This window comes from Ornithodoros turicata, chromosome 2 (genome assembly GCF_037126465.1).
Source record: "Ornithodoros turicata isolate Travis chromosome 2, ASM3712646v1, whole genome shotgun sequence".
Lineage (NCBI taxonomy): Eukaryota > Metazoa > Arthropoda > Arachnida > Ixodida > Argasidae > Ornithodoros > Ornithodoros turicata.
The window spans coordinates 27988653-28060741 of record NC_088202.1 but is presented as its reverse complement, the minus strand read 5'-3'; the positions used below and the strand labels follow the sequence as shown (position 1 = coordinate 28060741).

Below are 72089 nucleotides of genomic sequence, written 5' to 3'. Positions count from 1 at the left end.
TGAATTATGGCAACGGCCCCAACAGTCCTTTTATGAAGGGCGTCTACGAGAAATGCGTAAAGTCGACAGCGTGTATCCCATATATTCCCACTTGTGACATCGTTCATTTTACTCACAAACATTCTCCGAGAAGACTCAAAACAGCACACACAAAAATTTGCTTCAGGGATGGTCGAAGTTACGTTCGTAACTCAATGTCATTCGCAACGTAATTTCGACCATGTCTGAAGCAATTTTTTTATGTGCTGTTTTGAGTCGTCATGAAGAACGTTTGTGAGTTTATGAGTGGGAATATATGGGATGTGCGATGTCGAGTATACGCATTTTCCGTAGATACCATTCACAAAAAGACCGTTGGGGTGCAATTCGCGATATGATGTAATCGCTATGCGGAGAAAGGTCATTTCGAAACAAACAAAATGATGCAGATTATTTTCAAGCATCACAAGTGGGGGCCGAGTTGTGAGGTTCTCAAAACGTATCATATTTCACAAATGAGCAACTTTGCGATTTTTTATCTCCTCAGAGGCAAACCTTAGGATTCTCAGAGCATAGGACGCAGTGCTACCCACCTGACACAACACTTGAAAACAAATTCAGCTATATATATATATATATCATATATATATATATATATATATCAACAAGATATGTGGCGTTGAACTGCGTAGGAAGTGCAATGGTCGAAATGCCCACATCTGAATGATAAGTCATTAAAAAATAGCCACCAATTATTTTCAACTACTTTCAGCGCCAGTATGCTTCCTAGGGACGAGGCCTTAATACATGTTTGAAAGAAAAAATTAGAGAGGTTGACCAGACCACCCTGCCTGATCCTGCGTGAAATCACCCAGCTTCTGTTTCTCCCTAGCAGTAAGAAAGTGTGGTGCCCTCTGTACGCTGGTGCACCGCGATGCTGTGCTCTGCTTTCCAGAGTATTTATTCATCCAGAATTTAAGAAGCATTACACAGTTGTTTCTTTGTTATGACTATAGTCTAAAAACCGAGTTGTACAGGAAGCCCATTTTGATCACAAAATATTATACTGGTGCGACACAATTGCAGTATGCTGTTTTAAAATGATTAGTGGGTAAAATGAATGCGAGGCAAACGGGGAGGTATCTCTGATCATGATTTGTGTGCGGAACAAAGAAGTCAGTGTTAGATTCAACATGGAAATTGTGTGCTTTCTCTCCCTTTTTTTTTTGTGATGAGTAGTACAGATGCGGGACGTGCATGTGTCAGTATGAAGGACATTAGGGTGCAGCGAATTTATGTGGTACATATTTTATAACAAAACACAAGCACGCAATTCTCTGGTGCATGGTGAGATTAGTGCAGTGATTTTCCATAAACTAAACATCTCATTCCTGCATACATCACCCCTGTCACTAGTCATCAAAAGTAAAAATTTGTACTTGCTTCACTGACGGCATTGCTGATTCTTTCATTTAAGATGTATTTTGTGATTGGAACTACCTATTGAATTGCTTGGCATGTATTTCCTGGAATAATCTCAGTGACATTTGTGATTATACGAGTGAAGCGTGCTTATTTCATAACCAAACATATTCTTCGTTTCAACAATTTTAGACTACATCTATAATGACGAACACTGTAAGGTCATTGCGTCTTCACACAGTCACTCCACATGAAATCATCAATATTTAACAATATTTAAATCGATATATGTACTATCCCAGTATGAGTGAACGTCTTTATGAACAGAATAAGACCTTAAGATATTTCTTCGCTTGTATTGGAAAGCACTCAGCCAGCACCATAAAGGTGCCTGTACTAGTGCCACCATACTGAATGTGTAATGTGCAGAGGTGCGTGCATGTGGACCTGCATTCGAATGGTAGTAACTGTCGTACTACATATCCTGCATTTTCTTTCTTACAGGGGTATACTGTGGATCAGCCCTGCAGTGGCAGCAAGCTGAAGAACACAGCCAGAACCTATGAAGAAGTTCTGGAGATTGTGTCGGAAACAGCACAAGTGTAAGGGAACGTTTTACTTGGTAACCACATACACTTAATATACTCTGCAACTCTAAGATGTTTTTTTGATCGCTGCAGATTCAACAGATGTCACAGATTTTTCAACATTTCTCTATATGTACAATAAATGCTCTGTCCTGTACTCTATGACTTGTGTCACACATTACTGCATGACTTGCAATTCCATTAAAGGAAGACAAACACAAAACACATCCTTCGGTGCTGCTCCCAAATTTGTGAGAATTAATGCACTCCACACTTCAAACAAAACCCGACTCTCTCAGGTGGCCGTGAAAATTACGGGAAAGAGCCGGCAACATAGCTGCCATTAAAATCCCTGTAAATTTTACGGCTGCAATTTTTTGTAAGGCACCGTAATTTTCACGGGAAAAAACAGCATTCTGGTTACATCAAAATTACTGTAAATTTAATGGCAATACTTCTTCCGAAGTGGCCGTAATTTTAACGGGAAAAGTCCGGCAACATAGCTGCCATTAAAATATACGTAAATTTTACGGTAGTTTTTTTACAGTGCAGGATGTACCTGCCAAAGAAAATTTAGGACCGTATTGCAATTTATTGGCCCGCTACAGGAGGGTAAGAAACGGGAAATGCATGCGTGTCAAAGGGACGGACAATCAGATCAGGCCCATTTTCTCGGTTTGGGATCTTTCGACTTATCCCCTTATTGCATACAGAGGTTCCGTTATTCATGTTTGGTAAAATGAATGAGGTTTCAAGCTTAAAAAGGAAAAACGTGTGCGGGGGAAGCGTGTGTTGCTTTCAGAATAATACTCCAAGACTTTCGAGGTGATGTAGTAACAAGTTCTTTTACAATATAATCATCAATAATTAAAAAAAGTGTTCATGACATTCAAGCACCAGAACTAAATTAAATTACATGTATTAAGTGCCAACAGAGTCTGTGAATGATACTGTGACTTCCCAATCACAGGCCCCACACAGCACACTGAGTCTCACCAATTTCTGCCGGCACGTGTCAAGGAAGTAGAAATATAAGTGTAACTTCTAACACATCCAGTGGTCTACAAATTAGTCCATAGGGTGTGACCACTTGGCGGGTGGTGCTAGGCATTAAACATGTGGTACCACTTCCCTCCTTAGTAGTGAGCTGACACGATGGTAGCCAGAAAATATTTCGTGAGGGCAGTTTCTGTGGGGACTTTACATGGGGGAGGATTCCCTTCTCGTTTTCCTCTCCCAAATGCGCTACCAAGCGTATGATTTCAGGGGGTTGAACCCCGTAATCCAACCCCTGGATGACAGACATGCACATGCCACAGCAACAACCATTTCTCATAGTATATATGGAGTATTGTTGTACAAAGATTGAAGAGGGGTAAGTAGATCATATGGGAAATGTGTCACTGACGGGACTTCAAGACTTGATGTAACGGCATGCACTAGTAGAATAACTGCAGAAGGAAATGCTTGAATACTCATCTGTGTCACGCATTTGCAGATGTGTTCTTATTTGACAGTCCCTTTGTCTTCTTAGACGTAAAAAAGACCACTCTCTGACACTGTTGTATCTTTCATGAATCTAAGGTTTTACAAATGCTCATTAAGCGACAAGATCCCTTCAAGCGTCGGCCGAAGACGCAAGACTAACATAACACTTAAATTCTCTCGGCAAATTTACAGCAGCCGGCATTCTCGGCAGCCGAAATGTGATTGTACTACCTGCGGTAATAACGGTGGCCACAAGCGAGAAGTGCAATTAACAAAACGCAACGAATTTGAGGCTTCTATTTCGTGCGTCTTGAGCGGCCGTTGAGTTTATTTACACATGGCTGCAGCCAAATAATAATGAATTCTTCCATCGTACTTGTGCAATGGCTTATGTCGTACGCACACACGCCAAACAACAGGGAACGCCGCACGGAACGATGGCTGACCACTAAACGTCCACGATTGGAACACTGCACTACGAGTTCACACTGTATTACGTTCACACATTATCGAGAACGTGTCGTGTCCTCCGTCCCTTTCTCGGTTTCCAATTTTTCACCATGTACCAGCTGGCCTGCACCCTTGCCCTTTTGTAACACTGTTCATCTCCCACTATCTTTGCTCCTTACATCTTCCCTTCGCAATAATTCTCCCATTGCAGTGAGTGAACACGTACTGGGCAGATGGCGGCAGCGATGGGGCGATGGCGACTCCGTCCGTTTCTGGCTCCCGCAGGTTTTCAGGTTGCCGCAGCGTCAACCAATAGGCGTGCCCGCATTCTCCTATGCGTATACTAGCCTACATTACGGAATTTCGCGTCCCGGAGTAGCTTCCCCTCATTCTTCTCCTCGGAAGCGCAAGAAAGGGAAGAACCGCAAGCCCAAACGCGCGCAGGATTTGCTTTCTGTTTTAGTTGACGCTACCATCGTTAATGACTCTCGACCTTAGTGTTAATGTGTCTCGACAGTGGAATTGTCGTAATGTATTTTCATCTCGCGTTGACCTGCATCTCCTCATCTCTTCGTATTCACCTGATATCATAGTATTACAAGAGTCCTGGCTTCGCCCTGGGGATAATTTCTCTCTCCGGGGCTTTCATGTCTTCCGTCTAGATCGTTGCTTTAGTACGTCTCGTGGTGGGGGCTTGATTACCTTTGTTCGCAGCTCTCTTACTGTTCGATGTTCTGTGGTCTCTACTTCATGCAGCGACATCGCCGAATTGCCGAGTACTTCTCTCGCGGGTTTGCAGGGTTGAATTGTACATATCATAAATAGTTATCTACCTCATGGTTTTGTACATGCTGCAGCTGCTGCCCCCGAGATGGGACTGCTTTACTGTTCTCGTGATTATCTACAAATATGAAATATATAATTCACTGTTTGTTTCTAGATATAGTCATTGTTTTATGGTGTGGGGTTCTACCAATGTCAGAAACAAATATACTATCTGTCCTGCAAAGGATATCCTTGAAAATTATGGCCAGCTCGCGTTCTTTTATGCAATTCAGATACCTTTTTAAGTGCTATAACGTTGTGCCAATTCCACAGTTTTTTTTTATTATAAATTGACATTAACCTATACTCGAAGCGTTCGTAACAGTCGTGCCGAATTCTTGGATTTGTGTAATCTTCGGAAAACGTCCTGTTCCTATGAACTTAGAGCTGTGCAATTTGATGTAACATAGTAAAGAACTAACTACAGGAAACAGCCACTACAGTACATGTCGGCGTCTTTCTTTAATCATTTTATAGGTGCTGCAGTAGACCCTTTCTCGATTTCTAAACTGGAATAGCGCCATTTCTTTATATCCATGGATTAAGTGAGTTTCTATTGTTTATGTGCTTCTTGTGCATAATTCTCTGTAATGCTGCTGTCGATGTATTCCTGGGAGCAGTCTTCGTCAAGCCTTGTGGCTTTTTACTGTCTCCCATGCGAAAGGAAAGTAACAATTCAATTGTTGAAGCTATTTGCTGGGGACTTGAACTCCCATCACTCCTGTTGGGGCAATCGTAGTGACTCCCGCGGCCGGCGCTATCAGGGTGGGATCAGGTCTATTTCCATTGGTAGCTCTAGCTCTGCAATATTTCTTAGGGACCAGTCCGATATTGACCTCAAGTTGTTCACATGTTCATATACCTTCCTGGTCTCCACTCAGCAACGGATATGGAAGCAATCATATTCTTCTCGATTCTCTGCTCAGTACTACGACTCCGTGCCCTGGTTCCACTTTTTCAGCTTCCGTTTTCATCAGCTACTCTAGGCATGCTTCGTTCTTGGCCGAACGACTCAGTGCCTTCACTGTCGACTCTGAACCCACTGGCCTCGAGTTTTTAGTAGTTATAGATGACTCAGTAAAGGAGTCCTCCTTTAGAGTTAGCACACCCATACTCTGCCTTAATGGTGGTCTTCAGAGTGCACCCGCGCCGATCGGCTAAGGAAGGCCGCGTGAAAGCTGTTTATTCATAACCGCTCTCAACTTGTCACTCTATCAATTGCGCCGTGCTTCTTTTAAGCGGACTGTTGCTCAAGCTAAAGAGCAGCACTTAACTTCATTACATACCGTTCTGTCCCGCCCCGCTCGTCGACGACTCCTTTACGGCATGCTCCGTTCTACGCAAATGACCAGCCGGTCATTTCACTCATTATCACTTTCTTCGGGTATTCTCTTGCTCCTCGACCAGTGTGCCCGCGGGCTTGAGGTGCGTTACCTTTTGGCCGTCCTCTCATCTCACAACCCATGATCCTCAATTTGCCCCGGTCCAAGTTGACGAGATGGATGCGCATATTCATAGGCTATGCCTTTCCTCAGCAACTGGTTCTGATCGTGTGTCTGTTCGCTTATTGAAATCTTTTGGGGCATCTCACTCACCTCTCAATATCTGTTGTAGATACATCTCTTCGCTTATGCTAGATCCCCGACATCTGGAGGCCATCGCGTACAACACTTGTGCGCGAGGATCCGAGGAAAGGCTGTTCGCTTGGCAACGTAAGACCCATTGCGCTCACTTCCTTGTTTGCTAAGCTGGTGGTGTGTGTCGTGTTTGACCGATTATGTCGCAACGGTGTGCTGAATGATCTGGATGGCCCATGTGTCTATTGATTTGATTTGACTTCACTTTGACTTCACTTTTTTTTCACTCCTGTCGTTAGCGTCATTGCCCATTCATTCATATATTCTCTCGTGTGGCTTCAACGCTTTCTCTCGCATCGAATACTCTACCGTACTGATGTCATTTACTCTTCTGGTCGGTATCGTCAGTGCCGCGGGGTTTCTCAGGGTTGCATCTTATCTCCTCTGCTTTTCAACATTTTTCTACGCTCCATCACCCTGCATCCGGACGTCTTAACTGTTAACTCGTATATGCGGACGATATTGTATTCATGGACCTCCTCCACCTCACCGCGTGCACTACTGTAGAGATCACTCCAGATGCGTATGGTAGGAAAACCCTTTACTCACACAAGACCCTAACAAAAGGCCACGTTTCTCATTAGACCTGTTCCGTTCTATAGGCACACGCAGAATGCCCTGTTCCCGTCTCGTGCTCGTGCACTTCGTCGTCCTCCGTGCAGCGCGGCCGTGGATATTTCTTCAGCCATCGCCACCATTCAGAGCTACAGCCCAGACTAACTGATCAACCCCGGACCTGCTGGCCCCAATCCTGCTCCCGCATACTCGACCCAGAGAACCCCTGTTGTCTTATTGCCTATAAGAGCGTCAGCGGCGTCCTTCCCTCCCGGGACAGATGAGGACGTAGTCCTGGACATGCCAGATGACGAACTCTGAGTGACGGGTGGGATACTTGAGGGAGGGAAGATGTGGGCATTTCTTCTGTCGTTTCACGGGTGCGCCACTAGATGGCAAAACACGTGATCGACCGCTCGTGTAAAGGGGGCGGATCGGGGAGATAAAAACGCGGGTACTGTTTGCATGTGCGTCGATTTTCTGGCTCTCGGTAGACGGTGTGGGTGGTTTGCTGTGTAAGGTGTGCAATAAACCTTTGTTGTTGTTGTTAGCACTTTTCACTTGCTGTGTCTTCCTCGGCGACGGGACGGACGGGCTGACGCCCCGATGTTGTGGAAACACGGGTTTCCACAAGGTACACAGGGTATATCACGGAACAAGTCTGTCGTCGTGAGCGATGCACAGTCACTCATTTTTAGCTTAAGTTCATGCAGGGAATTAGTGGAAACACAACGAAGAACAACGAACCCACGCATCTAGCAACAGTCCAAACAGAGCTTGACTGCATCACCAGGCAGACCAGGTTGCGATTTCGGAAAGGGTGTATTACTCGTGTGCTCGCGTCTAAGCAATAGTCTGACCCAGTGAATCGTGGTGCACGATTTTGATAGGCCACGATACTCTTGGAAAACTACTGCTGAAAAAAAAATTATTGTGGTTCATAATGATTAAAATTAGCAAATGCATTTTTTTTTCTAATCTATAATGTGAGTGAAAATCTTTAATAGTGCAATAAAGAAAATAATGTAGTGAAATCGATAATAATGTATTCAATGAATAATATGACAGTTTGTAGAGGCCTCCTGTCTGGAGCGCATTCCTGACTTCTGCAAGCTGTAGGGCCTTGGAGCTTCACTCTGAAAAAGAGTCGTACCGACTCCTTTACGGGGGTAAAACGTCCTAACTCCGGGGTGCAAAATAACACCCCTTTTGAAGAGTATCTGCAACTCCGGAAACTACGGAGTAAAATTTACTCCTATGGTACAGAGTAAAAGTTACTCCCATACAGCTCCCTATTTACTCCAGCATATCGGGTGTAAAAGTAAGTCCGTTCATGAGGCTAGCATAACTCCACTGGGGAGTTCTTGTTATGCTACATAAGGCATAAAAGTTATGCCCTTCACCTGGAGTGCACATTACTCCAGTCGTCTCCTCACCTTGAAGATCATGCAAATAAGTGTTGCAAAACAGTATATCTAAATAAGAAACATTTATTGTGTCTCTGATACAAATTGGCAAGAACAGAAAAAGGAAGCTTTCAGTGCTTAATATGATCCTATGAAAACAACTGGTAAGATGCCACAGGTACAAGTACCTTCTTCCATTATAAGGTTGCCACACACCCAATGCAACTATCACCTGGCATATACTTCCAACTCCTACAAACAGCAAACAAAACAGTTATTCGAAGTTCATCTGTCACTATACATTAACATATCAGTGCATAGGAATTTGGCATATCGGCACCCACTTTTCTGCTTTTTCATGAGGAAGCAGGGGGAGACGCGCCTTTTGAAGTGCATCTGGCAGAGGCATAAAGTGCAGTACATGTACTTTAGATTTTTCTTTTTTCTTGGCAGAAGAGTAGTTGTCTTATATGAGAAACTGCTGTCATATGCATTCACAATTTGGAGCCTATACAAGAATATCTTGCCTAAAATAGATGTGTGTATACACTTCCCAATATATCTATTGTAAAACACCTGTAATAAGATAAGCACTTACACAAGTGAAAAGGTCAGATGCACCTCCTTCAGCAGATGAGCAAGGGCATGAATTACTCATGCTGGGTAATAATCTGCAAGATAGGTAATGGAGTCCGAGCAGTGGCGATATGTTACGTTATCATAAGTCAAATACTTTCGTAACTAACAATTTCTTGTGCCACACAAACTAGCTAGGAAAATGAGTGGTTTGAATCATGTCTGTGCGTGCAAAAAGTGATTGGTGCTATGTCGGTTACTTACTATCTTGTTCATCAATAATATTCTCATTTATGAGCTGATCATTACTCTAACTAGTCCCTTTGTCTTCCTTGCAATGTGCATCCATCCTTTGTGGAGGTGGAGCAGCACTTTCTTTTCCCTGTCTGCCCAATGTGCCGTGCAAACGACTCGTAAATCTGAAACAGTAACAACAGCATTAGAACTCAACACTGATGCAGTGGCGGATCCGGGGGGAGGGACGGTTGGGCGATCGCCCCCCCCCCGACTCAAAACAGTAGGTTTAGCAGCGGTGTCCCCCACTCCCCCCCACACTTACGGGCTTCGACAAACAACCCCCCCCCCCCAAACAACAACAAGAAAAGCGACACGGACTGGATCCGCCCCTGCACTGACACCACTTGTCGTCGGCAGGATACACGGGAATGATAATACAGAACGGCGCTAATACCTACCCCATTGAAACTTACCAGTGCAGGGTGCCTCCTTACCACAACCTGCACAGTTGACTTCTCATTCCAGAGACATGCCGATTGATGCTAGCCTTTAGGTAACTTGCCACCTTCGTCATCTGCAGTGCGTTCAATCAAAGCCAGACTATTCTGCAATGCTGTTCACATTAATTAACAAAGCGTCCTATCCAAAATACGATTTCACTTATCGTCAATTTGAAGTTCCTGTTCTTCAAAGAAGTTAGACTTCTTAGGATACAAAGGTCCACTTACGAAAAGAAACTCTTGAAGAAGCATAACTGTGAACAGATACCACATTTTCATAATTCGTGTACGTAACACAGGACGCATACTTACCTGAAGTACATACAGGACGACACTCAGACACATGATTTGTAGTTGTGGCATTCATTGCACTTCAGCACGCCGACGTTGTTCTTCGAAGATAACCTTATTCAGCTTTGAGAACATCATTGATACAGTTTCAAGTTCCCGCACGACAACGGCCAACCGCTAAACGACCGCACGATGTCAGTGTTGCTAGACTACGCAATGAAGAGAACGAAAACGGTCCAAGAATATGAAGACGCCTCGCGCTCAACTCTTACCACGGAGTAAAGCGCTGGTTGAATGGAGTTATTAGAGCATGAAAACATAGAAACGCAGAAACAGGGAGTTGCAATGGTGTTTGGTGAGAGTTAAACTGCATCAAGGGGTGTAAAATTGCCTAATACTCTCGTTCGACTCCTTTTTTTCTCAGAGTGTTGGTGGTGGCAGAACACAGGTGCAGCCTCAGAAAATGGGATGACATCATGCAGCGCAGTGTGTGGCGGGCTAGAGCTTCATTGTTTCAGGTGAATCTGTCCGTAGCGGTTGTGGTATAGGTGCGCTCCAGTCTGGATATCGCTTTAGCGCAGATTGAGTGACGCGATAAATTGGTCAATGTCTTTAAGGAATAAGAGAGAGGGCTTTGAAATGGTCTCCTGTCTGAAGCACTCAGTAGCGCAAGCGACAATGACATTTGGAGTGGTTTACGTCACGATCAATGACAGCGCAGCGGAGAAATGAACGAACGCTTAGTTGCTCTGAGTGGATCTCTCTGTGACGGTCGTGGTGATGATGCTTTCCCCCTCTGCATTTTGCTTTAATGCAGAATTTCCCCACAAAAAGCGATAATCATTTTGGAATGACGTCATTATTGGATAACGTATTTAATGAGCAAGAAGAGGGGACTTTTTCAAGGCCTTCTGTCTGCAGCGTGTTACTTAGTCGTGCAAGCAAGATGACCTTATTGCGGAAACTACACAAAAGGATCCGCTCTGTAGAAAAGAAGGAACTGAAGCTACACTGCTCTGTTATGTTGGCTCCGTAGATATCTCTCGAGCGAAGGAAAAAGACACCCGTCAGCTCTCGAGTCTGAACACACACACACTGAAATTTATTTACAGAACACAGTACAAAACATATCTACAAAATTTTAAAAGCTGCCCCGCCACCCTAAGGTCCCAAGGTCCCCTCGCCTGTACATGTGTGGCCTTACAACTTCACTTTGGAGCGCGACCCTCCTTTTCCCTCTTTTTTATTACCCCTTGAGGGTCCGTACAACAAGTTCTTGCTCTGTCACACTGTTTCTTGGCATGTTCTCTGTTTTCAAGTTGTAGAGTTGTAACATCCCCCCCCCCCCCAAAAAAAAGAGATGAATACCTGAACTCGTTTTTCATGGATTTCCAATGGAAACAATAACTGAAGCGGTCGGCGCGTTACATTTCCGGTTGTCAGTTTCACCTCACACGCGCACACTTTACCATCGCGACCCTTATAGACTCCGTTACTCGCGCAGTTCTCCACATGTGGCGTGGAACTTTGTCCTCCTGCAGCAGCACAACATCCCCTTTGCACAGACTGGTGGAGCTACACGTATCCGATTGGTGGGCTGACCTCAGCTCTGGAAGGTATTCTTTTCCCCACCTGCTCCAGAAATGGTCAGCGATCTTCTGTCGATAGATCTACTTCTCCTTGACTTCAGCTGAGTTTGAAGGTGGAGCTGTTGCTGTAGTTGTTCTCTCGGGGAGAGAGGTTGATGTTCTCCCGAGTAGCAAATGCGCAGGTGTCGTCAGGAGAAGAGTGGAGGTAAGGGAGCGGCCGGGAAATGACTATTGCCTCCACTTCGAGCAGTACGGTGGACATTTCCTCGGAGGTTAGGCACTGCCGTCCTAGGACTCTTCGTAAACAATTCTTCAGTGTCCGCACCATTCTTTCCCTCATGCCGCCCCACCAAGCAGCTCTCTCCACGATAAACTTACATTTGATGCGATTTGTGGCAGCAAAATCCTGTGAATCTGTACTTCGGATGACGTTCCATAGTTCCCCCAAGATCTCGTGCTGCCTTCTTGAAAGTAAGAGCATTGTCACTGTAAATCGTAGACGGTGCTCCTCTTCTAGAAGTAAACCGTCGGAAAGCCATAATGAATGACTTTGTTGTCAAATCCGCAACAAGCTCCAGATGCACAGCCCTTGTGGTGGCACAAGTAAAGGGCAATGTACGACTTAGGCGATCCCCGAGCATTCTTGATGTACGCAGGTTCCGCAAAATCAATACCAGTTGATGTAAAATGGGTGAGTAGGGGTCGTACGAACTGCTGGTAGAGGTGCAGTGGGCGCTGTCGCACGAATTGCCCGAAGCCATGCGCAAACTTTACAGCTGCGCATAGTGGATTTCACCAACTGTTTGGCCCGGGTTATCCACCACTTTACCCTCAGAATAGTCAGCGTCGTCTGCACGCCGCCATGCAACGCGCGCAGATGTGCATTCTGAGCAATCACCTCGGATAGCGGATGTTCTTTTGTCAGCAAGATCGGGTGTTTAATTTGCTCCGGATGGTCCGACCTTTGAAGCCGTCCAGACAGAGGCATCACCTCTTTGTCGTCCAGGAAAGGCTGCAGTCGTACGATCTTCGATGTCGCGGCGATCTTGTCCCCCTGCTTCAGTGCGAGCGTCTCTTCAGGGAAGGACTCCCACTGCGCATGCCCTGCCCAAAACATCTCGGCGCAATCAAGCCCTGTAGCTGTGAGGGGGCCGCACAGTCGCGAGTCGGAACGACAATTCGTCACAAATCTTTTTATCCAGGCCGTAACACGTAATGGGAGCTGATAGTTGCTGTACTTGCTCAGGTTAGTTAAGCAATGCAGGAGCCGGAATAGTTTTGTCAACCAGCGCAACAAGGGCTGTTGGGTTCATCATTTCGTCTTCGGCTCCGTTGAGCCCTTCGTCATCCTCTCCAAATGCCCGTGGCCACGATTCTTCTGTCTCTGAAAGCCATGTTGGTCCCCGAAACCAACGCTCGTCTTCAATGAGTGTCTTCACTGACATCCCCCTTGTGAGAGCGTCTGCCGGGTTGTCAGTGTCTCCCTCGACAGTGTCTCCACTGTGCCTTTCACTGCACTCCTAAACCTCTGCAACTCGGTTGCGAACGAAGGGCTTCCACCGATTCGCATCCCCCTTGAGCCAGCTTAATGTGGTCGTTGTGTCTGTCCAGAATTTGGGATTACGGAAGTTTTCAGAATCTTGGCAATGCGTACTCCAATTAATGCACCCATTAATTCCAGTCGCGGCAGCGTGAGCCTCTTGAGCAGAGCGACACGAGATTTTGCGAACACCAACTGCACCTTCGTTTCTCCCTATTCACTTGTTTGTTCGAAGAAAGGCACAAGCCCCATATGCGTGAGGAGATACGTCAGTAAATATGTGAAGTTCATGGGAGTACTGTGAACCACTCGCTGGCAGTAAGCATCGTTCCAGTGTGATGTTGCACAGATTAGGCGACTCGGAACAGCATGAACGCCACGTCTTCGATAAGCCGCTCGGAAGGGAGTCGTTCCATTTCAGCCCTGCCTTCCACAGCTCTTGGAAAAAGATCTTGACCCGGATGGTGTAGGGTGCAAAGAACCCAAGCGGATCAATGATTCTATGGGAGGCCTGTAGCCGTTTGGTGTCTGTCATGTCACGCTAAGCAAATGATCTGCTGAAAACTTCAAATGGACACTGTTTCTATCCCACACTACGCCGAGGACTTTAGTTTCAGTGATCTTTCTTCCTCGCTTTTGCTGTTATTCTCATGCTCGAAGATACCCTGCAGCTCTGTAGAGTTTGAAGTTCACTTTGTGAGGTTCATACCGGCTTGCCGCAGAACATCTTGAGAACTTCGAGCGATTTCACGTGCTTCGTTCACTAATAATAATTGATAATAATTGGGTGTTTACGTCGCGAGACAACTGAGATCATGAGCGACGCCACAGCGGTCGATCTGTGGATTGCTTTTGCCCACCTGAGGGTTCTTTAACGTGCGATGAAAGCTCATCACACGGCACCCCGTATTTAACGTCCCTCGCGGAAGACGGCGTGTCTAAGCAACTTGTACCCTGCCACCAAGTTGCTGGCGTCCTCGGCCGGGTTCGAACCCGCGATCTCGGGATCAGAAGGCGAACACACTACCGACTGAGCCACCGAGGCCGGTCGCTTCGTTCACTGTGGAAGCTCCTATGAGCAAATCATCGACATACAATGAGTCGATTAATTTTCTAGCCAGTTCTCTGTCAGTTTCTTCAAAGCGTTGAGATGATGTTGCAGCGTTTCTCCTAACAGGAAGGGGCTTGCCGTCGTCCCAAAAGGCACCCCCCTTCTCCCTCTTGTTATTCTATTCTCCAGCATTCAATATCTGGCTCATATCCGTTGGACGCTGATGCTATGGAGAACCACAGGACCTCAAGGCATCCCTGTCACACTCTCGGATCCTAATCTGAAGAAATGCTTTTTGAATGTCTGCGGTCATAGCAATTTTGTGCATTCTGAAGCGAAGTAAAATTGGAACCAGATCTCTGTTTAATTTTGGTCCTTTCTCGAGGTGATCATAAAGAGATGTTGCCCCAGGCGCATGTGACGACGCATCAAACACCACACGTTTCTTTGTAGATGCCGCTTGCTACTTTCCCACACGTCCTATCAGTCTTAAAAGTGCCCCTCGCTCATTTGGGGTTTGGGGTACGACATTTTGCATTTTGACACGAGGGGCGACACGTACATGGAAAAGGACCATTAGCAGTGTGTGTCCACGATTACGTTGTCCGCAATGAGTAGTGTATTCTTGGGCTAGCCTGCAATCTGTAATTGAAGTCCATGCTTGTTTTTCTGTCGATATTAGGTTCACGCGTGGCCCACTAGCACTTTTTTTATCCCACGGAAACCGCCATGATGACTGTACCGCCACATGATCTGATGCTTTGCAACCAGGGGACCTGGTGTGACGGTTTCCTACTGTGATAGCGGCGCCCATGGCCTGATGCTGCTACTTTGCCTGAACTTGTAATGAGTTGAAATATTAAATGAGTTTAGAAAGTGTGCTTCTGTGTAAGTTTGCAAGTCCCAATCGTTTGGGACTTGTAAACACATGTTCTACGTGCAGCCAGAGCCTCCGATACTTTTCCCCCTGTATAGGTACTTCTGTGTATGTGCTTTTCATTTCTAACGCACGATTTTCCCTGTAAAGGCTATTCTTAGTGGACATGACGTGAATTCTCATCTCTTTCAAATTAGACTGATTGGAAATTCATTTTATGATTGGTATTGCATTCTCATTCGAGTATAGCCGGAATAAACCTAAAAAACAGGCGGGCCATTCCACGCCAAGTGATCCAGAGGTGACCCCCCTAGAATTTTATGTGAATTTTTCTAGTGGTTCCTTATGACTCTGAAGGCAACAGAACATTGGTCTTTTCTAACGAAATTGAAAATTATCGGGTGCAGAGCCCCCCAAAGACGCAGTGCTTGGCGAAAACCTATGTCGTTGTAAGCAAGCATTACGGCCCACGCAAGGCACGGAACATGTTAAAAAGCGTCTTATTTGATAGGGGAGAGTTCATTGTACCGTATGTAAGCAATTTTTACCATCGCACTCGACGGGCTCGACGCTTGTGGCGTGCACGAAATTTGCAAAGTTTGTGCAAGTTTACCATTTTTTTTAAATATAACATTCTGGAATTTCTTCTTCAAAATTTGTTGTCGTATAGCCCTGGTGTTGGAATTTCAACACAAAAAAATCGATCCCCGCCGGTGCAATGTAAACCGCAGTGAAAAATCCAGAAGTTGTAAAATTTCGACAAAATGCACATTTTTGACCGAAAAATTCGGTGTGAGGAGGTCGGGATAGAACCGTGATCAAGGTGTCATTCGAGGCACCGTCTTCCTAGCGAGACGTAGCAAAAAAATCTCAGAGGTACTTTTTGTTAAACTCAAATAATAATTTTTAATTGAATGTAACTTCGCCAAACGTGTATGCGCACTGCAGCGCATCGTACCGAATGAACTGAGCGGGTCACTCACAAAACACTAGACGGAAAGAAAACACTAGGCAGTCGCATGAATGAAGAGCAAATAACGGTTGCAAACACGTGTTTGCCTCCTTCGAGACCCTATCGTTGTGAAGTGAGCGCTCATCAAGCTGGCCATCTTGCGGTCTAACAGAACTTTTAGCCAGCTCGCGGTGGTGCTAAGTGACAGATAAGTAAAGACATGGAGATAGGGGTCCATTCAGGCTTCATGGTACCATATGGTTGATATTTGGCCGTGTGCCATCCGGCATCCGTCAGTCGAGTCGATGACATGACTAGAGTAATTACGACATGAACAGTGATCAAGTACTGCCTTCACAGAACACAAGCGGAGAATGCTTTCACCAGTAAGTTCCTTGGATGTGCCATTTTTCCTTTCATTTTTTTTTTGCATGTGTGTGTTAACTCATTCCAGTATTCGGAAGAGAACCTTTTAGCTGTCCACTCCTCTTTGCACGTATATAAAACTTACTTAGTAGCTGTGACGTACGATCTTTTCGCTTTGTGCGCCAGCAGATGAGACGTACTTATAAGAGAAAAATTTTGTCAGTCACGGGTGCTATCACTTCTGATATCGGATACGCTATTTCCGATCATTTCTGTTGTGTACAAAGCTATGATACTGGGTTATTCATGTCACGTATAACGTTTCTTTGATAGTCATCTTTCATACGGGGGATGGTTATTTCAGAGAAACATGGGCGACCGTACGAGTACATGCACATTTATACTGCTTGCCGTGTGAGGTTGTAGCGGCAAGTGAGACAGACAGCTAGAACAACCTTCGTGGTTGCTCGCAATGGAGCAAGAGAACGACTGTTTATTTTGCTCGTGCCTCAAACAAAACAGCGGCGCCGCGATGTCGATGGCAAAGCCGCCACAAATCCCCCCCCCCCCTCCTAGCTCGTCGCTGGAAGGCGAAGAGTGCGGACTAGGTTTTTGGACCAGGTCACGGAGCGGCGTAAGGTCGGTGGAGGGGATAAGCCTGGACCAGGCGAGGAAGTTGAGAGGGCGACTTCGGGAGGTGGATGGGTGTCGAGAAAAGCAGGCATTTAGCGCTCGATGTTGACGTTTTCTTCTTTCCCGTTGACGAGAACGGTGTAATACCTGGGCGCTCGGCTCAAAACACGATGCGGGCCGGTGTAGGGGGGCTGCAGAGGTTTTCGCACTCTACCACAGCGAATGAAAACGTGTGTAGAGCTGCACAGGTCGGGATGTTGGTAGGGACGCCCAGAGTAGGAACGGGAAGGTGCAGGGCGCAAGGCAGCCATGGCACTGCGCAGGCGGATGACGAAATCGGATGCTGGTAGTACGGCCGGAGTAGATAGGGGTGACACGAGGTCACCGGGCAACCGGAGCGCCGTATCATACACGAGCTCTGCCGAGGAACACTGGAAATCTGGCTTGAACGCAGAGCGGATTCCCAGCAGGACAATGGGTAGGGCTTCAGGCCAAGGAGTTTCGGGGGATGCCCGCAATGCCGCTTTGAGCTGCTGATGGAGTCTTTGCGCAATGCCGTTGGATGCAGGATGGTAAGTGGTTGTTCAGATGCGGTGAGTCCCAAGAGCGTTGGTAAGGCTGGAGAAAAGCGCTGACTCAAACTGCGGGCCCCGGTCAGTGGTGATAATCGACGGAACTCCGAATCTGGAGACCCACTCACGGAGAAGGGCCGCTGCGACAGTTAGGGCCGGGGAATCGGAGAGAGGAACTGCTTCTGGCCAGCGGGCATATCTGTCGATGATCGTGAGTATATATCTGAAACCCTGGGCTGGTGAAAGCGGGCCCAGGACGTCCACATGTATATGGTCGAAAAGTTGATCGGGCGGGGGAAAAGGAGAAGGCGTCAGGCGAGTGTGGCGCTGAACTTTGTTTCGTTGACAGTGCAAACAGGCCTTCACCCAACGGCTGATGTCGCTGTTCATACACGGCCAGACGTAACGCTCGCATATGGCCGCTCGCGTCGCCCGGACGCCGGTATTGCACAAAGCATGGAATGTGTTGAACACAGCGCGACGGAAAGCCCGAGGAAGGAAAGGGCGGGGACGTCCTTGGGAAGTGTCGCAGGCCACGAGCTTGGACGCGCCTGGCAACGCAAGGTCTTGGATGACCAGGCCAGACGATGAGTTGGCGCGGAACGTGACGAATCCATGGATTGGGCCTCGGACAAGGTGTCCAAGGACAGCGTCGACGGGGATTTGGCAGAGTCAACGGTTGAGACGGATCTGCTGAGGGCGTCAGCGACTGGGTTGTTGGTGCCAGTGACGTGACGGATGTCTGACGTGAATTCAGCAATGTAGGTCAGATGTCGGGTTTCTCGTGGCGTATAACTGGTGCTGGCGGATGACAGGGCGTACGTAAGGGGCTTGTGATCGGTGAATATGATGAAAGAGCGTCCTCCCAGAAAGTGCCGAAAGTGCTTTACCGAGAGGTAAGCGGCCAGCAGCTCGCGGCCGAAGGTACTATATCGAGTCTCAGGTGGTTTCAGCTTCTTCGAGAAAAAGGCGAGAGGTTGCCACACGGAGGAGACCTGTTGCTGCAACACGGCGCCAACCGCGGCACCCGAGGCGTCCACCATTAAGCTCGTGGGGGCGTCATGCCGAGGGTGGATAAGGAGCGTAGCTGCGGCGATATCCTCTCGGGTCTTGCCAAAAGCCTTGATAGACTTTGGCGTTCATTGTAGGGCTGGTGGCGGACTTTTGCGTGAACAGAGAAGCGCTTCCAGAAGCTGGAGCGTAGAGGCGCAGGCGGGCACAAAACGGCGATAGAAGTTAGCCATTCCGAGAAACTGCTGCAGCTTGGTAGCTGAAGTTGGGCGGGGAATATCGCGGATGGCAGCTATCTTGGATGGTAGTGGTAAGATTCCCGCGCTGTTTATGCGATGGCCGAGAAAATCGAGCTCTGCTACTCCAAACTCGCTCTTTGCGGCGTTGATGTCGATGCCATGATGTTCCACGGGTGCAAGAGGACGCGGAGCTGTTGGGCGTGCTCTTCTGCAGAGCGACTGGCCACCAGCAGATCGTCTAGATAGGCGTACACGAAAGGGAGCCCGCGGGTGACAGAATCTATAAACCTTTGAAAGGTTTGGGCCGCATTGCGCAACCCGAAGGGCATCCGTAGGAATTCAAACAGGAAAAATGGGGTGGTGAGGGCTGTTTTGGGGATGTACTCCGGGGCCATAGGAATCTGGTGGTATGCGCGAACCAAGACAATTTTCGAAAACGTTGTGGCCCCTTCCAGGCTGGCTGCGAAATCAAGGATGTGCGGAATGGGGTAGCGGTCAGGGACGATGATGCGGTTTAGGGCGCGGTAATCACCGCAAGGCCGCCAGTCGCCCGTTTTCTTAGGCACCATGTGTAGGGGTGACTCCCAGGTGCTGGATGATGGGCGAATGATGCCGAGCTCCAACATGTGATAGAATTCAGCCTTGACAATCTTGTACTTCTCGGGAGCGAGACGCCGCGGTCGAAAGTGAACAGGACGGCCAGTAGTAAGCACATGATGTAAAACGTCGTGTTGGACATGCTGGTTCCAGTCAGGTGGTTTGGTGAGTGCGGGAAACTCCTTTAGTATGAGAGCATAAGGAGTAGATGGCTCAGCAAGGGAAAGAACTCGTTGGGGACTTGCCGGGGCGCGAATTCCGTGCACAGACAGGTGTGTCAGCGAGTCGACGAGGCGCTTCCCAGAAACGTCGACGAGCAGGGTTAAAGTAGTGTAGGAAATCTGCTCCTAAGATTGCCTGGTGAACATCGATGATCAGAAACACCCAGAGGAAGGTTCGTCGCAATCCAAGGTTTAGGGTTAAGGACTTTTGGCCGTATACAGGGATGGTGGTTGAATTGGCCGCCTTGAGGGATAAGCAAGGTTCTCGGGAGCGGCGGCTGAGTTTCGAGGCAGGGATCACGCTAAGTTCAGCGGCAGTATCCACGAGAAGACGCATACCGGAGGTACGGTCCACGATGTGAAAAAGCTGGCAATCATTAGGGCCACGTCCACTCGCCCAACTCGCAGAACCTTCCTGGTAGCTCGCAAGGGAGCAAGATAACGACTGTTTATTGTGCTCGCGCCTCAAAACAGCGGTGCCACGATGTCGATGGCAAAGCCGCCACATGGTCAAGTGTGTAAGCCTGACCTTAAAAATGACTTCAGGGGGATCTGGGACTTTTCGCCTTGTTCCTTGGAATTTGATCACAGCCATGAAACAACGGTAACAACGGGTAAAGTTAGCGGTTTTTTTTAGTTGAACTGCGAAAGTCAAGATCTAAGCTAAGGAGCAAGTCGAAAAGTCCCAGACCTCCCTGAAGTCATTTTTAAGGTCTTGCTTATGCACTAAAGTGTCTTCACATGGCGAGCAGTATAAATGTGCATATCCTCGTACGCTCACCCATGTTTCTCTGAAATAACCATGTCCCATATGCAAGATGACTATGAAAGTAACGTTAGACCTGACCCGAATAACGCAGTACATGTATCATAGCTCTGTACATAACAGAAATACTCAGAAGTAGCTTATCCGGTATCGAAAGTGATAGCACTCGTGACTGGCAAAATTTTATCTTATATGTAGGTCTCAACTGTTGGCGCACAAAGCGAAAAGATCGTACATCACAGCTACTAAGTAAGTTTTAAATACGTGCAAGAGGAGCTGACAGCTAAACACACACATAAAAAAAATGAAAGGAACAATGGCACATCCAAGGGACTTACTGGTGAAAGCATTCTCCGCTTGTGTTATCTGTGCAGGCAGTACTTGATCACTGTTCATGTCGTGATAACTCTAGTCATGTCATCGACTCGACTGACGGATGCCGGATGCCACACGGCCAAATATCAACCATATGGTACCATGAAGCCAGAATGGACCAATACCTCCATGTCTTGCTAGGAAGACGGTGCATCGAATGACACCTTGATCACGCTTCTATCACGACCTCCTCACACCCAATTTTTCGGTCGAAAATGTACATTTTGTCGAATTTTTACAACTTAACGATTTTTTACTGCGGCTTACATTGCACCGGCGGGGTTGGATTTTTGGTGTTGAAAGTTCAACACCAGGGCTATACGATAAAAAATCTTGAAGGAGAAATTCCAGAATGTTATATTGCAAAAAATTGGTAAACTTGCACAAACTTTGCAAATTTAGTGTACGCCACAAGTGTCGAGCCCGTCGAGTGCGATGGTGAAAATTGCATACATACTGTAAAATGAACCCTCCCCTATCAAATAAGACGCTTTTTAACATGCTCAGTGCCTTACGTGGGCCGTAATACCTGCTTAACATGACTTAGGTTTTCGCAAAGCACTGTTTCTTTGATGGGCTCTGCACATTACAAATTTCAATTTCGTTAGAAAACACCAATGTTCTGTAGCTTTCGGAGTCATAAAGAGTCACAAAAAAAATCACATAAAATTCTAGTGGGGTTCGAGCGGCACCTCTGGATCACTTAGCGTGGAATGGCCCGGCAAAAATTCGGAATTCAAGTAATCAAGAATGTTTGATTGGTTGTAATTGGTTAAAGGGGGCTGGACGAGGAGGTTTCGTCCAACGTTCTTTGTGGCGCACAATCTAATCTACCAGGACACACCGGCTTGTGACATGCCGCCTGTAATAGCGAGGGAAGCTCCGGAAGCACGAAAACGCGCAGAGATACGTTAACACACGGATAAGCCCGCGAATATACTTCTCCTTCGACAAAGAGCAACCGATACAACCAGGGCACTGCCACACAAAGCAGTGCCATTTTGGTGCACCTTTTTCGGCCCATCGTAGCCCAAACAGTCTCTCGGCCAATGGGCATGTGACGTGGTGTCTGGGCGCACTGGTACATTTTCTACTGAGTGACGGCGGACAGCTGAGTAGCACTCAATCATCATCGTAAAAATAAAGTTTTTGTTGCAGGAGCACCAAAAGAACACTACAATATTCGTTGAGTGAACAGAACTATCATGCTATGTGGAAAAGCATAGTTTATTGTAGTTTTGCCTCTTTACAATAGTGTGCGGGCGTGGCGCACTGCACCCGTGAGGAGCTTGAAGTTTTTAGGAATCATCTGGTCAGGGATGCATTTCTGTAAAGAGATGTTAATTAACTGGTTATCTGGAGTCAGATGGTTGACTGCTCAGAGATATTTACAGAGTTTCCGAGAGCGGTGTTCCAAATGTCACAGGTGCACACATTGTATTATAAAAGCACTAATACCAAATGACTTTGGTGCTACAGGGAGATTTAGTGGTGGCCACCGCAGGTATGATCGGTAATGACATCGCGGTACGCTATGTTGTTCGACTATGCAAATGACTTCTTACTTTGTGGTGTTACTGATGTGTATGCAGATTGGAGAAAGTCCAGAAGAATTAGAATATGTTGCCTGTTCGGGAACGCATGTTGTTTTCCATGACTTTTTTCCATGACAGTGTTATTATTATTATTATTAAATTAAGCCCCGACGTCGATTCAACGTTCATCAGCGAAACCACGCTAAACACAGTAATATGTCTCAATACGAAGCCATCTACATAGGAAAGACCAGGGCACCAGAGGCAGGAGCAGAGAGGTTTGTGACATCGGGGGAGTGTAGAGGTGATTGTGTCACTGTACACTAGTCCTGACTGGGGCTTCTGGAATACCCTAGCAGGCAGATCTTTGTGACCTCGCGCTATGACGGTGCCCGCAGAACTGATGAGTCTGTGGTGACTGCCGACGACGAAGCCTGTCAGCTGGCGCCGCCCACGCAGCGCGCCTCAGCGTGAGGCCGTGCAGAATAGACCATTCCTTCGTTTTTGGGCTCGCTGGTCGGACGTGGTCTCTTTTATCTCTAGCGGGGATAGCTTCCCAAACTGGTGACCCGAACAATGGAACTCGCTGCGCCTCCGACAAGGGCCCAGAACGATACGGGAGGCCGCAACGACCCTGCCCCTCGCCCCAACGCTGGACACATAGCAGTACGGCTCCAGCAGTACGAGGTACTCTCATGTCGTCTCGGTGCTACCCCAGACATTGCTACAGAAGTCGCTGACATCCTCTGTGGGACAACCCCTGCTCTGCCGTACTATACGCTGAAGGTGGCATCGAACCAACTACCGCCTCAGAACGCAAGCGCCTTCAGCAACTGTTGTCCGCAGAGGACCTTGGGGATAGGCGACCATAGCAATTCTTGCGTCACATGCAGCGCCTTCTCGGCGTGCGTGCCGCCAGCTTCGATGAACCCTTGCTCAAGGAGCTCCTCTTGCAGCGACTCCCACCAGCTGTGCAGATGTTACTCGCAACAGCCGCCAGCCTTCCCATCGCCCAACCTAACGGAGCATGCCGATAAGATCAGGCAGATGGAGGTGGCAGTTCCAGCTCCGAAGCTCACACGTCGTCCGCCGGTCGTGCCCATGCCCACTTCCTCTGCACCAGCGGAAGATCACAAAAGCGGCCGTCGTACCGCCCTTCAAGAGCTGCAGGACGACGTGCAGAACATAACGTCACTGTTGGCGTCCCTTTGGCCACATGTACAGCCCAACGCAGATGGCCGCAGCGTCGCGCGTCGTCGTCGTCAGGCAAGATCTCCCCGCGGAACCCGTCGTTCCTCGCCGGCGCCTGAAGAGAATCGGACGGAGTTCTGTTGGTTCCACTGGCAGTTGCCAATCACCTTGCGCTTGGCCGGGAAACCGCCCCGGGGGTTGCTAGCGGCGGTGTGCGCATCCCCATCAACCTTGAGCAGCAGCAGCCGTCCTCTTTACGTCTCCGACAGAACGCCCGACGCCGTTTCTTGGTCGACACCGGAGCAGAAGTCAGTTTAATCCCTGCTACTCGAACAGAACAATTAGGACAACCCATCTACCACCTCGCAGCTGCAAACGGCACCGGCATCCCAGTTTACGGTGAACGTTCGGTCACGTTGTCTCTTGGACTTCGGCGCTCCTTTCCCTGGGTGTTCAAAACTGCTGCAATTGAACACAAAATCCTCGGTGCGGATTTTCTGCACCACTTTGGTTTGGTCGTCCATCGCTGTCACAAAGCCATCGTGGGCTCGAAGACAAACTTGAGTACTCCCAGACATCCCTCCATTGTCCGTCAGCCTCCTCCAGCCGTCACCATCTCCTCGCTTCAGTCGCCTTTTGCTGCTGTCCTCAGCGAATTTCCGCCTTTGACGAAGCCTCCGGAACCCAGCCAGTACGCCACGATGTGGTTCACGACATTCAAACAGCTGGTCTCCCCGGACACTTTCGACCCCGTCGGCTTGCGCCCGAAAAATTCAAAATCACACAAGCTGAGTTACAACACATGCTTGATATTGGGATTGCGAGACCGTCTCAAAGTGACTAGGCCTCGCCTTTACACATGGTCCCTAAGAAAACGGGTAGATTGGAGACCTTGTAGGGACTACAGGACACTCAATGTGGTCACCAAGCCGGATCGATATCATTACCCAACATACAGGATTTCATCATGAATTTGGCTGGTGCCCGTCTATTCAGTAAAATCGACCTGGTGAAAGCGTACCACGAAATTCCGATGACTGCCGAAGACGTCCCCAAGACTGCCATAACGACGCCTTTCGGGCTGTTCGAATTTCTGAGAATGCTACGCAGACGTTCCAAAAGATTCGTCTACTCCATCTTGCGGGGTTTGCCGTTTCCTTTTGCATACCTGGACGATATCCTCGTGGCCAGTGAAACTGAGGAGCAGCGCGCGGAACACCTCCGCCAGGTTTTCGCACGATTGGAACAGCACCTCATCGTGATCAACGCCCAGAAGTGCGAATTCGGCAAGCTTTCACTGGAGTTCCCGGGGCATTAGACCTCCGCCGACGGAATCTTCCCCTTCCACAAAAAGTGCGGGCGATCAAGGAGTTTCCTCTGACAACCTCTGTCCGCCAGCTACGTCGTTTCCTTGAATCGTCAACTTTTATAGACGTTGCATCCCGTCCTGCGCGGTACCTCTTCGACCCTCGAAGAATTGCTGAAGACCAAACCAGCTTCCTCACCCGCGGCACTTTTGCGCTGGAACGAAGAACTGCGAGCTGCCATCGACTCCGTCAAGGACGCCTTGACTTCAGCTACAATGCTTAGTCATCCCCGGCACGACGCTCTCACGTCCGTCGTTGCTGACGCCTCGGATAACGCCATTGGCGCGGCTCTACAGCAAGAGGTCGACGGTTCTCGAGTTCTTCTCACGCAAGCTCGGCCCCACGGAGTCAAAGTATAGTGCCTTCGGGAAGGAACTCCTTGCGACGTACTCTGCGGTGCGCCATTTTCGCCATTTCTCGGAGGGCAGAAGCTTTGCCATTTTCACCGACCATAAGCCACTCGTCGGCGCTTTCTCATCCGCTAGCACGAAGTACAGCCCTCGCGAGATTAGGCACCACGATCTCGGTATTCACCACTGACATCCGCCATAACAAAGAGCCCAGCAATGCTGTAGCGGACGCTTTGGGTCGTGTTCACGCTGTGACCGCAGCGACAGTCCTCAGCGCCGACGCCATCGCCCAAGAACAATCTGAAGACCCTGAGATCGCCCACCTTCGTAACGGTCATTCAACAAGCCTCAAACTTCAGGATTTGTCCTTGCCTGGCTGCCGGCAGCCCGCCCTGTGCGACACGACCAATGCTGAGCCTCGTCCAGTAATTCCCGCTGCCTTGCGGAAGGCTGTTTTTGACTCCCTCCATGGCCTCGCACACCTTGGAGTCCGCGCCTCTACGGCGTTGATTCTTCAACGGTTTGTTTGGCCCGAGAGCGCGCCACGACATCCGTCGTTGGGTCCGCGCTTGCATTTCTTGCCAGGTGAACAAATGCCACAGGCACACCGTGTCTCCTCTCAGCACCTTTCTGCCTCCCAGCGCACGCGTCACCATAATCTAGGTTAGTTTAAAATGTAGGTCAAGTTTGGTTGGTGCAGCTGTGGCAGCTTGCATCGCCCTCAACTTTCATTTGAAACGGATTTGGGGGGGCGAGGCGAGCTGTCACATCTGCACTTACCTAACCTAACCTATCACTAAATTAGCCTATGACATCATAAACTAGGTTAGTTTAGAATATAGGTTAAGTTTCGTTGATGCGGCTCTGGCAGTTTGCATCGCCCTCAACTTCCTTTTGAAACGGATTTCGGGAGGCGATGCAAGTTGCCACATCCGTACTTACCTAACCTAACCTATCACTAAATAACCTATGAGTCTATGACATCATAAACTTGGCTAGTTTAGAATGTAGGTTAAGTTTGGTTGGTGCGGCTGCGGCAGCTTGCATCGCCCTCATGTTCCTTTTGAAACGGATTTGGGGAGGCGAGGCAAGCTGCCGCATCCGCAATTACCTAACCTATCACTAAATTAACCTATTACGTCATAAGCTAGGTTAGTTTAGAATATAGGTTAAGTTTGGTTTGTGCGGCTGTGGCAGCTTGCATCGCCATCAACTTCCCTTTGAAACGGATTTGGGGAGACGAGGCAAGCTGCCACATCCGCACTTACCTAACCTAACCTCTCACTAAATTAAGCTATAACGTCATAAGCTATTAAACGATGAAAGATGAAAGTCACTGAAAAGGTTAGCTAGCTGTAGGACTCGAACCCACATCGTCTGGATTGCCGGTCCAGGGCTCTACCAATTGAGCTAAGCTAACACGCCTTCTCAGCGACTTCCAGGGTGCGTCATCTGAAGGGACAAACCAGCCACTCTCTCTCACTCATCCTCCTTTCACTCTTACATTTTTGCTCACTCATAAACACATTCATACGACGGGATCGACGCAGGCGGCAACTGATGAACATGAAAGAACTGATGTTCTGAGGCTGGAACAACATAGAAGGGACAAATACATACAAAGTCTCAATTTGCCTAAGAAATTAACGATGAAAGGTGAAAGTCACTGAAAAGGTTAGCCAGCTGTCGGACTCGAACCCACATCTTCTGTATTGCCGGTCCAGGGCTCTACCAATTGAGCTAAGCTAACACGCCTTCTCAGTGACTTCCAGGGTGCGTCATCTGAAGGGACAAAGCAGTCACTCTCTCCCACTCATCCTCCTTTCACTCTTACATTTTTGCTCACTCACACACACACATTCATACGACGGGATCGATGCAGGCGGCAACTGATGAACATGAAAGAACTGATGTTCTGAGGCCGGAACAACATAGAAGGGACAAATACATACAAAGCCTCAATTTGCCTATGAAATTAACGATGAAAGATGAAAGTCACTGAAAAGGTTAGCCAGCTGGAGGACTCGAACCCACATCTTCTGGATCCAGAAGACGTGGGTTCGAGTCCTAACCTCGTTTCCTAACCCTGTCCGAGTCTTAACCCTGTAACCTCCTTTCTTCGCAGCTTTACGCTGAAACTACGAGCCCTCAAAAAAGAGGCAGAGCAAAGGGCTCATTTCCACGGATTTTCAGCGAATGTACTTCGGCAATTGCCATTGCATTACGAATGGGATTATGTGCTTTACTGAGTAAAATGACCACGGGGAACCTATTTCCGCAAAGAAAACGTTAGGTTGCCTGGGGGAGTTCTATTCAAGAAATTAACTTTCCGTCAATCGAAATGAAATAAAAATGTTACCAATAGGTGGCAAAAGTTATTGGCAGAAATAATCCCTTTACCGCATGACTCTGCGGGGCCTACGTTTTTTAGTATGAATTTCTATCATCGTTGGTGGAACACCCTGTATGTATGCGGATGGCGCTCCGTCGTTGATTCTACGAGCAATCAACGCAAGCAAAATGTCCACATCCCGAACACACAGCTTCGCCAGTGGACTGAACCGAAGCGCCCGTAGTCTCCGCAGGAAACATCGACGCAATGGTGTCACAGTCACTACAAAGTAGCCGCGCAGTAGAAACGGCGCAAATTCTGGTCTAAATTTCGCGAACTTTGGTGTCCATGTGCCCTGCGCCCGATTCGCAGAAAATTGGGCTCCTGAACTTAAAGGAACAATAAGGTGTCAATAATAATGGCTCGGAACCCTCTCCCTCGGAACCCTCTCCGGAAGAGTCTCCATGCAAAATATTCCTGCTTTGCTGTGTATTACAGCTGCGGAATCGAATTTAGAAAAACAGTCGGAGATAGCAACCGCGGACGATCCTCGCGTGACGTGGAAGAGGCCCCGAGTCTTTTTCTGTTTGTTTTCTATTATCAGCTCACGCGCCACTTATACATGTTTGGGATGTGCTGCTTTAATTCACGGGTCACGTGCCAGGGATCATGTTACATCACGACGCCCTCTAATTCTGCGGTGCACTCTTTTCATGAGGAGAAGATATTTGAAAGCTGTGCGGAACTGAGGCCTCGCGCACGCTCTGCACGTCACCTGAACTCATCGTTGTTTCACAGGAGCTCGTTTTATGCAAAACTCCGCAGCGGAAAAAAAAAGTTTTCGGGGTCCGCTAGTGCTCCATTAAAGGCTTTTTGCAGTAAGTAAACGAATATAATGTTGCGTGTAGTACATAGGTATATATAAACAGGTAGGGAAACTCCCATAGGTCTCTGCGTCTTCAGCATGACACCGTGATAGAGACCGTCAGCCCATCTATCTGTTGCGCGGACTTCTGCGATTGTATATAAATGACGTTATATATGACGTCAGCGGTATGAATAGTAAGCAATGCATAATTACCCATGACGCGTTTACACTGGGACACTGCGTTTGCATTGTATTCCGAACGGCTGTCTGTAACTGACATCCTAGAGCCGTTGGGTCACCAGCCTAACCAAACTCGACCGAACCATACTAATCACCCAGCACAACCATTACAACAGAGACGTTCCAGACGAGAACAGAGAAACAGGTTCAATGACATATCACATCATGATCATATCAGGTTCAATGACACATAGCGATTCGGAACGTGTACAGTTCTCGCAGGTGTTGACTCCAAATAGCACGTATCGTGGTGACCACACAGAAATGGATTAATGAAATACTGGGTCCGCTGCAAAAACATGGCATCGTTGGTGCACAGCTAATTCCTGCTAGCACTGACGCCGACAACATGGCCGGGCTTGCAAAGACGGAAGATTTTTTTTTTGCGAGCCCGGCAACACGGGGATACGTGTTCACATCTGTTCATCTGTTCACACGTGTTAATCTTGCTCTACAGCTCCGAGATGAGAACCTCTCTTCCTGTTTAACTCAAAAAGTGTACTAACTGCATATTACGGTGCACGGACCCACGGATAGAGGAATGGAAGGATAAACAAGTCCACCGTGACACATGCGCAGGGGAGCAGCATACGGAAACGTACTCGGGCGGTTTGGTGATTTCGTATATTTATGAGTGGGCAACAGATAGCTTTTCCTACATTGAAGTCATGTCATGAACTATTAGTACACACAAAAACCATGCGCATGTCCTAAATATTTTTTTGTTTACGATCGTACCTCTACTACTAACACCCAGGATCGCTCGCGCCTCATGATGATAGCCGCGCAGGCAGGTCTGATTTGACAATGAAAAAATGGCTAAAAAGCAAGCGAGCTGGTGAAGATTATGCATAATCTAAAAACCCCGAGACTAGGGAACACGACCTAGGCAGCGTCTTTTGTCGGCTGCAGTGCTATTTCATTTCGTAGGCGTTTGGCTGTGATTCAGAGGGTACAGTTTTTTTTTTTCTTATACGCCATAGCGAGAGCATTCTCTCTGTTTCTGCTGGTATTTTTCATTCTCTTGAAGTTTGAGAAGGTTTTCTGAGAGCCCCGCTATGACAACTGTACAGCACGTGGAGACAGCGTCACAATCAAAACACAGCGGTTCCCACGTTGGTGAGGAACTGGATACTCCTACAGATGGCCACGCTGTGATTTGCTATATTCGTCGACAATGCTGCCGCGGCTGCGTGAGATATCAAGCGCCTGTTGACGTGCTTGAGCACGCTCTAGAAACCGGTTCTTCGCGCCAAAATTGGCTCCCAACGTAGCCTGGCGCGTTTTATGCACTGAGATACGAGTCATGCGGTTCCAGCTTAATGCCAGGTTCACATTGCAACTTCTCTCCGTTGCGGGTACGGTACACATCGAGTGCGGATGCGGTTCTCATACGACACGCTGTTTAGACGCATGCGTTCTTGATACGAAAAACGCCTGTGTTTGACCATCATGCCTCCACTCTTTCCATTTCAATCTGTCCATACATCTCCACTCTCCAGTGCGCCTTCGCTCATTTGACAGTTGCGTAACCGGAGGGAATGAGCTGCGTGGCCGAGCTCCATGTCTGCGTAGCCATGGAGCTCGGTCAAGCCCAGCTCTTGCGGTACGTGTGCTATTCGGTTCGCTGTACTTCGTTGCCATGACAACCGCGCCGCATCCGTAACGCGTGAAACTGCACCAGTGTGGACAAGGCATCACAGTGCTCGCGGCTGACCGAAATTGATGGCATTTCAAGGTACACCGAACTGATTACTCCAGAACGAATTTGAAGCGAACGGATGTACGATGATACAAACTAAGTTTATGTCACAGTGAGGATGAATACTCACGTCGACATCGCTTACGAGAGATTCCACTGAGGAATTCGGCAGCAGATGCTTTGAGAAAGAAAATCCAAGAAGCAAATTAAACTTCTGGAGGAAGTACGTTTTTGTAACTCATTTTTCACGTGTTTACCTGATTCCACCTTCCTGCGACGATTGACGACTTCGTAATGCAATTTCGGATTCTGGTTACGAACGTTCGTTCCGGTTCTGGTTGCTGCATATCAAGATTAATAAAATTAGTAAAAGGACAACAAAAAGCCTTTCTAATTCGCTCTTCTTTCATTCCATTTCCTTTTATTGCACATGTGCCTACAAGATTACATGGGCCTACATGGGCAATGTATATAAGGGCTTATTAGCTTCAAGCTTAGAGAGTTTCAACATCGTTATGTTTGACTTGAGAAGACGACATGCGACTCAACAAACATTAGTATGTCATCGACGGTGTTGGAAGTCCTTTTCCACATGGGTAGCTCACGCGATAAAGGACTTCCGGTCTTTCAAATATGCATCGTGCAACGTACACCCACTATACACTGCGTCTTGGTGAAAGGGCCTTGTAACAGAGGTGAGCCAAGCTGATAGCGAAAGAACGTCAAACGACTGAAGCCCCCATGTTGTTACTCCGAGGTACCCTTCGAGAATAAGCGAACAAAATTCCAATGATGTGTGTTTCATATTTATTGTTTTCTAATATGGGTGTACCCTGTTACCCACTCTTAATAATAAAACTTTTGAAATCCACGATAAGAAACCCACCCTTCAAAATCCATCCCTTTGAAATCCAGGCTGTCAAAATAAGTCACATTGGGTCTATGCAGCATGGTTTCACGTGAGAAAATCAGTGTTTAAGGGGGTCACACTCCACACTCTTAAAAAAAGGGGTGTACTTTAACTCCTATCCTTGCCACATATATAACACCCTTTTAGAGAGTACAATTACGCTCAAAAGGGTGTCTTCTCACTCCATCAAGAGAGTAGCATAACGCCTTCTCCCTGCCGGGGAGTAATATTACGCTGCAGTAGGGAGAAAGGTGTTATGCTACTCCCTTGAGGGAGTGAGGAGACACCCTTTTGAGCGTTATTGTACTCTCCAAAAGGGTGTTATATTATATGTGGCAAAAAAGAGTTAAAGTGCACCCTTTTTTTTAAGAGTGCAGAATAACGAGTCTTTATGGAATTCTGTGTCGTATTCAGCATGTATCTCTCAATTATTCATTAATTTAATTAAGTTACAGGCGTAAATAACTACGTGTACTAATACTAGGAAAACAACGCTTCGGCGGTTCGGCTATCATTGGGAACGAGGCTACCTGAGAAAATGGAGTAACGACGGAGCCGTATGGTGTTGCGGATGTGCTGCATAAAAAGGATAATCACTCCAAGCTCTAATAAAGTATATGTTTCTTCTGCCGATTTCGTTAGGTATTTTTTCAGACGTGTAAAGACTTGGTGCCCTAACACGCGAGCAACTCACGAAGGAATTCATGGGTGAAGTGACATTGATGCAGTCGTAGCTGTTTTGGACAGGAAATCGGGTAGTGAAAAATGTCCACCTTTATGAAAAAAATGTTTCCTAGGTTGGGTGGGTTAAAGGTAGATACATAATGTATACAGCTCCTATCTAGTTTTTATATGGCTCTTCGAAGAAATGGGCGCGGGAGTCGCTACAAATTAGGTAGCCAAAATGTATACAAACTCGAAAGCATATTGTTTACAAACTGTATACATGTTAGCCCCAACTTCGAAACTGGCTGTATACATTAAAATGTATACATATTGTATGCATAAATTCTATATGACCTGTACACAGGGAAAGAAAGCCCCTCATGTCTGCGGTAGATGAGTACCAGCAAGAACCCACATAAAACAGTAGATGGCAGGAAAAAATCACTTTATTCACCGTCGCTGGAGTATGGGGGTTGACGTGTCTGACTTGCGTCAGCTACACTCCTCCCTCATAATAGGAACCCTAATGTACAGCTTGCCTGCCCTACACAGCCTCAGTAGAAACGGAGAGATAGAACTCCTACGGATCCAAGCACGCAGTCTCCGAGTATGCCTAGGAGTTCCTAGGACCACTGAGACATACTCCGTCTTAGCTGAAGCGAAGGAACCACCGGCGCATGTCCTGCGAGACAGAGAGACACTCCGTACCTACACGCGATTTCTCACCCGACACCTCCATTACATCCACATTACCTCCAGTCTATCGAGTCGAACTGCCCCTCGTCTACGTTCGGAGCTGCAGTCTCCCGTCTAAAAAGCTGCGTACCATCGTCCACTGCACACTTCTCATGTGCACCACCTATGTGGACTCTTTGTACCCCTACAGTCCATACGGACATCCCTAGCCTAGCAAAGAAGAGTAACGTGTCCCCTGTCATCGCGCGCCAACTTGCTCTGGAAGGGGGGGAGGATATGTTTACTGAGAAAAAAAAAATCAAGGAAAGGTTAGTCAGGCAAAGACCGACTTGCTATTCCGCGAAAAAAAAGGAGAGGGAACGAAAAGATAGAAAGAAAACGAAAAAGGAAAGAAACCAAAAAAGAAAAAAAGACGAAAAAATGAAAGGAAACGAAAAAGGAAAGGAGAGAGAACGAAAAAAGGAAAGAAAACGAAAAAAAAAAAGAACATTTAGACACTGTACACCATCAACAAAGGGAAGTGTACACTGACGGATCTGTGGTTCCAGGCAGTTCAACGGCCGCATTCTACGTGCCGAGTTGTAACATCCAGCAAGAACTTAAGCTTCCTCATGAAACATCCTCCACAGAGGCAGAGCTCTACGCCATCTACGCAGCATTGTCATACATATCGCGTTCATCAGCGGACAATTGGACGATCCTCACTGACAGCAAGTCAGCATTACAGGTGATAGCCTCATACTGTGCTAATACGATTAACGACATCTGCAGAAGGATCGCAAAGCACTACAACGAATTACTAGCCTCAGGCCACGGTGTCTGGTTCCAGTGGGTGCCTGCCATATTGGCCTGCACGGGAACGCATATGCTGATGACGCTGCGCGCCGCGCTCATGAGGAAGGTGAGCTAATTTCATCAGTACCGATATCGCCGTCCGCCAGCAGAATTCAGGTGAGGCGGCTCTGCACCCGCAACAGAGTACACTTCGTAGAAAATGCTGTGCCTGAAAACATGTTCCTACACTCCATCGACCCGAAGATGGAATACACGACCACTCTGCGGCTCGCCCGAAGGGAAGAAACTATCGTATACCGTATACGGTTAAACGTAGCCCGAATACCGTCACTGCTATACAAGATGGGTCAACTGAACTCCTCAGCATGAGCAACGTGTAGGGTGGAAGCAGACACAGCGCATCTACTACTGCACTGCAGACGTTACGACACTGCACGGTACACCCTCAAAGGACGCATGACTGCTCTGGGACACACACACAGACCTTCCTGTACTACTTGGCCCTGTGCGACACTCCCGTCAGTGGTGCATCACTCGAGCTTTCCTCGACTTCCTCGACACGACAGACCTCATGAACAAATTATGAGTTGACCTTTCATGTCATCTACACATCACGCACCCCTCATCATCTTATGTTTGGTTTTACTTCATCTTTGTGATATGTTTTGATTTAGGAATAGCAAGCCGACCTTCGGTCAGGCTGACCTTTCCGTAATAAACGTGCCCTTTCAGAGACCACCGTAATCCCCTCCAGACCGTGGCTTTTAGGCGCGACCTTGTCCGCCCCTAGCTTTTAGCGTAGCTCAGCTCTACCAAATTGGTGGCGCTGTTCAACAGTATGATAACATTTGTTTACAAACCGGAAGATATCTATTGATGCAGCAGGATATAAAGTCCACATACTTCTGTGCAGTTCTGTCCATTTTCTTAAGCTCTCTGTGTTTCCTGTGCTACTTCTGCAGCTGCCCTGGGGGAGATTCAACCCACAATTTGGGAAACAGTACTTATTTCGTACTCATTCACCATACTCAAACCACAATATGTGTTGCCTGTTTGTTCAGCCTTTTACAAACGTATTTATACATACTGCAGCTATGATTATGGTTGTGGAAGGAGCGAGCATACAGTCTGCGAAGATTTGTTCAAAGTATGTTCCCTGTTTCCACCACCAATAGCATTCCGTTTAGCAATTGTAGAAGGCAAAAAGCTGTACTTAAAAGCGTTGGTACCTGAACAGAGGGCACAATATTCAGATGATGTGCACAGCCTGGTGAAGAGGACCCAGGGAGGACAAAGTATGGATCCTCTAAGCTGATCCTCAGCATACTGTTTAGTGATAAACCTGACAGTCTCAACTGAACCATTTGAAAACCGCTTCCAAGGCACTTTGTACAAGGGTTTTGCATGCCAGCAGCGTAGTGTCTGCGAAAGGTAGTTTTCATGTGCAAACCCTCAACTCAATTAATAGTAGGACCAAAATTACAAGGGAATATATTGATGTTTGTCTTGTTCGCAAAAGACATCATTGAACACTCTGCAAAGTTGATCTGTAGCTGCTATGGCCTACATCAATCATAAACACTGCAAACGACTCATTGAGCATAGTCGGTCCGCGGTACGGAAAGTGAAATGCGTCATTGCCCATTGTGAACATGGCAGCGAACAGTGCTCATGGCTTTGCATTTCTCACTAGTTTCTTTCATCACTTCGTTATGAGATGACTAATGCTTTCCCAATTCAACATGAACATCATTATACTTTGGAACAACTTGTTTGCAAAGCATATGTACTCGTATGCACTTCCTTTAATCGATCCAGGAGTCTTTCTCTCCCGTAACATATCTCAGCAGATGCAGCATGTCATATAAGTAACACAATTTTTGCACAATATTTGCTTGATATATCCAACAAGCAGAGATATATCAAATATTTGTGCCATAAACATTTTGTATAGAACACGCACATGAAACTATTTGAAGGTAGCCTAGCATAGGTAACCTTAGCTAATCGCACCGCGGTATCGACACTCCTCGTACTTTTGAATGTCTCAAAATTTTTCAAGCTTTGTAATGGTCTGCTTAGGCAGAAGAAATGAACAAAATTTGCAACAATACAAAACTGGGTGTGAAATAGAACTCAAAAGGAATTTAATGAGAGAGAACTTGTCACCAAGATTAGTGTGGGAGCATCGTAAAGGAAAAAAATTTTTTTTAAAATTCCGTGTTAGCGCCGCGAAGCAACTGTGGCTATGAGCGGCGTAGAGACGTGGACAGATGGAGAGAGGACAGCAGGAAGGAGTGGGGGACAGGGGGATTAGTATGCGTCCTGGGCCGACTTCAGGGGGAACTGTGCCGACATTCGTCTGGAAAGTCTTCGGAAAACCCAGGGAAAACCTCAGACAGCACAGCCGGTGACAGGATTCGAACCCGTGTCACCTCCCAGTCTCGGCGTGGAAAGCGATCATCCTAACCACTATGCCACGGGAGCTGGTAAAGGAAAAATAATTCTAAACCATAATGGAAAATTCATATTTGATGGTACAGTATCAGATGTAACCGGTCTGTAGCCTAGATCACTACGTTCACATAATCCCCTCCACACTCTAACAAAGCAGCTATTCACTCCGGCCGTAGAAGCCCGTACGGAACCTTTCTTCCCTCTGGGCTGTTGACCCACAATTCGCACGAACCTTTAAACACGTCACACCTAACCCTTTAAATACCATGCCAATGATGAGGACGGTGCCCAGAAAAAGAACAGTCTCTGTTCGAAATATCGGCGGCTTCCGTCCTGAGGCAACTCCCTTCCAGTATCAGATAAATGTTATTCAAATAATATTGAAGAAGTAACCGTACAAATTATCAGTCAAACACAGTGAAGCTGGCTGCAGTACACTACAATGTGTCACATTTAACAATATTAGTATACCTCAGCGTTTCCAAAACTGTGGGACATAAACCTTAGGGGGGCCGCAGCCCAAGCGAGGGTTACACCTCATGGGGAAAAGAGAAAGCAGATGAAGTGAATGCAATATGCGACAAAACCAAGGAAACTATCCTAACCTAACCTAACTATCCTAACCTAAAGCTACAACTGCAATATATTGAAGTTGTTTTACAAAAATGCAAGTTCAGTTCAGCGCACAAACACTCGGGAACCGAGCTAACGTGCAGCAATGTTTTCCATCAGGTCCATCGCATTATTTCTCACTGTATCATGACGAGACCCCCGAACCTACAGCATACGTCACTTGCACACAGTAGTATAACATTCATATTACTGTATATGTGTCAGGGCAAAGCTCAAGCTTCCCAAACAAGCGCACGTGCACACACACACATGCACGGACGAAGAAAGATATCAGCAGTCACGCACACAGCCATCCCGAAAGCTATGCCCATCTTCGTTGATGCGCCCACGAATCGACAAGGAGACTGCCGATGGTTTCCCACTCGCATTAAGTACCGGTACCTTGAACTGTAAACAGTTTGGTGTACGCTCCACAAAACGAGAACAGCTGATTGCTGATTTCATGGGCGCGGCCATGCGAGCCGAGAAGGACAGTTCAATGTTCAACAGAGGAGCAATTTTGGGTGAGTGCGAAGGTGGCGCTAGTGTTGAGCGCAACAATTAGCACTTCAAACGACGTAAAACTCCAAAAAGTGAGCAGTGAGGATGCTTGCTTGCTCATTTGTCATTATTTGGGCCTGTAATTCACATCAGGGGTCAGGAAGGCTGCTAAATACCGATGGCCGGCACATAAGTGGCCGAATATGAAAAAAAGAAAAAAAAAAGAAATAGAGGAAAACGTGTTTACGATGGTTTTCGTCCCGTTGCGGTTCCAGCGAATAAACCTTTTTTGCTGCTTCCTTCCTCACTTTTCATTTTTTTCTTTATCTTTTTTTACTGTTGTCGGTTCGTTTCGAAGCCCTGGCTTGGATAGCTGCTCCAGTTTAGTTTCGGCATCATCGGAAATTGGGTAAATCAGGGGCGTCGGAATGTGGGGGCAGGGGGGACAGTCCACCTCTCCTCGAGTTTTCACGGTGGGTCTGCCCCCCCCCCCCCGAACTTGCGCTCTGAGGATCCCGCCACCGCATCTTTCGTCCGCAAGTCTCATCCGAGACAGATTTCCTTTCAGCTCTTTTACCGCAGAATGAAAATGAACACAGGTTTAAAAAGTAGTACGTAAAAGACAAGCAAAAAACTAAATTCACCCGAATGGGTAATATATCCCCAATTATTCTACGTGATACTGTACGTGCATACCTACTACGCGGAGAGCAGTGACGTGCCATGGAGTAGCCTTGCTTAGACGACAAGAAAACGCAGATTTGCTCTCCAGCAAAGGACACTGCCTTGTTTTTGGTCAATGCAGAGAAGTCTTCAGTGGAAGCTCTTATCCTGCAGCGAGGAGTTCGCTTGTACGTTTGATGACTCGTGAAGCTTATATCCTGCTGTTTTTGCCTCAACCATGGCTAGAATAATCGACAGCGCGTATAGTGCAGCAATAAACACCATTTGCCGAAGAAACCAATGTACTTTTGACGATAACATGAATTGAAAAAAAAAATGAAGAAACACGCCATCGCTCGCTCACTTCTATAAATTTATCTTACCGCCTTTAGCGAAACCATCAACGAGCATTGCAGTTTCTGCTGCTCTAGTGAGAGTTTTTTCGCCTCAGGGTAATCAAGAAAGCGAGATGACCTTCCCGATCCGCATTACAACGTCCACCGTCATCAGATCACTTGGACGAGTCATTGCTAGTGGATCCTATTTTTGTATATGCCGCACTTCTCAATCTCTAACTCCATGTCCAGCAGTGTCCTCCAGGTCAGGTTAGCTTAGGTTAGGTTAGGTTAGGGCTCGCTCCCCCTTGCCGTGAAGGACTTTCGACGCTCATACGGATAATAAGGAAGGTAGAATAATGCGAGCGAGGTGTCTCCGTAATGGAAAACCTGAAGCGGTGCACTACAAAAAAGGGTACATTTGCTTGAGCTTGTTTGTTTCTCAAACTCAAACAAATGTTACCTCTGTGGATAATAGTTTGAAGCATACAGATATTGTGGGAATGGGAAAGGCTGAGAGAAGAGCCGTTTAATCAGGGCAGGAATAATGAATGCGGGTGGTTGCAAATCGCGCTAAGGTGCAGTGATGATCATGGCGAGGATTCTGGCTCATCTTCCCCGTGGCGAAGGGGAAGCCACCCTGGCTTCACACTGTTCTGAGAGATGACGTTCCTTGTAGGGTTTTAAGCGGTAAACGTGCGCGTTCTCGCGGGAACGACAGCGGCAGTCAGAAGGTGGTTGAAGGGGCTCGATGGCATAGTTGGTGGCAGAGTTGCTAGCTAGGGTCATCGTGCAAGCTGTTCAGGATTTGCTGACGGAGCTGCCGTGGCACAGCTAGTAAGAGTCGTTGGCCTACACGATCGTAGTTACGCTTGTACAAAGTGGCATCAAGCAGCGTGGAGTTCTTACATTTACGCTGCAATTTACGGTCGGAGGAAGGGGCTGTGCCGTCGAGGTGGCGAATGATCTGTGTGAAGTCGGGATCGTGAAGTTGGTATTCCCGGAGGAGGGGAAGGTCGACAGGTTGCAAAGAGAGAGCATTGATTGTTGCGTCACTTTCTTTTGCGGAAGGAGTCAAGGCTGGCAAAGGGCTGCGGGATAGTGCGTCAGCATCACGGTGCTTACGCCTGTATTTATACTTGACAGTATAGTCCAACTGTTGGAGACTCAGCACCCAGCGGCCTAAGTGTCCCGACGGGTCCTTGAGAGTAGTCAACCAACATAATGCGTTGTGGTCTGCAAGGATGAGGAAATGATGTCCATAAAGGTAGGGGCGGAATTTCTTGACAGCCCATACGGCGGCAAGGCATTCCTTCTCCGTTGTCGAATAGTTTCTCTCAGGCTGTGAAAGCGTCCAACTGGCGAAGGCGACAGCGGATTCCATAGGAGCATCAGGTGCGCGTTGAGCAAGAACAGCCCCGATGCCCACGCCACTTGCATCTGTATGTAGCTCAGTGAGCTCAGTTGGGTCGAAGTGAGAAAGGATGGGCGCCGATGTCAAAGCTGTTTTAAGACGGGAAAAGGCAGCCGTGTGCTCAGGAGACCAGGAGAACTTGCAATTCTGCTTGAGGAGGCACGTGAGCGGAGCGGCAATATCTGCGAAACCTCTGACGAAAGGACGAAAGTAAGAGCAGAGACCTATGAAGCTGCTCAAATCCTTGAGTGTGGTTGGCTGAGGGAATGCTTACACAGCCCTGATTTTTTCTGGATCTGGTGCGATTCCTGCCGAGAGACGACGTGGCCCAGCACCTTAATTTGGTCGTACCCGAGCTTGCATTTTTTGCTGTTAAGTTGGAGGCCAGCCTTTGCGATTCATTGAAAGATGTCACCGAGTCGCTTGATGTGTTCGGAAAAAAAGACGACAATGTCGTCAAGGTAACAGAGGCAAATTTTCCAGCGAAGGTCGCGGAGCACAGAGTCCATCATGCGTTCAAAAGTGGCTGGGGCATTGCACAGTCCAAACAGCATGACGTTGAATTCGAACAGGCCGTCCGGAGTAGTGAAGGCAGTCTTTTCCTTGTCGGCCTCGGCCATGGGGATCTGCCAATAGCCGGACCGCAAGTCTAGAGACGAGAAGTGGCTCGCACCACGAAGGGTATCGAGTGTATCATCGGTCCGTGGCATGGGATAGACGTCTTTTCTGGTAATGCGGTTGATGCGGCGATAGTCCATGCAAAAGCGGATACTCCCGTCTTCCTTCGTGACTAACACGACTGGAGATGCCCACGGACTTGACAAGGGTCGAATGATTTGCTTCGAGAGCATTTGATACACTTCTTTTTCAATCACTGCCCCTTCAACAATATATCTTTATAATATACAATATATCTTTTGAACTATCGTAAAATCAACCTTGCGACCTAACAATATAGAATTTTCATCCTACTCGGGCACTGTAAACATTACCTTGACAGAGGTATCCAAACACGCAGCACAGCTATGCTTTACACAATACAACCAGACTCGAGACCGGCGGGGTCACTCTCTCCCCCTATGCAACCCAAAGCAAAGAATCTGTTGTCAATCTATGGGGTGGGGAAACCCTCTCTTTTCACATTCTTTCTTCCAGAAGGAAATATTCTCAGGACTGGTGTACAGAGATGAAATTTTTTGTTGATTGCAAATAGACATTGGAATTATTCGATTCTCAAGAACACAATAAGAATTATATCAACAAACAATAGCACGCAAAAAATCTAGGATTAGACGTCAATATCAGTGCAAACTGGTTTTTAGAGAAACATTATCTAAGCAAATGAGAAATATTATCGGCGCAAACAATACCAAACGAGAAACGCTGCATGTAATGTATTTCAGATCAGACACAACTATTATGCATACATTATTCTCAACTCACAAAATATCAATCGAGTGAACATCTGAAGCAAAATGATAAAGTCAAATTTATTCAATGATAGGAACATTACTCATTCAAAAACGAGAATCAAATTTAATTACATCATTTTATGACAACTTTGCAATAGTAATTTCTACATGCAGAAGCCACAAACAACTCATCTGAAATGCTAATTATTGTGAAAGTTTCCTATAGCGGAAATCAACGCACAAAACTTAAAAATACATTCCCAACTAGTAGAATATTTTTATTAATATCAGTCGAGTGATCATCTGAAACAAAGTCAAAAGCAGTAATTAATTTAGGCAAACATTTTTCGTAACCACGCAGCACAAATATACATCACAGAAACATGTCTTTCTCATTCAGGATCCACTAGTGGAAACGAAGTGAGAGAGGGAAGCTGAGTTCCCGTACACTTTCGTTAAAGTTACGCCCGCAGGGAGTAGGGGAATCCAACAATGGCCTTGGTACACAATGTATAGTTGACAACCATAAACTCGCTCCTGCAAGTCAAGTTAGGGAAGGAGGGGCTCTAGCGCTGTTTTGTACATAGAATCATTGAAAGCACACGCTTTTCATTACACATCACATCTTTTTTTGTAAATTGACTTTCATAATTCTAACGTCAGGTGGAACATTCTAAACCTGATAATAAAATTTTAATAAATAAAATTAGCACCGATATGATTTAATTAAATGTCGAGGCACACTACAAAACAGAACAGACAATTGCCATACATTGAAGAGATGGACGGATTTTGTACTCGTTACCATAGGTCATGGGAGGACCTGATAAAAAGTTGCTTCGAAAAGGAGGAGCAGCGAAACGATTCAATTATCGCTGCATTTCAATACGTCCTAGACATGGTCGTATTCGGAGATATGGTGCAAATTATGGAATTCAAGATGCGAGAACTTGTATGCCGAATCTACAATAGTTATAAAAATATTTGCACGTCAACATCGGAAGGACCACTGGGATTGATGGTGGAGTTTTTGAGGTTTGCTAACGAAGAATTGAAATACACTAGACCTGACGTAATTGTAATCATTGCAGTGGGCATTGAATTAATCAAGAAAGCAATCAGATCAAATTATCATATACAAGCAGTCTATATCGCAAGATTCATTACGGATTTGTTGAAATTACACCTAACGGTTGAAATGAAAAGTACATAAAAAATCGTATCACATGATATATTCCATTAGAGCCTCTACACATTTATTTTCTTCAATCAGTTCGCGCAATGATGTCGAATGAACAGAAGTTCAATATTGTAGTGCACGATCTGATGTATCATCACTTATTGAAACTCAACAAACATATCAAACATAACAATTCAATCAACATATGAATCAAACATAGAAATATTTAACCACTATACAATGAAGATGAGCACTATCCATAGTGCTCATCTTCATCCATAGTGCTCCATAGCACTTTCCATAGTGCTCATCTTCATTGTATAGTGGTTAAATATTTCTGATGACAGTTGTGTGATTCGATTCTCCCAAAATCTTATTGGAACTGTGTGCCGCATGTTATGATGATTAGAATTGTAGACTCCGCTAGCGCATCATGCTTGTCCATCACTTGCATCGCGTCATTTGATAATAGATTCCTTTCAATATAGTATTGTCAACTGTCCAATCGTTTGAGAAAATATATACACTGTGCAATTTAATTCATAAAATAAGCTTTCGCTAAATATTAGTGATTCCCTTTGTAAACAAAGATTGATGTAACATGCCTCTAAATTTCTATTAGCGATTCTTCTACAATTCTTTCCTTCGGGTGTCGGTGTTGTATAGAGAGTGGTCGTGTAAAAGTCTGTGGTTGCCAGCGCTGATTCCATGCGAAGATCCTTGTACGTAGTGTGGAATAAATGTCTCCTTAGCAATCTTCAATCTAGTCATAAGCTGTTTTCGTAGCGATGTGTAGAATACATTACAATGATGACAAAGAATACAATTATTATTTCAATTATACACTTGTTTATTTCGATAAATTACAGTTCTATTCCAAACTCCGAAGTTTTTGTTTGTTGTCTTGATTGATGAGTTCCGAAGATATCAAGTAGTTTATTCTGATTATTGGGCGCTTGAATCCAGCGTTGATTAACGCAGGTGATATGTTGTCGTCATGTTTGTATTGCTTCAACAACTTGCACTTTGTAGCGATGAACTTGTACAGTCTCTTATTGATGTTTCCTTTCTTTGTATGAAGATTCTTGAATGGCGTACACGAGGGTATTAGATGAAAATCGTCCGGTGGTCCACCGCAATTGATATGTTTGTTCAGTTTCAATAAGTGATGATACATCAGACCGTGCACTACAATATTGAACTTCTGTTCATTCGACATCATTGCGCGAACTGATTGAAGAAAATAAATGTGTAGAGGCTCTAGTGGAATATATCATGTGATACGATTTTTTATGTACTTTTCATTCCAACCGTTAGGTGTAATTTCAACAAATCCGTAATGAATCTTGCGATATAGACTGCTTGTATATGATAATTTGATCTGATTGCTTTCTTGATTAATGCAATGCCCACTGCAATGATTACAATTACGTCAGGTCTAGTGTATTTCAATTCTTCGTTAGCAAACCTCAAAAACTCCACCATCAATCCCAGTGGTCCTTCCGATGTTGACGTGCAAATATTTTTATAACTATTGTAGATTCGGCATACAAGTTCTCGCATCTTGAATTCCATAATTTGCACCATATCTCCGAATACGACCATGTCTAGGACGTATTGAAATGCAGCGATAATTGAATCGTTTCGCTGCTCCTCCTTTTCGAAGCAACTTTTTATCAGGTCCTCCCATGACCTATGGTAACGAGTACAAAATCCGTCCATCTCTTCAATGTATGGCAATTGTCTGTTCTGTTTTGTAGTGTGCCTCGACATTTAATTAAATCATATCGGTGCTAATTTTATTTATTAAAATTTTATTATCAGGTTTAGAATGTTCCACCTGACGTTAGAATTATGAAAGTCAATTTACAAAAAAAGATGTGATGCGTAATGAAAAAACGTGTGCTTTCAATGATTCTACGTACAAGACAGCGCTAGAGCCCCTCCTTCCCTAACTTGACTTGCAGGAGCGAGTTTATGGTTGCCAACTATTCATTGTGTACCAAGGCCATTGTTGGATTCCCCTACTCCCTGCGGGCGTAACCTTAACGAAAGTGTACGGGAACTCATCTTCCCTCTCTCACTTCGTTTCCACTAGTGGATCCTGAACGAAAAAGACATGTTTCTGTGATGTATATTTGTGCTGCGTGGTTACGAAAAATGTTTGCCTAAATTAATTACTGCTTTTGACTTTGTTTCAGATGATCACTCGACTGATATTAATAAAAATATTCTACTAGTTGGGAATGTATTTTTAAGTTTTGTGCGTTGATTTCCGCTATAGAAAGCTTTTACAATAATTTGCATTTCAGATGAGTTGTTTGTGGCTTCTGCATGTAGAAATTACTATTGCAAAGTTGTCGTAAAACGATGTACCGTATTTTCACGCGTATTAGCCGGGGCTTATGCGCGATTTTTTTTTCTCATGGGCGCCCTGCAGCTTATCCACCGGTGCGGCTTATCTGATGACTATTTTTTCCTGGTATTTTCCCCATACGCCGATTTTAACGAAAGGGCCGACAGTGTCTCTGGAACAGCACTGCCCTGCCGATGTACGAACAGTGCGTAACAGGGACGGGTCCACATTCGAGTAGATTGATCTTCCTAGTGCATTCCCCCAAGCAGCTTTAAGGAAAGTAGTGACAGTGATTCACGTCTTCTGGAAGACGACTGACCCATCAGTCCACGAAAAACACCCGACAAGGGCACAATCCGATCTTGGTAGAACTCCAGAACTGACCCCCTCTGTTGTACACTGTGCCGATCCCGGAGTATGACCCCAGGGTTTATGGCCTTCTCTATGGTCTCCTTTGTCGCACAAATCAGTCGTCTCGTATTACCCGCTGCTTATCTGCGGGTGCGGCTTATCTGCCAGAAAATTTTCAAAACGTCCCAAAAAACGCGTCCTGCGGCTTATCTGCGGTGCGGCTTATACGGGTGAAATTACGGTAAGTAAATTTGATTCTCGTTTTCGAATGAGTATTGTTTCTATCATTGAATAAATTTGACTTTATCATTTTGCGTCAGATGTTCACTCGATTGATATTTTGTGAGTTGAGAATAATGTATGCATAATAGTTGTGTCTGATCTGAAATACATTAAATGCAGGGTTTCTCGTTTGGTATTGTTTGCGCCGATAATATTTCTCATTTGCTTAGATAATGTTTCTCTAAAAACCCAGTTTGCACTGATATTGACGTCTATTCCTAGATTTTTGGGTGCTATTTTTTGTTGATAGAATTATTATTGTGTTCTTGAGAATTGAATAATTCCAATGTCTATTTGCGATCAATAAAAAATTTCGCCTCTGTACACCGGTCCTAAGAATATTTCCTTTTGGAGGAAAGAATGTGAAAAAGAGAGAGGGTTTCCCCACTCCATAGATTGACAACAGATTCTTCGCTTTGGGCTGTATAGAGGGAGAGAGTGACCCCGCCGTTTCCCCCTGTCACTTCGAATCCACTAGTGGGTCCTGAATGAAAAAGACGTGTTTCTGTGTTGTATTTGCGCGCGTGGTTAGGAAAATGTTTGGCTAAATTAATTACTGCTTTGACTTTGTTTCAGGTGATCACTCGATTGATATTAATAAAAAAATATTCTACTAGATTGGAATGTATTTTTGAGCTGTGTGCGTTGATTTTCACTGTAGCAAATTTTCACATTAATTTGCATTTCGGATGAGTTGTTTGTTTGCGGCTTCTGCGTGTAGAAATTACTATTGCAAAGTTATCATAAAACGATGTAATTAAATTTGATCCTCGTTTCGAATGAGTATTGTTTTTATCACTTAGTAAACTTAACTTTCTCTCTTTGCTTCAGATGTTCACTCGATTGATATTTTGTGAGTTGAGAATAATGTATGCATAATAGTTGTGTCTGATCTGAAATACATTAAATGCAGCGTTTCTCGTTTGGTATGGTTTGCGCCGATAATATTTCTCATTTGCTTAGATAATGTTTCTCTAAAAACCAGTTTGCACTGATATTGACGTCTATTCCTAGATTTTTTGCGTGCTATTGTTTGTTGATAGAATTCTTATTGTGTTCTTGAGAATCGAATAATTCCAATGTCTATTTGCAATCAACAGAAAATTTCATCTCTGTACACCAGTCCTGAGAATATTTCCTTATGGAAGAAAGAATGTGAAAAAGAGAGAGGGTTTCCCCACCCCATAGATTGACAACAGATTCTTTGCTTTGGGTTGTATAGAGGGAGAGAGTGACCCCGCCGGTCTCGAGTCTGGTTGTACTGTGTAAAGCATAGCTGTGCTCCCTGTTTGGATACCTCTGTCAAGGTAATGTTTATAGTGCCCGAGTAGGCTGAAAATTCCATATTGCCACGAATCATCATCGCGAAACTTCCAGGGCAGGCACGAAACGGTACATCTCAGCCCGGCGCATCCTGAAGAAGAAGCAAGAAGCTTCCAGACACATCGGCTGCTCTCTGGCAAACGCACGTGCTGTTTCTAGACTTTTCGGCGCGACGCTTAAATGATTGTGCGCTCCAAGCTGGGGCATTCATTCTTTGGACTCAGTTGTGTTCAGAGAGCTATCACTCTTGTGTTTTGCTACCAAGTAGTCTAATAAACCGTTCGCTGTTTATGCGACGACTCGCCGACCCATTTCGCTTCGTGACAATATTGTTAGGTCGCAAGGTTGATTTTACGATAGTTCAAAATATATATTATTTACATTTCAGTTTATTAATGTTTGATAGTTTGTTTCGCTATTATTTTCCTGTGTGTTGTTTACATGTTGGCAGATGCGCCGTTTAGAGTGTTTCTCTGCTATTCATCCGTGCATGTTTCTCGTTTTGATAGATTGTTTTTCAATTATTTATCCTCTGTGTACCTCTTGTTTATGTGATGGGTTTTGGTTCTCTATTAGCTGTTGATTGCAATAATATTTTCCTGTCCATTGTTTACATGTGGATGGTGTGCCGTTCAAAGTGTTCCTCTGCTATTCATCCCTGCATGTTTCTCGTTTTGATAGATTCTTTTTCAATCATTTTCCTGCATGTTGTTTACACGTTGGCTAGATCCACCGTTTAGAGTGTTTCTGTGCTATTCATCCCTCCATGTTTCTCGTTTTGATAGATTGTTCTCCAACTATTTATCCTTTGTGTACCTCTTGTTTACGTGATGGGTTTTGGTTCTCTATTAGCTGTTGATCGTTCTGTTTCTCATTATTTCCGTATGTCTATGCTGTTTACTTAATAAGAAATTGATTAATTGTGTAATGTTGGAATAATCTTCCTTATTGCATTCGAAAATGTTCATAACTGTCACAAAACAGGTGTACGCCTACCGTCTTCAACAAATCAGGGCAGATAATATTAGAGCTGATTGTTGGCTAGGAGCGTGCTATGCGGTGAAGTTCATTTTTTAAATATATTTTCTGTGTTGAATTCATACAACAAAGTAAGGTTTGTAGTGTCTCTTAGAATCAAAATTGTATGGGGTTCGACTAGATTAAGTCACGATGATGATTTTATGATAGTTAAAATGATAGATTATTCTCCTCCTCTGTTGTTTTGATTAAGAATGTCTTCTTTGGTTAATGTAGTGTTATAGATCTTATTTCCTCTTGTGTTCGTGTCATTCGTGTCCCATGGTCTTCCAGGTTCTCTGCTGTTCACATACATCTATCGGCACTTGTAATTAAAGCTCCACTATGGGGGTCATGTTAGAGTTTTTATAATAAAACTTTAAATCTTGATACACGCACCACCTGAAAACAAAATTGCGAACGAAGTCGGCCCAGGGTGAAAAATCGCCAAAGATGTGGCCCGGTGTTGTCAACGTGCATGCCCCTACTTGCGCGCCCCATGAAAAAAATGCGAACGAAATAGGCCCAGGCTGAAAAATAGCCAAAGAAGTCAGCCCAGGATGGAGAATCATAAGTGTATTCTCAGCTCTTCAGCCCGCTGGTAAGCCCACGGACAGCCCCTCACCTGCGCGCCACCCACCGCGCGCTGAAAAAAAATCGCTAGAGAAGTCGGCCCAGGCGGAAAAATCGCCAAAGAAGTCGGCCCGGGGCACACCGAGCCCGTCGGCCTGCTGGTAAGCACCCGGACAGCCCCTAACCTGCGCGCCACCCACCGCGCGCTGGAAAAAAATAATAAAAGAATTGCTAGAGAAGTCGGCCCAGCTATTGTTCTTGAAGTTACATATCAGAACTTTGTAATTAAAACTCCAGTATGGTGGTCACGTATAATAATGTTAGAGTTTTTATAATAAACTTTTAATTGTGATTGTAATCATATTGATTAAAAATATCTTCTTTGATTAAAATGTGCTACTCCTCCTGCTTAATTGAAAACTTGCGTGATTATCACTAATAAAAAAATGATACCCCTTCAATGCTATTGCATCAGATTTTTTGGCTAAGTTTTTCTCCTTCACACAGAGTCATAACATAATTCTCGACACTAATGAGTTTAATAAATATATTTTCACTTGTACTTTTGTGTATGGCTATCCTTTGCATGTAAACCGCCCACCACACACCTATTGTAGCCGGGAAAAAATTGCGATTGAAGTCGGCACAGATTGAAAAATGGCGAAAGAAGTCGGCCCAGGCTGAAAAAATATGAGCGGGTAAGCGCGCACGCAGCCCTCCGGCCACGCTCCGCCCACCGGTAAGAGCCTCCACACGAGCGCCGCCTGCCGCGCGCAAGGAAAAACACGCGAAAAAAGTCGGCGTGACGGTGGCGCTGCCCTGGTGGCAATTTTGTAGTTTCTCATCCCCGTAGTCTCTCAACATATCTTTGCTACTGTTGTTTTATTTAAAAAAATCTCTGTTAACAATGGCTACGACCACGAAGTATGCGTTTGTTGCACCCCGTTTATTTTGTGTGTGTGTGCGCGTTTCAGCTTGGACAAATTTTTATAAAAAAGTCACGAGAGCACGTCATTTTCACAGTTGAGTTCTACGGGCGCGTATCTTTTCCAAGAAAGACTATAATGACTAATAAGGATGACTAATCAATTAAATTCATTAATTAACTCTAATAAGGACGTCTTGAACAAAAGCCAGATACCGATATGGGAGACTGTCCTAGTTAAAATCCACACCACGTTTAAAAATTAAATTTTGAAATATGTACGTGTATTCAAATATCCATCCTTGAATTTTGACATGCAAATGGCCAAAACCGAAACCCTGGCAACCACGTTTGGGGTGGTGGTCTTCACGGTACGGGATACTTCTGTACGTCAACTGCGCTCGCAACTATATTGTCTTGGCTCAGAAACCGTATGTTTCTGGAACGTAGAGAGGGAAAAAGGAATCACAAAACACGAATATACTTCAAGTACTGTTCTCCTTAGGGAAGCGAGAGATTTGACTCTACGTTGAACTAGTGTCAGCGCGCTGACCGGTTGAGCTGGAATTGGAATTAGAATTGGAAATGAATCAAAAATAATACTGAAAAGGAAAAGAATGAAAAAGCGTTATCTGAGCTGATCGAGCTCGGTTCACTCTGGAAATTGTTGCACCGACGACTGGCGCCACGTTCGAACTTACCCAAAATTGATCCTCTGTTGAACTGTCCTTCTCGGCTCGCATGGCCGGGCCCATGAAATCAGCAATGAGCTGTTCTCGTTTTGTGGAGTGTGCACCAAACTGTTTGTAGTTCAAGCTACAGGTACTTAATACGAATGTGAGAGCTTCGGCAGTCTTCCTGTGGATTCGTGGGTGCATCAACAAAGATTGGCATAGCCTTCGGGATGGCTGTGTGTGTGACAGCCAGTGTCTTTCTCCGTCTGTTACGTCGCGAGACAACTGAGATCACCGTCTGTGCGCGCTCAGGAAGCTTGAAATCTGCCCTGATACACATACAGTAATATATACCTTCAATATACGCTGATACATATACGGTCAATAAATTGGGACTTGCTCCACTGCAATCTTTCCCGGAGTTCACAAGAGACACTGTTTGTGGATTTATGCCTTACATTTAAGAGTAATGCTACATGCACGACGTCGTGCGCCAAAACCGGAAGTTGCTATATACACGACGCGCTTTTGCGCATGCGCCACCACGCGAATGTTGACGGGATTGGTTTCTTTGCACCTCATTTTAGTGAGGCTAGGTCAGTTTCGGTTTCACAGATTGGGGGACGAGTCTGGGGGGGCGCCCCCCCCCCCCCAGGCACGCACTAGGCGGTGCCGGCATGAGACTGTGCCGCCGGTTAGGTCAGAAGGTCCTCAAAAAGAGCGCAGAAGCGCGTCGTGTATATAGCAACGTCCGCTTTTGGCGCACGACGTCGTGCATATAGCATCACTCTATATTCCACATCCTACCCGAATATCTCATGCCACACAGTCAACCCTTGACTTGGTTTTAACCTCCCATCATGAGCACATCACTTCTTTGCATGTCGCTGATAGTCTCAGTCACCACAAGGCCATTTTCTTCGATATCTCTTCAAGTCTAAATGTTCGTAAATTCAACGATAAAGCCATATACGACTACGCTCGAGCTAACTTCCAAGCCATCAACGAAGGTCTTGAAGCTCTGTATGAAAATTCCTTTCATGGCACCTCGCCTCACTCCATTAAGGATAACTGGTCCCTCTTTCGTGACAACATTAGCTACCTTACCGAGTACCATGTTCCAAAGATAAGAGTGAAATCTTATGATCACAATCCTTGGTTCACGAAAAGTCAAAATCTTGCTAACCAAGAAAAAGCGTTTATTCAGGAAGGCAAAGCGTCTTGGCGACAACGTATCATGGGCTAAATTTCGCTACTGTGAATGGGAATACAGGCGCTATATCAAGGAAGTGAAACAAAAGTTCTTTACCATCGACCTCCCGTTTCTCTTGACGAATAAACCAAAATAATTTTGGAAAATTTTATCTCCGGCAAAATCCCACATTATCAGTCTGACACGCGCCGACAACAACTGCGCCACCGCTTTCGCTTCCTTGTTTTCATCTGTTTTCAACACCGATAACGGTTACACCCAAACTCCATTATCAGTAATCGCCTCCTCACCTATGGTCCCCATTCATATCAGCGCTCATGGCATTTGTAAAATCATTGGGTCACTTAAGCTGTCGTTGAGTGCTGGTCCGGACTCTATTAACCCGAAGATTCTATACAACACGAGATCTCTTTACAGCAAGATTCTATGTTGCATATTTACTCAGTCACTCCAAGATGCTGCTTTACCGCAGGAGTGGAAGACTGCGAAGATTGTCCCTGACACAAATCACTTCACAAATCAGGCAGCTGCCACATCGTTAATAGCTACCGCCCCATTTCACTCACTTCTATAGTATGTAAAATTCTCGAACGCATACTCCAACGTAGTTAAGTACCTTGAAGAAAAATGCTTCTTCTATCCCTTGCAGCACGCGTTTCGAAAGCTTTTTACGTGTGAAACTCAAGTAGCCAGTTTTGTTCACGACATCTTTCTCCACACGTACAATACTCATCAGACTGATGCCGCTTTCTTAGACTTTCGCGAGGCCTTCGATACGGTGCCGCACTCTAAGCTTCTATACAAACTCTATCTGCTTAACCTCGACCTGCATGTCGTCCGTTGGATAGCTCAATTTCTGACTAATCGTACGTTATTTGGTACTTGCAACAACCACCTATCCCCAAATGTACCTGTGCTTTCTGGTGTCCCTCAGGGTTCAGTCCTCGGCCCTCTCCTTTTCCTTATCTATATAAATGACCTTCCTTCAGGCATATCTTCCACGATTCGTCTCTTTGCTGACGACTCTGTAGTGTACGGGCAAATCCTCTCTCCTTCCGACCAACTAACCTTACAAAGCGACCTTTCACTAATCCGGCGTGGTGCAATGAGTGCCAAATGCCTCTGAACATTGCAAAGTGTCGCATTTTGTTGTTTTCTCGAAGACGGGTCTCCTGTCTTCCTCCCTTCCCTTACACTCTAAGTGATATCACATTAACCCGAGCAGATTCTTACAGATATCTGGGAATCCACCTTCCCTCCAACCTAACTTGGAACGAGCACATCAACCACATAATAACTCTAGCTTCTCGCTCCCTAGGCTTTGTTAGACGCACCCTCAGGTTGGCGCCCTCCATCTTAAGCTCCCAACCTTCACGGCTCTTGTACGAAGCAAGCTGGAATATGCATTACCTATTTGGGACCCTCCCCCAAAGTATCTCTGCGACGCCATAGAAGCCATCCAGAATCGGACTGCCCGTTTCATTTCCAACGACTACTAATTCGATACCTCTGTAACCGCATTAAAATCAAATCTTAATCACGACTCACTCGAACATCGTCGCTGTCTTGCCAAGTTAGCCCTCTTCCATAGGTTCTTTTTCATCTTGCCACCGCACCAGTCGCCCATCACCCGCCCGAGTGTCATTTTTCCTCGCATCGACCACACTAATAAGGTCACACGCTTTCATTGTAATACCAATGCATTATCCAGATCATTCTTTTATTCAACTGCCATCGAATGGAACAACCTCCAATCAGGTCAGATAGCCGGTGGCGACGATTATCCAACGATTTCCGGAAGACGAATGTGGGAAGGGCCCGAGTAGATCCATCCCAATCGGCTCGAACGGCGCCGACGGCGGTGCGATTGGCTGAAGGTACCCAGAAGGTCGTACCGGCGGCGTTTTTCGTCGTTTGCATTCCCGGCACGTCCTTACGTAGTGGTGTACGGTCTTGGCCAGTTTTGGCCAGTAGTACTTTTCCCTTATACGGGCCAGTGCACGGCTGTATCCCAAATGACCTGATGACGGTTCGTCGTGGCAGGATTCAAGAATCTCGATGCGCATGTCCCCAGGCACAATGAGAAGCCACGTAGCGCCTTGTGGTGCGTGGTTCTCTTTGTAGAGGACAGCATTACGTAGGGAAAAACTTGGGAGTGACCTTCTGAAGATGGGAGGAACATTGTCGGCGCGGCCCTGCAGATAGTCGACGACTGTCTTCAATTCGGGGTCGTTGTACTGCTCGGTAGACATGGTAGTCGCGCTCATTAGACCGAAGGAAGGCGTCGTCGTCCTCGAGGCTGTTGTCCTGTCGCTGGAGTGGTGCTCGTGAGAGGCAGTCGGCGTCGTTGTGTTTTCTTCCTGACTTGTAAGTGACGGTTACGTCATACTCCTGTAATCGGAGGCTCCATCTCGCTAGGCGTCCTGAGGGGTCCCTTAAACCAGCCAGCCAGCACAGCGAATGGTGGTCTGTTACCACCTTGAACGGCCGTCCGTACAGGTAGGGGCGCAACTTTGTGATGCAAGACACTCTTTTTCGGTCGTCGAATAGTTCTTCTCTGCCTTGGTTAGCGTTCTGCTTGCGTAAGCGATGACACGTTCGACGCCGTCGTGCAATTGAACGAGCACGGCTCCTAGACCATCGTTGCTTGCGTCGGTGTGTATTTCTGTTTCGGCGTTTGGATCGAAGTGGGCAAGCACGGGTGCGGGCTGTAGACGCGTCTTCAATTCATCAAACGCCTGTTGCTGGGCTTCACTCCAGATAAACGTGGATCCGTCGTTCGTGAGGGCATTCAGGGGTGACGCAATTCTTGAAAAGTTCAGAATGAACCGTCGGTAGTAGGCGTAAAAGCCAAGAAAGCTTCGAACGTCTTTCACGTTAGAAGGAACAGGGTCATTTACGATGGCAGCCGTCTTTTCGGGGTCGGGGCGTATGCCGTCGCTGCTCACGAGGTGGCCGAGAAGTCTGAGTTCCTCGTAGCCGAATCGACACTTCTGAGGCTTCAACGTCAGCCCTGCAGTTCTGATAGCCTCGAGGACTTGCTTTAGCCGTTCAACATGTTCTTCGAATGTTCTTGCGAAGACGACAACATCGTCGAGGTACACAAGGCAGGTTTGCCACTTCAACCCGGCGAGAACTGTATCCACAACACGCTGGAACGTCGCTGGTGCTGTGCAAAGGCCGAAAGGCATAACCTTGAATTCGAAAAGTCCATCCGGAGTGACAAAGGCACTCTTCTCATGATCCCGCTCGTCGACTTCAATTTGCCAGTACCCTGTCTTGAGGTCCATGGAAGAGAAAAATTTTGCGTTTTGAAGGCGATCGAGCGTGTCGTCGATGCGCGGTAACGGGTAGACGTCCTTCTTCGTTATCTCATTGTGTTTCCAGTAGTCGACGCAGAACCTGAGTGTTCCGTCCTCCTTCTTCTTCACTAGTACCACCGGCGATGCCCACGGACTGGTCGACGGCTGGATAATTTCATCTCTTAGCATCTCTTCTACTTGCGTTCGGATCGTTTCTCGCTCTTTGCAGAAGACCCGGTACGGCATGCGGTGAATTGGACGGGCCTTTTCGTCGACGATGATGCGGTGCTTCACAATGGGCGTTTGTCTTACTTTCGACGATGCAGCGAAGCACTCCCTGAAATCGTTGAGCATCTGGAGAAGGGTTTGCTTTTGAGTTGTATTGAGTTGAGGATTTACGTCGAAATGTCCGGCCTCGTGTTCCGTGGTGACCGCGATGCGAGCAGTGTCCATCAGGCAAACATCCGTGGTGGAGTATTGGTCTACGATGACGGCTATCTTCGTGCCGTTTGCGAGGTGTTGTGGCTCCGTGCGAAAATTTGTGACCAGGAGTTCGAATATTCCGTTTCTTACGGGCACAATTCCTCTTGCTATCCCAATTCCTCGTTCGAGAAGTTGCGTGTTGCCTTCAGCCTTACAAACAGCCAGTTGGTGCTCTGTCGCACGTAGCGGTCACAAGGACTGACGACAAGGGAGGCAGGTTGACGTGCTGAGTCGTCACGGCGGTTACGTCCGTGTTTGCGCGCTTCTCCGGGGCTATTCGTGCCCACCACTTGTCTTCTGCAGTTTGCGGCGTTTTAAAAGAGATAACTCCATTCGTGAAGTCGATGATTGCTTCGTTTTCGACTAGAAAGTCCATTCCGAGTATTACATCCCGTGGGCAGTTCGGCAAGACGGCAAAGCTGACGACGTACTGGATGTCACGCACTTGTATGACTGCCGTGCATCGGCCAGTCGGTGTTACGACGTGTCCACCAGCAGTGCCGATGTTAGGCTCATCCCACTTCGTTTGCACCTTGCGAAGCTTCTTAGCCATCCTACCACTTATAAGAGAGTCGTCAGCTCCGGTATCAATTAACGCAATCATCTCATGGCGGTCGATGAGTATTTTCAGGTTATTGGTAATTTTTCGAGCGTCGTGTTGGTGCTGCGTTGCTGTTCGTCGAGTTGGAGGAATTGTAACTTGTCGTCGGTCCGCAGCTTCACCTCCCGGAGCTGCAGTCTTCAGTTTTCCCGGTTAGGGCTGCGCCACACAGGTCGTCTTGCCGGTGACGGTGAACGTGCTCTTCCTGGCGACCTGCTGCTGTGGGAGACGCTCGGGGACAGGTCGCGTCGCGAGCCAGCAGAAGCATTCTGCTGCCGTAGATAGTCTTCAATTGCGGCGGGGCGACTATCGCGCTGGGGGTGGGGGGCGTCGGGTGAAAAACCGGGAAGGCCAAGTCGTCGGTAGGGACATCGGCGATAGACGTGGTTGGCCTCTCCGCAGTGGTAGCAGAGCGGTCTGAAGTCGGGAGTCCGCCAAACGTCCGTTTTGCGAAACGGCTGAGAGTGTGGCGGGACGCTCGGAGTAGGTTGGATAGGCCGAGGAGGCGTCCAACGGTTTCCGTAGTACGACGGACGAGTAGGTGGCACCTGTCTCACAGCGGCGGCGTAGGTTGGTCTCGGTACTTCGCAGTCGGGGTTGGCGGTTGACGATGTCTGGATTGCCTGCTGAACCTCGTCCTTGATGATCGCACCGATCGAAGACAAAGGGTCTTGAGCCTTCTCAGGACTGAGGAGAGCTCGTACTTCTTCGCGTACCACCTCTCGAATCAGCTGACTGAGCGATCCGAAGTGGAGGCCAGCGGTCGTGGAGAAAGCCTCGTAGTCCTGGTGTCGTTCGTTGACGGCAGCGCGGGAGAGCAGGGTCCAATGCGGACGGCTTCGTCCAGAAAAGCGTCGGTCGTGGCGGGTGGATCCCGGGACAGGGCGCGAAAAATTTCTTCTTTTACGCCCCTCATGAGTCGCTCAACCTTCTTCTCCTCGGATGCTTTGGGGTCAGCTCGCCGGAAGAGCCGCAACACATCTTCGATGCGAGAGGACTCGCTGTTGGGCACGTTGGTAACTAGGCATGAAGAAAAAACAAAGCGCGAATAGACACAACGGAAGAAGAGAAGACGGGACAGGCGCTGAGTCCAACGAACAGTTTAATGACACAAAAACCAATGGGTGATGTCAGTCTTCCGGAGGAAGTTTCTTCCGTGCTCAGGAAAGGTCCCAAGTATAGCCTTGAACCCGTTTTTCCCACGCATGAGTTGTTGGCCCTCAACCGACGTGTGGCTGAGAGGGCCCAACAGGAGGACAAGCGTAGGTGCACCGCAGAGGGTGTGGAGGTGTTGGAAAGGACCGTGCGCCGCCCTCCAGAACGAGGCTTTTGCCGCGCTGGCAAGGTGGTGGAGCTTTGCCGGAGCAATGGGTTGCGCCTTCTGCAGTCTGACAAGGAAGGCGGGTTCGTTGTGCTCCCGGAGGGTGTATTTGCCGAGAAGGCCGGGAGGGCCGTGGAGAAGAACTTCCATCAAGTCCAAGTCTGTGATTCGAGGGTCAGGAAAAAGGCAGCAGCGTTGTGTGAGTCTTTTGAATTGCAGCACCTTGCTAAGGCAGTGAAGATCAGCAAAAGCGGGACGTTGGCGATGTTTTTCACAGCCAAGACGCACAAGCCCGAGGTACCCTTCCGGACAATTGTCAGCGAAAAGGGCACCTGGCAGCTACATGTGAGTCGCTTCCTGCTTAAGGATTTGCGGGAGCTTGACTTGGGGGACCCCTTCGCGGTGAGAAGTTCTGGTGAGGTTATCGGCTTGCTGGAGGAATTGCCATCAGTGGGATACCTGTTCTCCGTGGACGTGGTGGATTTATTCTATTCTGTGCCTCACCAGGAACTGTTTCGTGCTGTCAGGGACTGCATTGAGGTGAATGGTCTGATCGCATTTCAGAACGCTTCTGGACTTGCCGTGGATAACTCCATGACCCTTTTAGAATTCTATTTGGGAGCGACGGTAGTGCAGCATGAGGATAGGCTGTTTTTGCAGCGTCGGGGTATTTGCATCGGGTCGTGTGTCGCGCCGGTTTTGTGCGATATTTTTCTTTCCGAGGTGGACAGAGGGGTGAGATCTGTTCTGGACGATGGTTCTGTGCTTAGTATTTGTCGGTACGTTGACGATTTCCTGGTTGTTGTGGGGCGGCGCGCTGATGATTGCTATGAGAATATTGTTAGTGTTGTGTTACAACATTTTGACTGTGGGGGGAAAGGGTTGTCGTTCACGTCAGAACTACAGGCGAACGGGCGTATACAGTTCTTGGACCTTAACATCCGTGTTGGGGAGAATCGCTTGTGTTGGGCCTACCACCCGAGGGCAAAGGAGGACCTGTTGCCTTTTGATTCTGCCCAATCTAAGACCGTGAAGCGCGCTATTGCTTTGCTCTGCTTGGAATCTGCTTTAAAGAAGTCTTGTGAGCACGTTATGTTGGAGAGTTTCGCGGCCCAGGTTGATAGGTTGAGTGCTGCTAGCTTTCCCGCAAGGGTGTTGGCGAGTGTCGCCGAAGGCCTTCTCCAAAAGGTCAAAGGCAAGGTGCGCAAACCTAGGGGGGAAGTTGCAAGGGGTTCTACTAGATGTATGGTTGTTCCGTACGTGCGCAGAGTATCGCACAATTTGAAAAGAGTGGCTAATACTTACGGTGTGCCTATGGTGTTTTCGGCACCTTGCAAGCTCACGGGCCTTTGTTCGAAAGTTGATCGTAGTAAGCCTAAAGTCTCTTGTGACAAGAGCCATCAGCACCAGTACGTCAACTGTGCGGTGGGGGTAGTTTACGAGATCCCGCTTACATGCGATAGGGTATACATTGACCAGACCGGCCGGTGTGTTAACGACAGGGCCAGAGAGCATGAAAGGTCTTTGTCTAGTGTGGACACACGTCATTTGCTTATGCATGTTACGAAATGTAAGTGCACTCCGCTATTTAGTCAGATTGTCGTGCTAGCTAAGAGCAGAGATAAGGGTGCGCGGGAGTTATCTGAAGCGTTTTTTATCCGGGATAGAGGCAGTCGGTGTGTGAGCAAAACTTCTGTGTCTTTGTTATCGGGGGAGAGGAGGATGTTGTCGAGGCGGTAGCGATTGTGTCTCTCTGAGCTCGTGCGCTTATGGGCCGAGGTGGGGTGACTGGTTTGGCGGCTGTGCGCCTGCGTATTGGTTTTTGTGTCATTAAACTGTTCGTTGGAGTCAGCGCCTGTCCCGTCTTCTCTTCTTCCGTTGTGTCTATTCGCGCTTTGTTTTTTCTTCACATCTTCGATGAAGCCAGCAACGCTTTCATTTGGCAGCTGGATCCGTCTCTGGAGCAGTTGTTCAGCGCGTTCAGCTCGTTGTTGAAAAGCGAACCCCTCGCGGAGTTTGCTATTGAAGACGTCCCAGGACGAGAGCGAAGTCTCCCGGTTCTCGAACCATGTCTTCGCGATGCCTTTCAGGGAGAAATAGACGTTGACGAGCTTCTGGTCGTCACTCCAGTTGTTGAACCTGGCGATCCGCTCGTAGTAGTCGACCCAGTCGTCCACGTCGTCGTAAGACTCCCCGCTGAATGTCTTCGGCGACCGTGCAGGGGCGATGTGCGTGGCAACAGGTTGCGCCACTTGGGTGCTGGTCTCCGCAGTCATCTTCTTCTTGCGTTTATGGGGTTCCAATGGGCCGAATTCTGCAGACAGGCCAAGCTGTCTTCTACTTCGTCGCAGTTGGTCTTCCAGGCCCTTGAACAAAGGATACCCCGCACCTCCACCAGAAATGTCACGAAGCGAAATGGGCCGGCGAGTCGTCGAATAAACAGCAAACGGTTTATTAAACTACTTGGTAGAAAAGCACAAGAGTGATAGCTCTCTGAGCACAACTGAGTCCAAAGAAAGGATGCTCCAGCTTGGAGCGCACAAGCATTTAAGCGTCGCGCCGAAAAGTCTAGAAACAACACGTGCGTTTGCCAGAGAGCAGGCGATGCGTCTGGAAGCTTGTTGCTTCTTCTTCAGCATCGCCGGGATGAGATGTACCGTTTCGTGCCTGCCCTGGAAGTTTCGCGATGATGATTCGTGGCAATATGGAGTTGTCACTTTGCGCAGCTTCTTACAAATCGCATTACTTATTACAGATGTGGTGGCACCAGTGTCGACGAGAGCATGGAGCCTGAGGCCATCAATGACAATGAGGATGAGGTTTCGGGGAGGATTTTGAGTCATGACCCGTTTCGCAGTCCGCCCTCCCCGGACCGCGGCTATTGGTTTCGCTTTTGCATCGGTGACCTACTGCGGTTGCGAGGCGGCGGCGGTCGTGGTTCTCGAAACCGTGGTGACGGGGATCGTGATCGACGACCGCTGGGTGACATTGGATGGTCTCTGTAGCCAGTGCGAAGGTACATGTCAGGCCGGTCGTAAAACGTAGGGCGGGTCCTGGGTCGTGAGGCGCTGTATGAACTTGAGCCCCTTGCGTCATACTCGAAGTCCCTGCGTCGGCGGCGACGGTCACGTGCAATATGACCTCGGATGCCGCAGTAAAAACACGTACGTGATTCTCTGCGCGGTGGCAAGTACGGCTGCTCTTGACGGAGTACGTAAGGGATTCTCTGAGGATATAGAGCAGTTACCGGGGCGGCGGCTTCGTAGACCGATGCTGGAGACGCTGAAACGTTATATGCAGGAACCGTGCGAACCACGTCGGCATAGATGCGATGCATCGGCTGGAGGGGGTGCAACGGGCGTGTGTGAGTCACGTCTGCATTGGTTGGCGTTGGCACGAAGTCCTGCCTGGGCGTTACTTCCTGTTGCACAAGCGCATGTAGACTATCAGGAGAGGGTGAAGACACTTCGCACGTTGAGCTCAGCCGGGCTAGTTCTTCCCTTACAATCTGTCGAACAAGTGCCCATACAGCTTCATTATCCGATGTGTCTAAAGTAATGGCTGAAGCAAACGGCAGCGACTGGGAAGGAATTCTCAAATTTTTTGCATCGTGAAGTTGCTGGCATGCAGCAATAACATCCTGAACAGTTGAGGGTGACCTTAGTACAAGCAGATGAAATGCATCCGGCGCGATCCCTTTCAGTATGTGCTTGATTTTGGCCTCTTCTGACATCGTCGGATCAGCACGGTTGCACAGGAACAAGTTGTCTTCAATGTAAGAAGTAAAGGTTTCGTCGGCGTCCTCTGGGTCAGCCGGTGCTCGGCGTCGGCTTTTCGGAGTACAGGTCGCCCAAACAAATCAACAGCACGCGAGCGAGATACTGACCAGGAGTTGATTTCCGTTTCATGATTGATGAACCATGTTTTCGCAAGGTCCGTCAGGTAAAACGCCTCATTGTTGAACTTGCAGCTGTCATCCCAGGCATTGAATTTGCTTACCCTTTCGTAGCCAGCCAACCAGTCGTCAATATCGGACGTAACGGTGCCGGAAAATATGGGCGGGTCTCGTTGGCGTGCTCCTGGAGGTTGAGGCAGTCTCACAGGCGCCGTTACGGCGTCGCCGGTTGCTACATTGGGGGGAGCCATAGACGAAAGGGAACGTCCGGAGCGCAGCTCTAGCGTACAAGCAGAAAAAGGCAACGGGAATTGGGGAATGCGTAGTCAGGAGAGGCGGGATCTCCAAGTCGCACCTCCAGCAAATGTGGGATAGCGAAAAGGCCGAGAGAAGAGCCGTTTAATGAGGGCAGGAAGAATGAATGCGGGTGGTTGCAACTCGCGCTAAGGTGCAGTGATGATCATGGCGAGGATTCTGCCTCACGATATGAAGGATTCATCTCATATCTAAAATGAACATGAAGAAAGGTTGCCAGCAATTCTGCTCTTTCTGTTTCTCGAAAGAAAGAAAAACGGCTTCATTAAAAAAAATACATCTTAGTGAATTAGGGAAATTAGCATGTCAAAATACCTTGCAGATAAGGTTTTCCTCCACTCGTATGCGCGTAAATGCGACACTAATGTACAGGTAGTTCTAGTTGTTTTACTACAAAAATTTTGTATTAAAAAGGGCTACGATCACGAAGTATGCTATAGTGCCTTTGTGGGACGTTCCTGTTTATTTTATGTGTGTGTGTTTCAGCTTGGACAAATTTTTATTAAAAAGCCACGAGAGCACGTCATTTTCACACTTGAGTTCTACGCTCAGGCGCATATCTTTTCCAAGAAAGACTATAATGACTAATAAAGATGACTAATTACTTAATTCATTAATTAACTATTTAATTAAGACGTCTTGAACAAAAGCCAGATACCTGTATGGGAGACTGTCCTAGTTGAAAGCCACACCACGTTTAAAATTTTTGAAACACGCACGTGTATTAAAATATCCATCCCTAACTTTTGACATGCAAATGGCCAAAACCGAAACCGTGGCAACCACGTTTGGGGTGGTTGTTTTTACGGTACGGGATCTGTATATACTTCTGTATGTCAACTGCGCTCGCAACTACATTGTCTTGGCTCAGAAACCGAATGTTTCTGGAACGTAGAGAGAGGAAAAGGAATCATAATTTGGGGATTGTGTTGCAACGGAAATGTTTACTTGCTGAAGTTACTCCCCGTGACGGCGCCCATGCATCAGAAGGCTGCCGTGATACAATATATAAACTTTGTTTGGAGTGTTCTCAGGTCTGATTCTGCAGCACGTAAACGTCGAGATACGCTGGCGCCAAAAATAATATCCTTAGGCTGAAAGCTCAGCAGCTCTCACATAGTTCTACATGTATCAGCACGGTCAATGATATAGTCCGCTGAGTGCAGGTGATGGGCAGTGCTTGCAGTACTAAGTACACAATACTTCGAATACATACATACACAATACATACAAATATACTTCAAGTACTCTTCTCCCTAGGGAAGCAAGAGTTCCCCGTTCCTTTGGTACACGCTGTGAAATTGAACCGCTGTTTTTATACCAGCGACTCTACGTTGCACTAGTGTCAGCGGGCTGAGCGGTTGAGCGTTGAGCTGGAATTAGAATTAGAAATGAAACAAAAATAATAATAAATAATAATAAGAAGAAAGAGAATAAAAAACGTTCAGCTATCTGAGCTGATCGAGGTGGGTTCACTCTGGAAATTGTTGCACCGATGACTATAGCGCCACCTTCGAACTCAGCTAAAATTGTCCCTCTGTTGAACCTTGAACTGTCCTTCTCAGCTCGCGTGGCCGCGCCCATGAAATCAGCAATCAGCTGTTCTCGTTTTGTGGAGCGTACACCAAACTGTTTGCAGTTCAAGGTACAGGTACTTAAGAGGACATACCACCCCCTGTTTTCTATGTGAACTTCGCATAGGTTTTGTGGCTGAACTACGAGACAGATCGGAATGCGGAAACTTTCATTGGAAAGGTGACGTCAAGATCTCTTAGCTCTGGAAACTGAAATAGCGCTCTAGCGTTGTAATTTTAAAGCGTTGTAATTTAAGCTTCAAAAAATCCAATTAAATAAAAGAAAGCTAATAAAAACAATCCGCTTCTGATGTTAACCGGGGACATGTTTCAGGATTCAAATGACCCGTCTTTTGTGTGTTTTTAGCATTCTGTTTTTCCGAAAAAGAATTAAAAGTGAGTCAGGCATGCATCCAAGGCGCGTTTACCACTGATTCCGGAAGATGTCGCCGTCCGCTCGCAGCGCCCGAACGTACTCCGCTTGTAAACCTCCGCGTATTGCGCAGCAGCTGATCGGCGTCCGTGGTTTCGGTTCGTCCTGAGGTGACCAATTCGTGGCTAAGTTACGCGTTTTTTTTTTTTCACTTTCTTGTCCTGTTCATTTGCTCTCTGTCCTTGTGTGTTTTCTGCGTGTTCATAGTATTTACCCATTATGGCTCGAAGTCACGTCTACGGACAACGGAAACGTAAGAGGAAGGACTTTGCGAATTTACGTGGTAGAGGCAGGCATGTGACGGAACCTGCGGATTTGAGAGATTTTGGTAATGCAGGATGCTCCAGCCGTGCTGTTCGGAGTGATCGTTGCACTTCGACGACTCCACATCGCGCAGATACCCTTGTAGGCTCAACCTTTGGTGGTAGTGTTGTTCCTCAAACTGTAAGTGATGCCGGTCGGAATGCTTGTTTCGCTTCGAGCACAAGCGAAATTCGTCCTTCAAATTCGTCATTTGCTGATTCAGCTCGGGTAGATAATGTAGTCCCCTGCAGTTCAGGTTGTGACGAGCTTGCCGGTTCCAGAGCAAGTCCCGTTCCAACCACTGCCGCTGTTACACCCAGTCGATCTCCATCTTTCGATACTGGCAATGTTCACCAGACACAGAGTCAGCGCACAAGCAGTGTGAATGGTCGGCGTATAGTGGAGATTGATCACTTCTTCTCGTCTTTGCAGAGTTTGTCGGTACATAGTCCGTTTGGTTGCGGCCTGGCTGACATGGAAATTGTATCAGAACATCGGCGAGGTCTGTGTAGCTCTTTCAGTTTCAAGTGCAGGATGTGTCTGAGGAAAGATGTAGTCACAACGGAGGCACCAGTTGATCAACTTGTTCAACAACGCATGGACGTCAATTCCTCAGCAGTGAACGGTATCGTGTCTATAGGTTCTGGTTTCTCGCAGGCCTTCTCGAGCTCCTAGGTGCTCTGGACATACCCGGCGTGGCTAGTAGCACGTACAGTAAGTATCAGGATATTGTTGCTAAAGGAATCGACAAAACAGCTTGGGAAGAAGTAAGAAAAGCAGGCATTGAGGAAGCTTGGTTAGCTAGGGAGGCTGGGGACGTCGATGCTGACGGTTTTCCTATAATTACGGTCGTTGCCGATGGTGCTTGGTGCAAACGTTCATACAAGAACAAGTACGACGCTCCTTCTGGCTTGGTAAGTAAATATTGTTATCTACACTAAATAAAGGTGCCCGAAAAAGAAGTATTTATCTTGCACACCGCTTGGCAGACGGGATATACAGGAAGTCTGTGCCCACCATTTGCGGAAAGAACACTATGAGCATTTATTTGGAGGAAAAAGTTGACCCCTCTGGTGCTATTAGTGGCACTGCTGTCTTTTGGTAAACACACTTACTAGAGTGGTATACATCCTGTGGCATGAGTTTGTACAATTACGCATACAGATGCATAATTCCTGGAAACATTGTCATTGCAGGTAGAGTTTCATTCAAGACAATTCATGGAAATGAATCTTCCCTGGCGTGTCAGAGGAAATGGTTTTAGCAGCACAGAGATTGAAATCGTTGCAATCTGTACTTACTGAGACTTCCCGCAAAACAGCTGCGGCACTCTTCCCATCCTGGATATCGTTGCCACCGATATACATGACGATCCAAGGTGCTGCTAGGTGCAGTCGATGGATTTTTTCTCTCAGACGGGCCGCTGTAGCTCCGGGATAGCTAAAAGTGACGATTTCCATGTCAGCGTCCACGAACAACCTGTCACGCGTCATAAATTTCAGCTGGCTACTGCCAACCAAAGCGCCTTTCATCGTTTACGTTTCTCTGGGATCACAAAGCGTGATGCGCCGAACTGCAAAGTCAGCTGAACGCTAAACAAATAAATCTCCGAAGAAGCTGCAAGGGAGAACCATGCGTGTAATGCGTGCGTCTGTGCCGTGCGCGAGACGCCGTTGCGCAGTCCTCCTCTCCACGGCTGTCTGGTCGTCTGTTCGCTGAGGAGAGACGTTGGCGTTATTAGCCTTTTATAGTCGCAGAGTAATGTTTTACACGTATACACTCATCTTTTATTAGTCATCGTGTTTACTCTTAAATAACGATATCATCACCACTGTCTCAATCATACCTCAGTTTGTGGCGCATTATGATCTTCGTTGTCAATGCGCCATTAAACTCCAATCATCATCATCATCATCATCTGTTCGCTGAGGTCGACGCGACGACCAAGCCTTTGGCAGCCCGCTCGTGCAGACGGGGATGTTCTGTGACGGGGCCCACACAACAAACCCACCGCGTGCAGAAATATAAATAAAATCAAATGCGTTTGTGGTGTTCTGCACATTGGTTTAGGGCCTTATGGACCAGCCAAACCAAATATATTGCGATGACCGTGAGGGTGGGGACGTTTGTCACAAGATTTTGCGGCACGCTACCCAAACCCGGATTTGTTTGTCATGAGCATTCTGCATGTATTCCTAAGAATTCTTCGCTGTAGTGGGACGATCATATGTTTAAACACTAAAAACAACATATTATTTATCGAGTGGTCAAAAGCTTCCTTTTATGAACTGTATATGCACCGCGGAGAGGATGGAAATTCGCCTGCAATCCATGACGGTGAAAATGAAATCGCAGTTCGATTGCCGCGGAAATAAACACTTTCTTTTATTTTTGAATCGGATAGTCCGCAATTGATGCAAACTACACTAGGATAAACAGTCGCGTCCGAAATATCGAATATTCAGACAAACAATTCAACACGTCAGCGTGAACAGACTGGAAGACAGGTTGCTTTATCTTGGAATTATGAAATTTTTATCGTGGTTGAGGAAGGCCCGGCTAGCATTAAACCCCATAAAAAAGTAACAATAATACAGTGAAGGAAGTAACGAATTGACACCTGCCGTCTGCACGCACACTGTACCACGAAATTCGCCAAATCCGGCGGCCATTTACTCAAAATGGCCGCCAAAATTTTGGCACGATTTTCGGGTATGTTATGAAGCTATCCTTCCCGAGAACACAGAAAGAAAATTGGAATGGACAAATGGCAAGCCGTAGCCATCTGGCTGACATCTCCTAAGCCCTATGAAGAAGAAGAACCGAGACCCGTTACACGAAATAGGCATGAAAATGGACACAAAAATTCAGCTGTCGAGTCTCATAAAGTCTGTTGACGTACATGCCGCACCATGGTATGTGTTGTCGAGTCCGAACCTGGCACGGGCACGTGCGAAAAACGTAAAGCCCGGCCCGACAAGGCCCGCGCAATGCTCTAAAGGGGAGTGCGAAACCCTATCGAAATTTGCTAGCAGTCCTGTGCGAGCGCACCGGCCTTGAGTTCTACTATGAAATAATGCGAGCCGATTGAGGGAGCGCTTTCACGACACCAATCGACAGCAACGAACGTCATGGTTCAACAGCGTAAATGTCACTGGCAAGAAAAGCAGGGATGTTTTGCAACGGGACGTTGCACTGTCATATGACCGTCGACAACCCCGCGTCCTTTCTGGATACCGTTGCCTCTGACAAAAATCGCTATTCAGCTCAACTGGAGTCCCCCGATACTCTCAGGGACACGTGATCCTGTGACACCACGAAAACTGAAGACTACGATCACCATATCACGAACAGACACCTCAACGGACAGTCTCTGCGTATCGGGTGAAAAGCTTTAGCCCGCTACTACCGATCAGAGCAATCTTCATCCACGAGAAAGCGAGGTGGTAACGGCGGTACGCGACAGTCACACGGCATGTTCGAGAAATGCCAGTAAAACGTACACACCAAACAGCAAACGCGAGACAACCAAGTCCACCGCGCAAAAGCAAATCGGGGAAAGGAGGAAATCTAAAAATAAAGGAAACACAACCCAGCTCATAGGTCTCCGCTTGTCACGTGGGCTTGTCGTGTCCTCCAATCAGAGACGCGATGGACTTCTTACAAAATCGGAGTCGTAAGAAGGCCACGCGTGTGGCGCCATCTATCGCAGAAAAAAGTTCATTTTTGAGTTGAGACGTATGTGATATGTCCTCTTAATGCGAGTGGGAAAGCCTCGGCAGTCTTCCTGTGAATTCGTGGGTGCATCAAGGAAGATGGGCATAGCTTTCGGGATACTGTGTGTGCAACAGCTGATGTCTTTCTCCGTCTGTGCAGGGATGGGCAGTATTTAAATACATTGTATTTAAAATACTATTTAAAATATAAATACATTTATTTATATTTTGTATTTAAATACAGAGTTGGAAAATGTATTTGTAATTATATTTAAATACCAATTTTCGGGTATTTACTTTTGTAAATACTTTATAAATACTCCTAAATACACAAGATACTGATGTGTTCCATGGATGGCATGTTGATGTTGACGAAAAAGTAATATCTGCAACATTGATATTCACATGAAGCATATGCTTTTCAGTATCCACATGTGCAAGCTCAGTAGGTGTAAGATATGAAAGAGTCATAGCGTACATAAAAGACATACACGTACGGAGGTGTCACTTTGCTGTAAACCAGTGAGTATTGATTTCTCAACAAAATTTGTTTAGACGACATGGTGAGCATAGTTGCCCCGAACTTGCTCTCACATGAGTCTAGACATTGATGTAATACGATATCTGTGCAACAGTATGAGATGAGTAAATATTTTGTGCTACAAATTACTAACATCTACAACATTCATATTCACCCGAACCATAAGCTTGCTACCTTTTCCACACAAAAGCTTGATCACACTTGACCGATGTAATATCTGGAACACGGTCGTTACATACCATAGGCGGGGAGTTTTCGACCCGTCTGAGTGGGCAGGGGCACAATCCCCCCCCCCCTTCCCGGCCCAAATGCTTCAGGCTACGGAGCACTTTGCTCCCACTTCGTGCACGAGGGTCGAGCATGGTGCGTAGGATTTTGTATAATTAAACAAATTTTTACAAGACTGTCATGTTGACTTGCATGAAGCATGATATTTTTCGGATATCCCGTGTAACTTTCATCTTGAGCGCCAGCTCCGTAGACTTTTTAGAGAAGGCCTGCACCTTCCCCTGGGAAAGCTCCCTGGGGGCGCACACCCCCCCCCCCCCGCAGTCGGCGCTTATGTTCCATACACGAAATTTGTGCACATATACGAATATAGTCATTACTTTGCTGCACGTAACTGCTCATTGGTTTCAAATCAAATGCGTTTCTATGGGCATGGTGAACATATAGGTGACCTGAACTCAGTCATGTACAGACCCCGACAAAAGTTTACGGACCACCAGAGCGACGTATTTCTCGATCTCAGCGACACCCCAGAGGCGAACGGGAGTGGACACACTTACTGAGAGGTGCGTCGCGTACCCGTCGCGTCGCGTACCTGTTTGTAAGTCTACCTGCTCCTGTTTGCAGCAACCGTCTCGCTCAAATGACTATATACACCACTCTAGTTTTCCGTAAACTTTTGTCGGGACTTGTACCGTGACTGTTGTCTGTCTTAATGCCAAGTTCAAAAGAAATTTGGAATCATGTGCAGTGGGCCTTCAGTAAAATGTCCCTCTTGTGCACTACTAAAGCATTGTCTGTAAGCGAAGCCCGGACGTGCACTAGTCACAAGTGGCTGCGAAACAACACATGCTCTCTGTCTGGATGTACACTCACCACAATGGATGAGGTTTTCAATAATAAAAAGGGATAAGCTATGCTGAAGCTGTCTTTATAAAAACAAGAATGCTATCCCAACGTAGTTAACCGTCCTACCAATACGGCGAGGCGGGTCATTTATTTTGAAGCAGAGAGGCGAGCTAGATTTCATCAGTGCTGTACCATAGGAATGAGTTGTTTGGGTAATCCTGATAGAGGAAAGACGCAGCTTAAACTTAATCAAGTGCTCGGTGAGACTTTGACCGATGTTTTCTGTTTTTTGTTGTTGTTGTTGTTGTTTTTTTTTTTTTTTTGTTGTTGTTTTTTTGCCATGCCTGCCTCTCTGATCCTGGAAGGCTTTGCATCAAGATTATGCATTCGAGGTGTTGTGCACATTTCGTGATCTTGGACGTCTGCATTTATCAGTAGGCCTAGTTATTCCCTCCCTGGCGAATGCATAAAAACATCTGTGTGTCATTTTGGCTCAGCCTGTATCTGTATATGACAGATATATAGCGCGTCAAAATTCACTTTCAGGAAATCGAAACTTGCGTCCCAGAGAACAGTAAATCTTCTGAGGATATCCAAAAATGGTCGAAATGTATAACGTCATTTGAACATCCCCACAAGATTTCAAAAACGTCATATTTTGGACACCCATGAGATTATTTTCTGAAAACATCACGATGCTGATATTCAAAGGAGATACTTAATATGAGGTTTTACATCGATGACCGGAATCATGCCCACACTCTAAATCCTGTGATGAATACGTGCCGATTAAAAAGTTCTCTCAGAAAGTACAGCCGGTACACAACAGTAACCTTCTGCAAAATGCCGTAACAGTTACCAAATAGCAAGCACATGGATCCCCATCACCAAATTTCAGCAGGTACAAAGCCGTCACGTCGGTATGAAACGGCTTTGTGGCCGCTGAATAATATGTGTGCCTCATGAGCCGTGTACTCGTAAGCTTGTTGAATAATGCGTGTGCCGGCTGAATATGTGTGCCTTCGTTGGAGCGTACTACGTTGCTTTGCGCTCCGCCGGTGTGGAGTGACGTGGCACCGCGTATTCTTCCGCAGGGCATTCCTCGCTGCTTTCTTGCCCGTTGTCTGCCCTGCAACCTCGCCTTTGAGAAGGATGACAACCTTGCTTTCTAAGTACAGGTTTAATGTTTGCTAAAGGGAGACTCCGAACCAAAAACGTGTTGAGGTAACAGTGCGACAGCAATCCGTACCGTATGATATATCAGTGACTACAATTTCTCATCCCCAAGTGGCTCAGATAATTAGGAAATAAATATATCCTTTGAATGATTTGGCGCTCCTTCACGGAAGAGCAGTCAAGCAACACTGAACTTCACTTCACCGGCTTCCCTCGTGTACGGCTTTCTCTGGTTTTGCTTTTACCCCTGGCGAATATTTTAGAACGAAATCGAGGAAGCGGATGACTGCTCATCCATGTGGCACGAAGAAGTTACGAAGCACGTTCCCGAAAAACAGCCGGTGGAAAAGACTATCGGTGACGTCACGGATGGTACAGGAGGTAGGAAAGAGAACCTTCCGAAGTTTCGGTTTCATGTTGAGCTTCCCATCTCTTTTGGCAGCTAATGAGTCATCAAATGCCAAACCAAATTTATATCTCATTTCGGAAGAGTGTACCGAACTTATTTACAAATTCATTATAATAGTTTCGGATTGCACCGGAGTCTCCCTCTAAGGTAAGTCAACCGAGCTGTAATGTATCGTACGACGACTGTGTTTTACTTGTGTTTAACCGTCGAAGTACATTTTGTTGCAGACGGTGGACGCATTGCAAATGGCGGCAGGGGAGGATCAGCTACATCGGTGAAGCGAAGATGTACTGCTTGCGACACACTTGTCTGATATCTCCAGCCCCCGTAAAAGCGGGTTACTGAACCAAGTTGCTGTGGTACCGTCGCCTTCGCGTCACTTACGTTCCCCTGGTGGCGGCGGGGCTGCGCAGCACCATGAGACGGCTGAGATGGCGATCCGATAACCGCGCGTCATCTGCTAGCACCGAATTCCCATTCCACTCCGCATTCCGAGGAAAGCGGTGGCGCTGCCCCGTCGACGCATTTGGAGCTAGCAGACGACGCGCGGTTATCGGATCGCCATCTCTCCCATCTGGTGGCGCTGCGCAGCCCCGCCGCCACCAGGGGAACGGAAGTAGCGCGAAGACGACGGTAGCACAGCAACTTGGTTCGGTAACCCGCTTTTACGGGGGCTGGAGATATCAGACAAGTGTGTCGCAAGCAGTACATTACAAGCGAGGTTAATTGTATTCGATGAAAGATGAAAGTCACTGAAAAGGTTAGCCTGCTGTAGGACTCGAATCCACATCTTCTGGATTGCCGCTCCAGGGCTCTACCAATTGAGCTAAGCTAACACGCCTTCTCAGCGACTTCCAGGGTACGTCATCTGAAGGGACAAACCAGTCACTCTCTCTGTCTTACATTTTTGCTCACTCACACACACATTCATACGACGGGATCGACGCAGGCGGCAACTGATGAACATGAAAGAACTGATGTTCTGAGGCTGGAACAACATAGAAGGGACAAATACATACAAAGCCTCAATTTGCCTAAGAAATTAACGATGAAAGATGAAAGTCACTGAAAAGGGTAGCCAGCTGTCGGACTCGAACCCACATCTTCTGGATTGCCGGTCCAGGGCTCTACCAATTGAGCTAAGCTAACACGCCTTCTCAGCGACTTCCAGGGTGCGTCATCCGAAGGGACAAACCAGCCACTCTCTCTCACTCATCCTCCTTTCACTCTTTCATTTTTGCTCACTCACACACACATTCATACGACGGGAACGACGCAGGCGGCAACTGATGAACATGAAAGAACCGATGTTCTGAAGCTGGAACAACATAGAGGGGACAAATACAAACAAAGCCTCAATTTGCCTAAGAAATTAACGATGAAAGATGAAAGTCACTGAAAAGGTTAGCCAGCTGTAGGACCAGTGATTTCCCCAGAAATTCACTGCTGGGGGGTGCCGAGCTTTCAACGTGGGGGGGGGGGGAAGCTTGGTGAAGGTTCCACTAAAGGAATTTTTCTTAGACACGGAAGGTTCGTGGCACAATGGTGACACCCCTGCACAGCTTTCCAGTTTTATTTGTACATGTCATTACGTTAGAACACAGTACATTAGAATACAGATTGATTATGAACGGCATTTCCACATTAAGATGCATAATCACACGACCGACAAAGAAAAAAGACTAGCACCTTGTCTCACGAAGCTCAATGAATACCTAGCACACAGATTGGACAAATGCATGGTACGATCATCTGCATGACTGTGGTCCTACAGCCCAAGTTTGACAGTACAGGATGTAATCCGCTGCGCCGGACTCTCTACCAGAACGTGTTGGTTGGTTGAACGAACCAACATCTTCTGGATTGCCGGTCCAGGGCTCTACCAATTGAGCTAAGCTAACACGCCTTCTCAGCGACTTCCAGGGTGCGTCATCTGAAGGGACAAACCAGCCACTCTCTCTCACTCATCCTCCTTTCACTCTTACATTTTTGCTCACTCACACACACATTCATACGACGGGAACGACGCAGGCGGCAACTGATGAACATGAAAGAACTGATGTTCTGAGGCTGGAACAACATAGAGGGGACAAATACAAACAAAGCCTGTGACTTTCATCTTTCATCGTTAATTTCTTAGGCAAATTGAGGCTTTGTATGTATTTGTCCCCTCTATGCTGTTCTAGCCTCAGAACATCAGTTCTTTCATGTTAATTTTATTCTTTCGTTATAGGTGACCGTCGGACTGTATCGACTGCAAG

At 46.8% G+C, this 72089-nt stretch overlaps 1 protein-coding gene, 2 long non-coding RNA genes and 1 other non-coding gene across 4 annotated transcripts; 1 reads left to right on the top strand and 3 right to left on the bottom strand.

Annotated features, from left to right (window-relative positions):
* Positions 1-8417: 8417 nt before the first annotated feature.
* On the bottom strand, positions 8418-9414 carry LOC135383271 (uncharacterized). Its single transcript, XR_010419785.1, has 3 exons — positions 9190-9414; positions 8948-9020; positions 8418-8601 (listed from the first exon to the last, which is right to left on the bottom strand). It is a non-coding gene; the product is annotated as an uncharacterized LOC135383271 (long non-coding RNA).
* Positions 9415-21967: 12553 nt separating this feature from the next.
* LOC135383270 (uncharacterized) lies at positions 21968-30669 on the bottom strand. Its single transcript, XR_010419784.1, has 3 exons — positions 30585-30669; positions 30458-30505; positions 21968-22069 (listed from the first exon to the last, which is right to left on the bottom strand). It is a non-coding gene; the product is annotated as an uncharacterized LOC135383270 (long non-coding RNA).
* Trnaa-ggc (transfer RNA alanine (anticodon GGC)) lies at positions 26533-26605 on the bottom strand. Its single transcript has one exon. It is a non-coding gene; the product is annotated as a tRNA-Ala (tRNA).
* Positions 30670-56188: 25519 nt separating the features above from the next.
* On the top strand, positions 56189-57687 carry LOC135384457 (uncharacterized). Its single transcript, XM_064613657.1, has 2 exons — positions 56189-57589; positions 57658-57687. The coding sequence occupies exons 1-2, from the start codon at positions 56189-56191 to the stop codon at positions 57685-57687; spliced, it is 1431 nt and encodes a 476-aa protein (XP_064469727.1).
* Positions 57688-72089: the final 14402 nt, after the last annotated feature.

Excerpts from the sequence above, each read along its gene's own strand:
- LOC135384457 (XM_064613657.1), top strand. The coding sequence starts at position 56,189 with ATGGGTGATGTCAGTCTTCCGGAGGAAGTTTCTTCCGTGCTCAGGAAA. Across the intron at positions 57,590-57,657 it reads TCCAAAAGGTCAAAGGCAAG|AGTATCGCACAATTTGAAAA; the intron begins GTGCGCAAACCT and ends GTACGTGCGCAG.